Source organism: Sciurus carolinensis, chromosome 5 (assembly GCF_902686445.1).
Source record: "Sciurus carolinensis chromosome 5, mSciCar1.2, whole genome shotgun sequence".
NCBI classification, from domain to species: domain Eukaryota; kingdom Metazoa; phylum Chordata; class Mammalia; order Rodentia; family Sciuridae; genus Sciurus; species Sciurus carolinensis.
The window spans coordinates 169,334,869-169,406,225 of NC_062217.1; the positions used below are offsets into that span (position 1 = coordinate 169,334,869).

General features: G+C 54.0%; 1 long non-coding RNA gene across 1 annotated transcript; it reads right to left on the minus strand.

Moving 5' to 3' along the window:
- Positions 1-25,430: 25,430 nt before the first annotated feature.
- LOC124985046 (uncharacterized) lies at positions 25,431-55,532 on the minus strand. Its single transcript, XR_007108791.1, has 4 exons — positions 55,332-55,532; positions 35,244-36,007; positions 34,734-34,981; positions 25,431-29,930 (listed from the first exon to the last, which is right to left on the minus strand). It is a non-coding gene; the product is annotated as an uncharacterized LOC124985046 (long non-coding RNA).
- Positions 55,533-71,357: the final 15,825 nt, after the last annotated feature.

The window sequence follows — 71,357 nt, forward strand, 5'->3', positions numbered from 1 at the left end:
CCTCACCTGTCTGTCTGCTGATGAGCCACAGAGCAGGCCCACCCCTCACCGGGGGACTGTGTTGAAGACCAGTGACGCCAAGGGACAGACAGGCTCTGAGAAACCAGGCGCCATGAGACTTGAGAGGGAGAGACAGGGCCTGGCACATGGGACACCAAAAGAGTGTCATTGTTGAAAGCAACGCCAGGCAGTGGAAGAGAAAGGCATTCTCAATTTTGACAGGAACAGCTTTGGTGCCAAGAATTTCTAAGGAATGATTCTGAGTGCAGCCAACAACCAAGACTAACTCCTAAGTTATTTCCTAAAATAACCCTGTCTGCACCCCAGGGAACGAGAGGGGGTCATGGTGAACGCCAAGCATGTTGGGAGTTGGAAGGACCTTAAAACTCATCTGTCCCCAAACCTAATATAGCATTATGGAGAGGTCAGCCTGCAAGTCATGGAGGCTGCTTACCAGCGCCAGCCTGGGTGGAAGGAGACCCTCCAGCCCACGCACCCTCTGCACCGGTGGCCGGCCCGGCCCAGGTCTGATTGCGTCAGCATGAGACCCACCCAGAGCGGCTCCCAAGCCTCCCGAATCCTGACGCACAGACCGAGGAGTTAGGCAGCGGATGTTCTCCTCTCAAGCCTCTCGGCTTCAGGACTGAGGAGACTAGTGCCACCCCGCACGGGATGATGAAGTCAGGAGCCTTAGGTTGCTCCAGGGTCAATCTTGGTGGCACCAAAAGTTCCAGAGAGTCAGTGAGCAGTTTGTCTGGCAGCCACCAGAGGGGGGTCTGGGGAAGGGTAGCTGAGGCGTGGGACTCAAGGGCTGGTCCAGGAAGCACGCGAAGGCAGCCAGCGAGACCTCCTGAGAGCCGCCCCAAGGGCGCACCCCGCCCAGCTCCTCTCCCAGGTGCGCAGCAGAGCGTGTTTAAAGCAAAGGATTGTCCAGACTCTCACTGTGACTGTGACGCCCAGGCAGCTCCAGGGCAAGGTTCCAACCCAGGAAGGAAAAGCCCTGCAGGATACTACAATTCCGCCCCAAAGGAACCGCTCAGGAAATGACAGTTCGGCCCCCTTGGGACTGCACTCCTGGGCCCCACAGAGGGGGCGTGGCCTCAGGACAGAAGCCCCGCCCTCACGTGGGCTGCCGTTCCTGGGCTCTGGTTTCTTCATCCACAGGAGCGCCTTCAACCTGGTTTCAACATCAGATCAGGTGACCCAGGGGAGAGGCTTTGCGAACTGTAAAGTGCCTGCAGATGAACAGAAGTCGTTTTTCCTAAGAAACACCGCTGTCCATTCCTCAGGCACCAACTCTCAGAGACCACACTGAAGACTAAAACGGAGTACAGCACACCAAAACCAGAGCGGTCTCACTCTCCCAGACACCCAAACACAATGCCCAGAGTCAGAGTTTATGACCAGCTGTGTGGCCTTGGGCAAGCCATTTTTCCCACTTTTTGAACAGGAAGTAAAACTGGAAAAGCTCCATAGTTCTTTCTAGAATCTGCATTTTGTGGCACCTGGACACACTCCTAAGGAAATGAAGTGGGGTTTTCCGTGAAATCACCATGCACCAGCTGAAACCTCTCCACAGGGTGCCTCAAAAATAGGCCCTGTCCTCCCTCCCTATGTGACGGATTGACAGATTTGGCTGCATGGAAATGTTACAGGCCAGGCTCTATGGGCAATGACTAAACAGACTCCATTTTGCTGAGACTCCATGTTATGAAGGAAATGAGTTTCTCCCATGGGAACGCCCTGCCTCTGTACCCATCATCAGTTACTTAGTGTGACATGTTTAGCAATACAAAATGACAATTCCTATGTGATGAAAAATTGTTCTCTTTTGATTACTATTGCTCCTAAACAACGACGTACCATGTGAATGGTGATTGTGTGGATGTTAGTAACCATTCTTTAGTGTGTACGTAGGTAAGGGTCATTTTGACCCACTTCCCCCTCTGCTAATGATTTCATGATGTTAGTCTGTAATTTTGAATCATAGAATAGACACTTATGATTAATGTACTGACTTATGGTATAAAAACCCCTGCAACCCTATGGTTGGGGCTGTTCTCCCAATAGCCATTTTTGGGGCATTGTATGAGACAGCCGGCCGACTTAATAAAGACTCTCAAATTTGGACTTCTCAGTGGTGATTACTCTGTTCTTAAGTTGCGCCCCACAACACCCATCCTTGCCTGTTGGATGACCCTCTATTATAGACCCAGAGGAGCAAAACAATATAATAAAGTTCAATCCACAGACACATGCTGAATGTTTGGCCCAATAAGGAGAGAATATACCTTTTTTCTCAAGTTATTTAAAAAATTTTATCACATACTTACTGTCCAAAAATATGAGTTCTTTAAATTGCAAAGAACAGAAACTGTACGAGCCATTCTCCAAGACATAAAATCCAACCACAGCTAAACTAGGCACATGGGTAGTCCCAACAACCAAAACTACAGGTAGACAGACAGACAGACAGAAGACAAGTAGGTAGGTAGATATGTAAGAAGGTAAGTAGATGATAGATAGACATATAGGTGATAGATAACTCATTTGAGTATCAAAATATTCCTCCCGTTGGGATCAGAAAATAAATAATAAGTATAAAGGAAAATTTGAATATGACTGTCAAAACTTACTGGATCCTACCAGGGCTAAATCAGAGGACAGACTCACTACATAGATGCTTTCATTGTTCAAATATAAAATACAGTTTCTACTTCTAGGATGACATCACACGGAGCTCCAAGGACCACCCTCCAGTGACATAAACAAAATCTGGCAAAAACAATTTTTTAAAAAACATCCATTTAAAGCCTCTGGAAGCTGTCCTGAGGGCATATGACTAATGAAGAAATGCTCACTCAAGAAAATCTACAAAAACGGTAAAAACAGTGTGTCTGAGTTGTTTGGGTCACAGCCCTCTCCAGCTCAGCTGGGCAGAAGCTTGACTCCAGACAGACAAGGCCGGGAGCTGTGCTCCCTCCCCGCCTGGCTGTCTCCTGGCCATGGCTTTCCACGTCTCTCCAGGAGGCACGGCCACCTGCACTTCTCATGCCCTCGGTTCCTCGTTGAAAGGGGTAAATTCCTGGTAGGTGTGGCCAAAAGGTCAGAACTCCCTTTCTCCCAACCACGGCCTACCGGACAGGGACTCTGGTCGAGGCACTGCAGGCCAAGAATACAGGAGCCCCACCCCCTTGTCCCAGCTCACTCATAGAGTACAGGTTCCAGGGGAAGGACCAGCAGACAAGACTCAAGCCCACCACACAGCACTGGAATTAAGGCTCAGAGATTGACCCTGGGGGAAAGGCGGTCCACAGGGAGAGTGCCAAAGCTGTCCCCAGAAAAACCAACTTTATCTGAAACAGGGTGTAGGGAAGTCCTAGCCCAAGGGCGCTCTCAAAAGCACTACTCCTCCTAACTAAGGTAGCAGGCTGCCCAGAGCCAACTAGTGCACCAGAGAAAACCAGGCAAGAGAGCCGAGAAGAGCCCCCGGGTTTCAAACAAGCCCAAAGATTGTCCTCCACGTGTACCCCCGCCTGGATTCCACTGGACCATGGGTAATTTCTGCGTTGAGGTATTTTCAGAAACAATGAGCATTTGTCCAATGTGTGGTTATTGGAGCCTGTTGGGCTGGGTATGATACCAGATGAAGCTGGCAGCTGAGCAGACCAGAACACCCTGCTAACACCAGCGATGTCCAGCAGCTGCCGTGTGCCCAAGACTGTGCCCTCGAGGGTCACCAAAACGATCTAAATGATTGTGAGAGTGCCTGTGCAGCTCTGCAAAGATGCCATGAATCAGTGGTTGTCCATTTTGAGCAAATTCTGTATGTGAATAGTATCTCAACAAAAGTGAAAAAATAACAAGACCGAAAATAAGCGGCCTATATATTCATTGTAATATTATTTCAATCTGAAGAGGATTCAGTCTTAAGTAAGGAAGTAATGAGAATAAAACTAAATGACCTAGACAACAGAAAATTTGATGGAGCCATGACTAAGTTGATGTCTGAAGACCTCACTACTTCTTTTCCTCTTTGCCACAGTTCAGATTACTGTAAATTGCTCCCTGGCTCCCCATGAAGCCATCATTTCAAAACATTTCCTCTTATTTGAATCCCAAGTCTTTGAATGGAAAAAGAAATTCCACTGGATGCTCCCCGGAGAGTGTCCCTTCCCTCGGATCCTCGATGTGCCCCCTTCCCCTTAGCCACTCCCTACACAGTGCCCCCAAGGGCCGTTCTGGGTTTTGCAGCCCCTAACCACCTGTGCTGCACACAGTCCCCAAGGCAGCCCTGGAGGAGACAGCACTCGGCTCCAGAGGCTCCCAGTCACCTCCCGGGCCCCCAAAGATTATTTAGACTGAGCCACCACTGACCACAACGGGAGGCATGTAAAAGCAGGCTGCTTAAGGGATAAGGCTTCTCCTTCAGGGCCCTTGGGGCTGCTAAGCCTGGACACTGACTAGCTGGCTGCCCTGGGCAGTTCACCTGGCTCCTTTCAGCCTCATGTCCTCATCTTTGCAATGGGTCCACAGGTAATAAGTGAAATATTGTGCCCAAGAGTGCTCCACACTCCTTACTGTGAGCCAGAGGCCCATCCATTGTCCTCTTTCAACCTTTTGTTCCAGACTGACCGACTTCCACACTTAGAGGTGGCCTGGGCTTGGGGCACACCAGGGTCTCCAGTTACCCTGCTTAGTCTGACTTAAGATAAACTTAAATTGAACCAAAGGCGAATGGCCCAGAAAATAACAACCACAGCCAATAAGATGGACAGGGACCATCAGGACCCTGCCTCTTGGGTCCACTGTCTGGGCACTGGAACCCAGTGTGCTGGACTAGAGGACAGAGATACAGGAGGAGGGCTGGCCTTGACAAAACGCAGACATCCGCTGGTGTTTACAAGCCCAGCAGCCAGGAATCTTCCCTCAAAGCCTAACTCTTGGCCGCTGCTCTCCCTCAGAATTAATTTAGAACACAAATATTTGAGATAAAATCATTAATCCTTTATGCCAAGTTGGGGAGTAGGGTTGGTGGAATGATCCCAGGCCCAACCTAAGACACAGTTAATGTTCCCATCCTTCATTCCCCCAGGAAACTGCTTGATTCTCCAGGGCACCAGAAAAGTGGCCATTTGCTGCCGCCAGCCATTTCTCCCCAGATTGGCCAGTTGAGCTCAGAGGACTTCAGGAGCCTGCCCAGAAACAGTGCCCCAGCAAAGCTCCCAGGGCCTGGGAAGGAGGACGGAAGAGGAGGAAGAGCTGAGAGTCAAGGGGGAGTTACAGAAAAAATGGAAGAGTCAGCAAGAGGCCACCTCTGCACCAACGGCAGGCAGACAGCTCTGCCCTCAAAGGCCTGGGGCAGCTGCTTGCCCAGAGCAGGTCCCCGTCCCATGGGAGGTGAGTGTGACCCACGGTGGGTCTGCTTTTCTCACATTCCTTTCCTCAGCATGGGGCATGAAAGGATAGGTCCGCAGCACACACCAGAACCTGGCACCCGCCCTGCTTCAAGGCCAGAGGCAACAGATGTGGGGGCAGGGTGCACAGGGAGGTCGGGCCTCAGCAGGATGTGCAGGCTTGGGCCTCTGACGCTCTGCTCTGGGGCCTCATGACTGAGGGCTCCCTCCCTCCTCTGACCCTGCGACAGGTTGAACTGTGACCCCCGCCCAAAACGTGTTAAAATCCTACCCCTCCGGATCTTATTTGGAAATAAGGCTGTATTGTAGGGTGGGTCCTGAAGCAGCAAGACTGACGTCCTTACAAGAGGGGCTTGGAAAGAGGTAGAACCTCAGGTGACCATGGAGGCAGAGAGCAGCTGCAGGCCAGGAACCCTCAGACACCACAGGGAACTGAAGAGAGGACAGGAAGGATTCTAGTGTGCACCTGCTGAGAGTCCAGTCTCAGACTTCTGGCCTCTGGAACTGGGGATTCCTGGTGCTTTGTTGTGGTTGTCATTGAAACTACTACAGACCCCAAGCCTGAAGCCACATGCTCCCCATGTAACCTCTCTCTGTGACCCAGCAGCAGAGACGCTGGCCTGAGACCCCACTCTGGAGGAGGGTGATGTTGCTGGAGGGATGGGCTTCAGAAATTATCAAAAGCAGCAAAACCCAGGGGCGTGCAAGACATGAGAAGAGACAAAGACAAGGGGCACTGTTCCCGACTGCCCCAACCCCCAGGCTCACACTGGGCTGGATGTTCCTTTCGCCCTAGGCTGCAGCCACGGAGCCCCGTCCAGAGACTTCCAGTTATTTCTACTTCTCCAGCAGGGGAGGAAAAAACCAACTTGGATCTGAACTGCAGAAGGAAGATTAGGAAAGTGCCTCCGCCCCAGGCATCTTTTTTTTTTAACCACTAACTGGGCAATGAATAATTTATAGCCGAGAATGTTTGTGGGGGGGATAAAATGTTGACAAGCCTGGAAAAGCTCTTAGCAGCCTAACGGGGCAATCCATCTTGAAGAAACAGGTTCCGAATGCAGACTTCGTGAAGATCTGCTTGAGGTTTTTTCTTTCTCTCGCTCTCTTATTTTTTTTTTCTTTTTTATCTATATGGAAATTGGTGGGTGCTGAAATATATGTTTCCCTTCAGCACAAACTCGAGCTGAATGATATCCCAAGCAAGAATTAAATCATCGCTTCATACAGCAAGAAGCAAACACCATGCAGGGAACCCAGCGTCACAGCGGAGCGGCAGCGAGCTCGAGGGGGCTTGGGGCCATCTGCCTCGTCCTTGAAGAGCGGGCGTCCTCGCCCATACACCTGGACGCAGGCGGCAGGAGGCACAGCAAAGTCCCCAGGAGAACAGTGACTGGATGCAGTCAAGCACACCAAATGTCCTGACAACAAGGCCAAGCTCCCTGCAGAGGGACCTGGCTGTCCTGGCGGCAAGTGTTAGGGTTAGGGTTACCTCCTCAGTTCTCTTCCCCTCAGTGCCCCTCCACCTATTCAGAGCTTCTGGTTGACTAAGCTTAGAGTAGGATTCAGGGACCCAAGAGAACAGCAAAGCCAAGCTCATCCAGAAACAGGGTGGGTGAGATTGGTGGCATTTGTCAGAGCCCTGTTAGTTATGTACTGCTATGTAACACATGACCCCAAAATTAGCAGCTGTAAAACAAGAAACTGTTACCGCCACAAAGTATCTGTGGGTCAAGAATCCAAGCACAGTTTAGCACAGTGGTCCAGCTCAAAGGCCCCTGGGATCAAGGCCCTTGCTGGGACCATGGTCCTTGCAAGATGCAAGTGAGATAGGATGCACACCATACTGTCCCCAGGTCCTCTGAATGTGACAGCCACCTGGAGGGCTCTTCTCCTACAGGAAGTTCCCACTCAACCACCAAATCCTCCCCAGTTGTCACCTCCTCTGTTCCTCGCCCTCCCCCTCATGCCACTCACTCAGCATGGGGTCCCCCAAGACCCGCTGCAGGCTCCTGCTTCCTCTATTCTCAGCCTCTCTCTCCGTCTCTTTGTCCCACATGTTGAGACTCCCATGTAGCCAAGGAGCATGTGCTCAGCCATGGGACTTGAGCGCCTGGCCAGCTGGTCTGCCCACATAGGTGCTAAGTCACTGAAGACCGAATCAAGCAGGTGAACTGTCCAAGTCACAGCTGGTCAGTTTCAGGGCTTGGCTGAGACCACAGCACCATTTAAGGTGCGGCCATTTAAGGTGTTTTGATGGAGCACCTCCCTTGGGCCCTGTCCCAGGGGCCCTGACACATGGGTCCTGGCACCGAGCTGCCAGATCTAGCCAGAAGACATCTCCAGCCCCATCTCTGCAGTTCCACACATGAGGCCAGATTCCCCCTGGCTCCCTTCTGCCGCTGGGTCCACTGTGAACGGTGCCTGACGGCCTCCACCAAGCTCAGCTCTGGCTCTGACCCAGGGGAAGGTCCTCTGGCATGAGGCCAGAGTGCCCTGTGGGGCCTCATGTGGTCGATGGGCATATTCCAAACTAAGGGAATGTCCATTGTCATACGGGAAACTCGCCTCTCCCCTGCAGGGAGAATGCAGCCTCCTAAATGTCCTAAATGCTCGTGTTCTGAAGGGTGGCGATCCGCCTGGGTGCGCTGCAGTCACCTGGGCCCTGTGTGACCGGGCCAGACAAGATGCCTGCTCTTGTTCAGCCCTGCCTCCCTTCCTGGCTTCACACTGGTGGAGAAGAGGCCTTTTTACCCAAGAACGCAGTGGATTTGGGCTGCAGGGGCACCTGCATGTTAGCCCCTGCATGCTCAAGGGGCACTTGCTTGATGGCCTGTCTGGAAGGTGCTCCCCTGCAAAGAACGAAAGGTACAGGAGCAGGAGTGGGGGACAAAGAGCAGCCCAAGAGCAGGGGCAGGGCAGAGCCACAGCAGAGAACAAGGGCGAGTGGGGGGGCGCAGCAGGGCAGAAGAGGGCCGGGGCTGAGGGACCTCCCGGGCAGCCCTGGTCCCGGGGCTGCTCCTTCAGCTGCACTGCTTGGCGTTGGTGTCTTCTGCTGTACCCCTTCCAGGTCGTCGAGGTGCAACAAGTCAGGGTCACATGGCTTGGTCCAGGAGGCGCCCAGAGATCTGGGGAGTCATCAGACCTGGGGACACTGGCATTTTTGTCTGAATCTCCCTCCAGCCATTTTGAGGCAACTCGAATTTAAAAGCCACCACGTGGAAGATAGAAAAACTGCACGACCCCAGTTTTCTGACAAAATCCCTATCTCACAGAACTGAGCAGGGATGGTAATGATGCTAAAATGAGAAGCATTCCATCTTTCTGCTAAGTCGAGTGTGAGTTCACTTACCCGTATTTGTATGTTTGCTGTTGAACCTCGTGATCCAGCTTGGGGTTTTCAAAGTTCCATCTCTGCACACAAGGGTTTCTTGATTATCGAAAAGATCGTGGAGAGGCTCAGCTTCAGAAGGATTTCCAGAATAAACCACTGTAACAGCCTCTTCCCAAATGACTTTTTAATTTCCTCCTACTCATCCAATGCCTCTGATTTCTCTCCAGGCAAAATGACTTCAGAGTCTAAGGGGCGAGCCAGAGACCAGACCTGAGCATGGATCCAGGGACCTGAGTCCAGAAGCCTGACATGTCTGGCACCCTGGCTGATCCTGGTCATATCTGTGGTCTTATTACAGTCCTAGGCTGTCCTCTACATGAGAGCAAGAGCCACGTGCATGATGGTTCCTTACCATGATGCATCGCCTGCTTATACAGGGCCTGGCACTCAGCTCTCAGCCCCTGTGACCTCTACCTAGGGCTCCCTGGACCCCCATCGCCCACCTCATTCCCACCAGTGCATGAAGCCCTCAGAGACAACAGAACCTGGGAGCCCCTCGGAGCTGGACTGTGTCAGCAGCCCCTGCTCCTAGAGTACAAGTCCACCACACTCACTGAGTAGCTCGGCACACCATCATCACCTCCAGTTCTCCTCAGAGCACCCCAGATACCACCAGCAGGACAGTGACCAGCCAATATCAGGCATTCAAAGCTGTCTGGACCAGTTATGGCCTCTGAGCTTGTCCCTGGGAGGGACTTGCCATCCTTGCTAATAGCATCTTGACCTTATGGGTCAGGGAATCAGATTCCACGATGGCTCACTTTCATGGGTCATGCTTGGGACTGTCCCTGAAATGTCCAGAAATGGAAGCACAGGAAAAAGGGCAAGGAAGGGCAAACCCTCACTATATCCACATCCTTGATCTTCATCTGATCTCCATCCAAGCGACTGAGAGACAAGGTCTTCCATCATGGCCACCCAATCCACGGCACCCGCCAAGAGAGACAAGGACCTCCGCCGTCATTCCTCTTGGCCCTAAAGCCCCTGACCCCAGGTCATGCCAGCCACATTCATCGGCCTCATCCCAGGAAGCCTGCCTAAGGCCTTCCCCAGACTCTCCAGGCATTTCCAACCTGGCTTCCTTGCTTCTTAAGGTTCCTTGCTCCCTCTGCGAAGCCTCTGCTTTCCTGAAAAGCTTTTGCCAATGTCAAGATGCAGCTGCAAGAAGAGACCTGACACAAACCCGCTGAAGGAGCGCCACAGTCTGCAAGCTGCACCCCCACCAGCCCCCGGCCACGAGCTCCCGCCCACGAGCTCCCGCCCTCAACGCCACCAGCTTTAATGTGCTCCTTGGAGTTCATCAAATGAAACCCCAGTTCTGAGGTGGAAAAGCCTCTTAGGAGGTTAATAGCCAGTAGATAGAGCAATAAATGTAATGATTTAATTCTTCAAGGATGGCTAAACAGGCTGCTGTTTACCAAAGTCTTAGTAGATAATTACTAACAGATAATTACGAAAAGCTGCCGGATCACAGCTGCCCCAGCGATGGCCACAGCCCAGTCCGCTTAGCCAAGCTGTAAATGAGCTGATTCCACAGAGAAATTCCACACAAGCAGCCTTGGAAAAGACGCCGGGCACAAATTGCACTGTGCTCTCTTCTTTTTTTTTTTTTTCCAATTATTTACTTGTTTTTAAATTGTTTTATTTTATTTGTTCTGATTAGTTGTCCATGACAGTAGAATGCGTTTATACATTTTGATAGACTGTCCATCGATGGAGTGCGATCTATCATTTTTCTGATCGTACATGTTGCAGGACCACGTCGGTCACGCAGGCATACATGCACATGAGGTAATATGTCTGTTCCACTCCACTATCCTTCCTGCCCTTACCCTTCCTCCCTGTGCTCTCTTCTTGCTCCTTCCCTGGGGAGGCTCTCCATCCTCCTGAGCAGGCCTCTGGGTGGTGACCTGCCTCTCTAGAGATGTGCCTCACCCATTGCAAGCCAGTCTCTCAAACAGCCTAACCCGCTCCTTTGCCTAAACTTGCAGACACAGGCTCTGGGACACAGGGTGCAGAGCGTGGCTCTGGGTAGGTGTTGAGGGAGGGGAGCAGAGCGACTCCTGGTCTGCCGTCCTCTGTGGAGCGTGCTGGGGTGCCCTGGAATCCCGAGTTGGCAGAGAGGCAGCCCTGGGGGAACACTGGACACCTGGCCAGGAGGTTAGTGCCAGCACCTAAAAAGAGAAAGGAAGCAGGCTTGTGATTAGTACAGTCTGTGGACCTCCAGGGCTCCCACCCTGAGAGGTCACTGCATCTCCCAACCAATGGCCTGTTCTGCTCCAAATGCACCCCGTCCCAGGGAGAATCAGGTTTCAAAAGCACTGTGGAGACTTGCAGATATTACTGCAATTTCCTCAGGAGGCAGGGAAGAAGCAGGTCACTCTGCATGTTTCACTGCAGAACTTTAAAGCCCTTTTCTAATCCCTCGGGGCTTCCCTGAGTCTCCCCACTGCGGCTGTCCCTCCCCCTCCTCCTCGACCTCTGAGCCCCCTTGGCTCATCTGGATCAGGGCCTCACCTGCCTGTCCCCTGTCTGGCCTACCAGACTCTGCAGCTGGCTTGTATTCATTGCCACTGGGCTGTCCCTGCCCAGGACTGGGTCCCTCAGCATGGGAAGAGGCTCTCTATGACTGTCCAGGACACATCGACTCCATATTTGTGTGCCTATAATGGTCCTCTGCTGCAGAAAGGGTGCTTCCTACGCCCAAGGCCACCCATGTTGTGACAGGCACCTCCAGGAGATTTCCCCTACACTGAGCCAAAAGTGTACCCTTGACCCTCGGAGACAACACCACGGAGAGCACAGCATTCTCTCCTGTTTGCCTTTAAAAGTTAACTATGCTTCTCGTGTGCGTCACTGGCTGCTTCTCTCCAGACGTAATACAGGCCCTCCAGTCCTTTCTCACCTCGGAGGTACCCTCAATGCCAGGCACCAGCCTGGTCTGCCCTGCTCCACGAGGGGCTCAGGGTGGGTCAGTGGGACCCAATGTGGTCCAGGAGACCCTTCTCCTCCCACGTTCTTCCTGCCCACCCCTCCCCCCAGGCTTCTGACCCACCACAATAGTGAGGACACCGCTCTCCAGGGTTGTCCAGATGCCAGTAACAGACACCCATCTGCCTCAGTTCACAAAAGCAGACTTTAGCCGGAGGCATGGGAATATATCAAGGAGCCACAGGGAAACAGGGACCAGGACAGGCCAGCCGGCAGCCCAGCTGCCTTTTCCAGCCCCACCCTCACCCCCAGGGCTGTGCCTTTCTCAGCTCTGCTTCTCTCTGGTCTTTGGTCTCTTCAGTCTCCCTCTCCTGCCAAGTCCTTCTCTCTGCACCTCATGGAGCTGCCTCCAGGGAGGCCTGGGGCCCTCCATCTAACTGACCAATGTCTCTGCTCCCAATTCCAAATTCCCTGGGCAGGGTTCTGATTGGCTACCCCTGGATCAAGCATTCTCTCTCATCCAATCAGCTGTGGCCAGGAGTGGTGGGGCCCAGAGTTCACTGGCTTCGGGGCCCTGCCCTGAGGCAGGGGTGGGTGAGCACCCAATTCTGGCTTCTGGTACCCCTGATGCTTAAAGCTTGGATGTGTGTCTCTGCTGGGTCCCCACCAGGCCCCTAACCAGGGGCTTAACCCAGACAACACGAGGCGTGGGCCACCTCAGGTACCTGCCCGGGGTCTGGTGCCTGGGATTTGACCAGCGGGATGGCAGATCTCAGCCCTCCCTCTGCTGCCCCCACTCCTGCCAGCCCTTCCTGCCGCAGCCCTGCCCTCTGATAGCCACATACCCCCAGGCACCTGCCTGCTTCCTAGGACAGGCCCAGCCCCTAGCAGGTGGCCCTGGTTCACCCTCTCACACACCCAGAGACGCCCCACTGCCCTGGATCTCCCTCAGGAACCTTCCTGAACGACAGGAAAGGACACAATTCCACGTGAACCGTTCTGGCACAAAACACTGCTGAGCGGAAGCCCTTCCGCCAGGAAGCAGTCCTGCGTGACCGACTGAAATTAGTGTCCCCTCCAGGGACTACAGCTAATGACACTCTGCCAGCCCCCGAGGGACCCGAGGAATTTGCTGGCCTGAGAAGACCAGTGTCCTCCGCACCTGGCTTCCCAGATCTGGAGCCTCCACAGGTGCATCCTCCACAGGTGCGTCCCAGCACAGCGGGCAGCGGCCACTCCTGCGCCCGGCTGGCAGCCCCCGGGTCCAGGCCCTGGCGAGGAGCGTTTCCAAGGTGTGGACAAATGCTTTCAGGACTACATTTTTTTTTTTTTTATTGTATTAGTAATTCAGCTCCTAAGGGGAAAATTCCAGCTTGATTTTCTAGCTTTGGTTTTTTCAAGCAGGCAGATAAGACTTCCTGCCTCTGAGGCGAAGGGTCAGTCATCACTCGGCCCTTCTCAGGGCGTTCCAGGGCGACGACAGCAGGCCTCCTGCCCAGGAAGCGGTGGTGGGAGCCAGGCCCCCACTACGCTTTCCAGAAGTGGCCGCTTTTCAGCACCTGTGCCAGGGGACTGTGACGTCATGACAGTTGTTGGAGGATAACCAGCAGCTTTCGGCGGAAGCCCTGGGGGCCACCCCCTGGGACAGAGGCCGGGCTCGCCGTGTGTTCCCTTCTCCCCACAGGCTCTCCACCTCACCACGTCCTGGAGCCCAATGTATGACAGACACCTCTGTATGACAATGCAGAAGTGCTGAGTGACCTCACGCTCACCTAGCCTGATAGCACCCACCTCGTGCCTGCACCATGCGGTCCCCAGACACGGGAGCCTGCCCTAGCCCAGCAGCACAGCAGAAGTGCAGGTCCAGCCCGGGAGCAAGCCCCAGCAGAGGGGTCGGAGCCAGCGGCCTCAAGCATGGTGGCCACCTCGGCCACCTCTCTTCCTTTGTGTCCACTTCTCCCCTTTTCCCTGCGTCTCTGCTCCTCCCACTTGCTCTCCCCACTTTCTAGGTCAGCCCCCACCCTGCCTGCCTGCGCCCAGGTCTCAGCCGTTACTTGTGGGATACATACTCCGACCCCTCCTCCTGCCCATGCCAGGGCCTCACTCTGCCAGCCCAGAGCTGCATCTCAGCCAAGCACAGTGGCCCTGAGCCAGCAACCCCAGCCTTTCGCTGCCAGAGCCTGTGGCCTCAGCTGCCCGCTGTGAGGGTCTACATGTAATGAAGGCTCCGGAAGGCCAGAGCTGGGCCTCATCTCTGGGCCCACAAAGTTCCTGTCACTGGGTCACCACTAGGTAGCATGTTCCCTGTCTCATGGGCCCTGAATGCCCCAGCAGGGAAGGTCAGATCCATGACTGCCCTCCACCCAGGGTCTCACTGGGTCCTAGGGACAGCTCCACCCAAGGCCGAGGGAGGGGGAGGATGTTCCCACAGGGCCACATCTGGACTCAGACAGGGCGAAGCCACACCCAAACATCTCCTTCAACCCCTTTTGGAAAAACCCGTGGGGAAAAAATAGTGGCCCCTCCAGGGAGCCAGGATTTTAGAGCTCACGCGTCCCTGAGCAGGAGGTGAGGGGAGCAAGGGGTGAGGGCTGCGGGAGCCCCTTAGGGCCCTAAGCCCTGGGACCTGTTCACTCTGCCAGGCAATTCCTTTCTCCCTCCAGACTTTGGTTTGCCCAGCAATGAAATTAGGCAAGATCTTCAGAGGCCACTCCAAACATTGTTTCCCTAATGTGACCCCAGAGCCTCAGGTCTGAATGACAGAGGCCATTCCATGGAGGTCTTCCTTGGTCCAGTGCCCTGTGCAGGCCTGCACACAGGAGACCCCCTTCTAGAGACTGACTTGGCTTTACCAAAGGCCCTGAGAAGGCCCGCAGCACAGGGCCCCATTGAGTAGGTGGAGCCCAGAGTGTCCCTAACTCATGTGACCACAAGAAAACCCTTTTTCCTGAGGACAACTATTACTTCTAAAACATGTGCTGAGAACGGTGATCCAGCCATTCCATCTGCTGTTGTCGAGGTTCCCCCGCGGAGCTGTCTCCCAGGGATGCAGTCAGAAGCATTAACTATGTAAACAGAAGCCCCGACAAACAGAAACAGGTGCGTGCAGATGTTGTGTCCAGCACAGTACTCCGAGGAACAAAGCGGGGAAACTCCGAGACCTGGAACAGCTACTTGTTTCTCTTGGTGACGTCCTGCAGGTGGCCAGAGGAGAGCAGGCACCCACACCTGGCTGGCCTCAGCTTAGCCGGTGATGAAGTCAGAGGTTTGGGAAGAACTGCAGAGGAAGCCAAGCTGAGAATCCATTCCCAAACCATGACTCCAGGGGCTAGAGATGGACATGGGCAGCCCAGCTTGTCAAGTGGGTCTTGTCTCCCTGGCCCACACCTGCTCCTCCTCAGGTGGCCCCATGTCATCTTCTTACCTCCCCAGCTGCCCCAGAAAGAAAGAAGAATGCCATCGTCCCCACAACCCACCCCACTGCCCTGGCCAACCTCCAAATCCACAAATTCCACCTGTTAAACGGCCTCACGCCCTGGGACACGGGACACCAGGTATTCACTGAGTGTCTACCGAGCGCAGGCTGCCACCTTGACTCCAGATTGTCACCTGCTCAGAGCACTACCGAAGTCTCCAGGGGTTCACTTGCCACCTCTCCCCTTCCTGCCCCCACCAGAACCCCTTCCCAATGCAGATCCTGTGCCCTGCTCCCCACGGCCATGTCCAAATCCCTTGGAAGCACACACGGTTCCATCAGATCTGTCCAGCGGCATGTCCCTGTCTCTCAGGCACCTATGTTTCCGGATGCTGGAAGCTGAGGATGACGTCTGTGTGGAGCCGTGGTGAGGATCAGCAGGGAGGAGACCCCTTCTGTGGTCTGGGTGAAACACCACCAGTGGAGCCTCTTGTCCCCTGACTGGTCATTCCTCACACAGCAGCCCCTCTTCATGGGCCCCACCCACCCCACCCACCCCACTCGCTGACAGAGAAATCCAGCCGTCACAGCTGCTCCCACTGTGAGCTCCCCTCAGACCCTCTCTCCAAAAAAGCCCAGGATGCCTTCCCCAGGTGAGACGCGAAGTCCCCCTCCTAGGGCTGGGGTCTTCCCACAGAGGACAATACCCTACCCCTGGGGCTGGGCTGCCGGCAGGGTAGCCACTAGGGGGTGTTCAGGCGTGTGCTTCCCATGGCCCAGAGAGGTTCCAGAGCTTAGTGCCTGTTAACATGCCAGGAATCACAGATGTCAGCGTGAGAGCCAGAGCTCCAAGGGACAAGCTCTGCAGAGCAGCCTCCCTCGGCAGCCATCTCCCTCTCAGGAGGGGCATGCAAGACTGTCCACTAGGCGTGGGAGTGGGACAGGCAGGGGCAGCAGCAAGCAGGTCTGGAGAACAGCTGACCTCCAAGGGCCTTCCCAAAGCTCACACTAGATTACTCTGAAAAGCACAGAAGAGTCTATGTTTCCAGGAAATGATGGTACAGACTCCTGTTCCCACCCCTTCTACCTCAGTGTGAGGAGTTACACATAAGAACACCAGAAAACCACCCCGTCTCCACCATGCAGAACACACCCGGGCATGCAGACCAAACCGCGAACACGCAGACCACACCCCTGCCATGCAGACCACATCCCCACATGCAGACCACACCCCACATGCAGACCACGCCCCACCATGAGACCACACCCCCACCACACAGACCACACCCATTCTACGCTGACCACACCCCTACCATGCAGACCACACCCCAACTATGCAGACCACGCCCCATCATGCAGACCACACCCCCACCACGCAGACCACACTTCGTCCACGCTGACCACACCCCTGCCATGCAAATCACATCCCTGCTATGCAGACCACACCCTCACTATGCAGACCACGCCCCACCATGAGACCACACCCCTTCCACACAGACCACACTCCTGCCTTGCAGACCACATCCCTGCTATGCAGACCACACCCCCACCACGAAGACCACGCTCCACCATGAGACCACACCCCCACCATACAGACCACACCCCTGCCATGCAAACCAAACCCTGCCCTGCAGACCACCCTCTTCCTCCAACCCACCAGCCTTCTCCTCTTCCTTCCCTGGTGGCTCCTTTGTGGCCCACATGGCCTGCCCATCTCTTTCTGGACCTGTAGACTATGACCATAGGAGACCTGGGGTAAGTCCAACTGTAGGCACATTCTGCATTGTCTTGAGCGAATGGCTAGTCACCCCTGGGTGATCAAATATGTCTACAATGGGATGGCTCAGGATCCTGGGTGAGCACAGGAATGGGAAGCCACAGCAACCACACAGATCCTCCAGAGCCTAGAACAAGTGTGTTTCATCCCGGGGAAGGGGCTTGTCAAGGAATTGTTAAGTAAGACCCTCATCTAAAATGTGTGCATTTAGCTGCAAGTAACCGAAAATCCAACTAATGGTGGCTGAAGAAGCTAGAGTTTTATTTTCTCATGTTAATGAAGAGTCTGAAGGGAAGATGCCCTGACATTTGTTCAGTGGCTCAACACTTGGGACTCCTGTTCGTGGCCACAGACAGCTACTTCCGGTCTGGGAACCAATAGAACAAACAAAGCACGAAAAGAAAGGAGAGGCAGTCAGCCCAGCTGTGGGGGAGCCCGCCCCCCAGCTGCATGGAATCAAGCAAGGACTGGTTTATGTTTCCTTTTTTATTTTTATGGATGACCAGTTATTCAACCGTTTGTTGAGAGACTATCTTTCCTACACTGAATTATCTTTCCAGCCTTGTTGAAAGTCGGTTGACAATATATCTCTGGGCCTGCATCTAGAGTCTCTCTTCTATTGGCCTTTATAGCTACTTTGCAGCAATACCATCCTTGGAATTGTTGTTGCTTTATAATAAAGCTTTAAATTGGGTAATGCAGTTCTCCAAATTTTTAAAAAATTATGTTGATTATTCTAGATATTTTTCATTTCCATATAATTCCCCTACTCCCAACCCCCCAAAAAAAGAGTCCATTTGTTAATTCCTGTGGGAATCTGGCTGGGATGTTGATTGAGATTGTGTTGAATCTATAGATCAATTTGGAGAAAACCGACATTTTGACAATATTGAATTTTTCAATCCACCAACTTGGTATATGCTCCATTTATTTAGGTCATTTAAAATGTCTCACAGTGGTGTCCTAAAATGTACAAGCAGTAAGCCCTGGGCGGCTTCCACGTGGTGTCAAGTCTGCAAGCGCCGAAGGCAAGTGCTGTGGGGCATGCCCTCCTCCACCTGCAGTCCCAGGAGTGGACCCAGCTCAGAGAACCCCTACTGGGCCATGGACACAGGGCCACCTCGAGACCACAGAACTGCAGAGGCACCAGCATGCAAACCCAGCCTGAGAGAGCTGCGGGCATGAGACTCACCCTGAGAGACCTGGACTGTGAGCTAAGTGGGAGGCGGGTGGCCTGAGGCCTTGGGGGGCCCCACCCTGTGTGCCCAGCTGCAGGACACAGAATCAAGGACCACTCTCCTGCCTCGAGAGGTGATGTTTCCCCTAACTTGGGATCACCCGCCCTTCTTTCTCACCTATTTCTCCCTTCTGGACGGAATATCAGTCTTCCCCATGCCCTGTCCTGCCCTGTATGTGGAAGTAGGTGACTTCTTGGTCTCCCAGTTTCCCAGCTGGATTTGGGATGAATCTCACCAGCATCGGATTCACATTAGATTCTGGACTTTGGGTTTATGGGCTGATGCTGCAAGACTTTTGGAAGCAAATCAGCGTGATTTGTGTGAGAAGGGCATGTGTTTTGCGGGGCCAGGTTTGAATATCTCCTCCCAAACTCACATTGAAATGTAATTGCCATTGGGACAGAATTAAGAGATGGGTGGGACCTTCAGGCAGTGACTGGGTCTGCAGGGTCCACCTCCTGGATGAATTGATGGGAGCAGGTTACTTAGTGTGGGAGTTTGGTTCCCTCTCTGTCTCATGCACTTGCTTCTGCCCTCTGCCACCTGATGAGACCCTCTCCAGGGGCCCCTGCTGTGCTCTTGGACTTCCAAGCATCCATATCATGAGCCGAGTAAATGTCTGTTCCTTTCTTACCCTGTCTGTGGTCACAGCAGCAGAAAGCAGACTAACACTGTTCCTCCCCGGCCAGCAGGGGGCGTGCCCACGTGCTGCGTTCTTCCCAGCTCCAGGACCCTCCCCTCCAGCTCCACAGCCCTGTCCTGTCCGGTGCTGCTAGCTGAGGTTGCACAGCGGTGAAGTGCCCTGACAGTGGCCACCTCCTGAGACCCGACTTGCGACAGGTACAGCATAGGAGGGAGAGAGGGGCTTAGGGCAGCCAGGGCTTTTCTTCATCTTGAAAAGCTTGCAGCTGGATGGATCGTCAGAGGAACGTGTTCTCTTTAATCCTCTGGTCAGTTGCAGAAGACAGGTGACCTTTCCTGCCAAGCCATGTCAGGGGGCTAGTCTCTCACTCCCAGGGGCTGGGGGGATTTGAAGACTTGGAATTTAGATCAAAATAAATATGTATTGCTTCATAATAGAAGATACTCATTCTGCAATGTCTTCATATCTCTTGGCCTTAGAATGGACTCTTGTCCCTGTCACCAGCTTCTCTCACATATCCAAACACACAACAGTTTGAAGGGAATAAAATGTTCACTAATGCCGGGCACGGTGGTACACACCTGTAATCCCAGCCACTCCAGAGGCCAGGGTAGGAGGATCACAAGTTCAAAGCCAGCATCAGCAATTTAGCAAGGCCCTAAGCAACTTAGTGAGACCCTGTCTCAAAATAAAATATTTTTTAAAAGGGCTAGGAGTGTGGCTCAGTGGTTAAGAGCTCCTGGATTCGATCCCCAGTACCAAAAACAAAAAAAGAAAAGAAAAGAAATTATCTTCCGCATCCTCCAGTTCCTGGCTTTACCTACAGAGGAAGGGAAGAGAAAATGAACATCTGAATGAGTTCAATTACCATTACTCTTTCCTCAAAAGATGCTTCTGATTCAAACTCATTGTAGGGCTGATTCAAAACTTGACAAAAGATTTGGGAAAAAAAAAAACAGCCAGTGAAAGACGGGAGATGCCCCTGGCACAAGCAGATGCTCAATAAATATTTATTAAGTAAATTAGGTAATAAATAAGTGAGTGAATGAATAGAAGGGTCACCTTACAGATGTCCTCCAGAACTTTCCAAGAGGGCCAAGAACAGGCTCAGGAAGGCTGCACTACCCACCCCCCGAACAGGGGGCAAGCTTGGTGGGGTTACATGGACATGTGCAATGGTCAAATTCTCAAGTTCACACTCCAGCAAAAGTAAAGAATTACTTCCTTGAGGCCTTCAAGCACGATGATGAATGAAGAACATAAATAATACTAATTTGCTTTCCATGGCCAAATTTTGGTTTATAAGGATGGGGCAGGGTCTGACTCTCAGGACAGCCTTGATGTCCATGCAGAAGGTCTCTGGACCTCAGAGCCGCACAACAGAGCTTCATATCCCGTGTAATCAAATGCACAATTAACCTCCCCAGACAGCAGACCCTAATGAAGCAAGCCGATTGTGGATCCATTAGAGACTTGCAGAGAGAGCCATTAATCCTTGAAGAGCCTGCCAGTGGGAGGATCCCAGAGGGAGGCCTGGGAGTGTCCTGAGGAAGGGACTGAGCCTGCAGATGGTCGTTAGTTCCCTTCAGACCACCCTGCCCCCGTGGCCTCATCCTCCTGGAGGAGTGGGGAGGTGGCGGGCGGCTGCACGCTGTCTCCTGCAGCAGGCAGACCCAAGCGGGGAGCAGAGCGGGTACATGGTGCTCAGCTAGGCCTCCATCTACTCTGCTCATCCCCAGGGGGGCTGCTTTCTTCGGGGGTCTACAGACTTTTCTTGGTTCCATTCAATTCCAAAATTTTTCGGGCTACAAGAAAGTACTCTGGGTTCTAAAAAAAAAAAAAAAAATTCAAAATGCATGTGCATCAATCCAATTAAATTAAATTAAAATAAAGCACATGGACCTTGGATATTCAAATGGCTTGTGGGATGTGCTCAGAAGCCCTAGATTTCCCATAAGGGAAATGTGCCCGGTCTGACTCCCTCCCTCTTCACAAGCCTGCCACTGAGACACAGAGCTCCCACTGGGACACAGGACAGTCACCCTGAGATGCTTCCCTGGACTGGGACAGTCAGGGAACCATCCACACTCCTTGGCTGGATCCTCCGAGACTAAGGCTGCTCTGGATGAGGGTGTGTTCCATGGCCCTGGCTGTCAGCAGTGTCCCCTGCTGAAACTGACCCATTGACACTGCTGAAAATGAATCTGCTGGGCAGGGGGAAGGGAATGGGGACCAGAAAGACTTTCTAGAAGAAACTCAGCCCTCAGGGCTCACACAGGCTGTGTCTCACCTGGAGGCCCGACCTGGGAGAGTCCTCTTCCAAACTCACCCACAAGATGGGTGGAGGGCCCCAGTTGGCTGCTGGCTGGGTGGCCTCCCCATAGGGCGGCCTACCACAGGGCAACCGGCTCTCCTCAGAGCAACAAGGAGACAGTGCAGCACCATGCGAGTCAGAGCTGCCTGCACCTGATCCTCAGAGGAACTCCCAGCACTTCCGCCTCATTCTGTTCGTCAGAGCGACTCACCTGGGCCCACGCCCAGGGAGAAAGGCACCAACAGGAGCACCAGGTGGGGATTGCCGGGAACCAAGTCGCAGGCCACCTGCGTCCCCTCAAAGTCAGCAACTCCACTCGCTCCAAGATTATTTCCAAAAGAAATAATCAGGTGAGAATAAAAACTTAGAGATAATATTGCTGCTCAAAATTATGTACAGTTGATCCAGCTGAACTGGCTGACTCAACTGCCACGCATCCAGCCCTAAAACGTGATGTAGACGAGGACTTAAGTATGTGAGAAAACACTCCTGATACAGCATCAGGACTAAAAAGCAGAACGCAGAATCATCACGATATGATTCTAATATCCAAACTGAGAACAAATGAAAAGGAACACCTTTTCAGTGTTTGGGAGTCCCTTGCATGATTTTCATTTCCTTCTGTCTACTTCCTGTGTCTTCATAATTTTCTACAATAAATACACATTACTGTTACTGTCAGGAAAGAATCCATTTTGAGGATTTCCATTCCTGAATGGTGATGGTTAGAGATTAGCCCTCCCTGCATCCTAAGAGGCAGAATAAGATGAAGGATGGGGCTTATGCCAGCCCCTTATGGGCCTGGGCAGCTCATCAGTGTGCCCTGAGGTGGACAGGGAAAAGAAGATCAGTCTTCAGGCCACAGACACCACACCTCTGTGCACAAATGGTCTTGTGAGCAGACAGCTTGGCAGGAGGACGTGTTTGAGGTAACTTAGAAAAAGGAGCTTGTCTTTCTGGACAGACACAGCCCCAATCCAGAATGCACAGCTTGGCCAGAGACACTGTGGCCCCAAGCCCCATGGTGGCCAACCCTTCCTTCCACACACCCTGCAGGACCAGCCCCTGTGCCCTCTGTGCTCTCCAGGTCTGAAAGGCATCGTGGAGTCTCTCGGAGGAGCCCCTGGACTGCCCTGCAGTGACCCTGCACTTCTGAGGGCCACAGAGCTGCTAAATGGAGCTGGACCTAGCTTGCTAAAGGAACGAGAAACTCTCCCACGTGGTGCACACCTGCAGGGCCACCCTTGGCAGGCAGTGAGGGTGCTGCCGTGGCCTGCAGGGCCCAGCACCCTGAAGCCACAGGGAGGCAGTTCTCTGCTCTCTGGGAGAAGTGGGACCCACCTCAGCGAGCGCCGGGCAGGTGTCCATGCGGTGTTGCAGCCAACAGGAGTTGGGTCCCTTCTGCAGGGAGGTCATGGTCCCCACTCGGCAGTCTCCCTACACCCCCAGCAGAGGAGGCTGAGACTGCACACAGCCCCAGGTGAGCTCGAGCCGTCGGGCCGGGGTCCGCGTGTAAGAGGCAGCCCTCAGGAAAGGACCGACCGGCCACACGCTGCACTTCCAGGAAGCAGACAGTGTTTGGGGCTGCCTGGATCCCCCACCCCATCTCTTCATTGCACAGATGAGAAGATAAGCCTGGAGCATCTGGTGTGACACAGCTAGTCAGGACGAGGCATCCAGGACGCAGGGGCACATGCGCCCATCAGCCTGCCCAATCCTGGCTCCGGTTCCTGCCCAACCTGCAGAGCCCAGGCAGCGGGACCCCTCACCCTCACCGACTCCCTCACTCTCTGCTTGGTTTCTTCATCTGTGAAACTGTTCAGGTTAAACTAGATGCTGCTCCACACCCACGATTCCCTTGGAGTCTAAAAGGTAGTTGGCTCTGGACCCAATTAGGATAAATCAATTTCAGACAATACCCATCCTCCCTGGGGCCCCATTCTCCCCCTCGGGCTCCCATTTGCCAGTCAGCGTCGAGGGTAACCACTTACTGAATTACCAAGGAGAAGGCCATCAGATCAAGACAGAGGAAATGGCAAAAACCAATCTGAACAAAATGAATTTGAGCTCCAAATAAAATTTCATCCCCTTCCCACCGGCAGATCTTATCGCTCTTTATATAAGCAAGCCCGGTGCAGCTGAGCATATGGACAGCAGCTGGCTCTGCTCTCAGTAGAGAAGAGCAGGGCCCCTGACGCAGGGTGACCCGGGACGATGGCGCGCCCTCCACAAGCCGTGTTGGGAGGCCTGCTCTCTGCTTCCTGCCGGGACGTCCTCTGCTGGACAGCATCTTTTCAAGATTCACATTTGGTGATTGTAAGGAACACTAGCAGCTCCCCAAACCTGAAGCCCCACTGTGTGCTCCTCATACAGCTCAGCCCATTTCACAGTCTGGGAGGCAGACACTGTGGTTACCCGGCTCCCACTGAGCAGGTGGACAAAGCGAGGCTCTGCAGGGCTAAGTAGCTGCTCAAGACCCCGAAGCCGGCTGGAAGAGATGGGACTGGACCCACAGAATGAGCCTCTGCAGCCTGCGCCCCGACCCTGCGGTGCGGCAGCATGCCTTTGGGGAGAAGGGCGTGGTTAACTCCCTGGATCAGACGTGGATCTTCTAGAAAGTCCTTATGAAAAATGAAGCTGTGTATTTTTGAAACAGGGAGGTTCAGTTGCCGGTTGGGTATGAGGTGGTACTGGGAAGGCTTTAGGATAACATGGCACTTTGGGTGGGGAGATGTCCTGGCCTTTAGAAGTGCCTGCTGGAAACCCGAGGCCTGGGATTCACTGTGAAGTTTTCAGAAGACAGAAAGCCGACAGGGCAAAGGTCTTGCTGACTGTTGTGTCCCGTGATGGTGTCCCAACTTGACAGGATCAGGGAATACCTGGGAAAACATCACTCGGGGTGTCTCTGAGAGTGTTTCCAGAGGAGGTCAGGGTGTGAGGGAGTGGACTAGGTAGGGATACCCACCCTGGACATGGTCAGTACCATTCAGACTACTGGGGTCCATAGAGAACCAGTAGGGAAGGCTGGCTGGTCTGTCTGAGATCTGGGACGTGCTGGCTTACACCAGCGGCCCCCCCACTGGGTTCTCAGGCTCCTGACCTTGAACTGACAGTTACACTATTGGCCTCCCTGGTTCCAAGGCCTTCAGACTTGGGGTGAGGCATGCTTCTGGCTTCCCAGGTCTCCAGCCTACAGGTGACCTGCCCCAGGACTTCCCAGCTGCTGAAATCACTTTTGCAAATTCCCCTGGTGAGTCCCCTGTCATATGCCTACGTAATCCCTGTCTGCTGTGCCTCTCCAGAGAGCACTGACTCACACAGCTGAGCGTGCTTGGCAGCATTCACACACGCACATCTTAAACACACACAAGCCAGGAGGAAATGAAATCAAAGCCACAATGAGACTCCACACCACACCAGTCAGGCTGGCTCCTATCGAAACAGAAAATGGCAGGAGGTGGTGAGGATGTGGGCATTTGGAGCCCTTGGGCACTGTTGGTGGAATGCAGTATGGTGCCACCACCGTGGAAAACGGTATGCAGCGCCTCAAAAACTTAAAATCGAGTGACATCTGATCCAACAATTCCAGGATCAGATGTCAAAGTGGGATTTGGATGGGCTGTGTACACAGCAGCAAAATTCGCAGGGGCCAGAGGTGGAAGCAACCCAAGTGTCCGTCAGCAGGTGCCCAGATAAACCAAATGTCGCCTGTCCAGACAACGGAATATTACTTGGCCTTTAAAAGGAAGCCAAGTGTGACCGTGCAGCTGTCAGATGGGTGTTGAGGACATTAAGCTTAGTGAGGCAGCCAGTCATCCAAAGGCCCATGCTGTGCCATCCCCCCAAACAAGTGTCTAGAGCAGTCAGCCGCCGTGAAAAATGAGTGGCCATAGGAAGCAGGCGGGAGGGCGGTGGCCAGGCTGGAGGATGGGGGCAGGAGTGGCATGATGGGAATGGAGTTTCAGTTTTGCAAGATGGAAAAGTTCTGGGAACTCTCTGAGTTGGTTACGCAACAACGTGAACACACTCGGTGTCCCGACCCGCGGGACATCAACGCGGACGGCAAACCTAAGAGAGAAGGAATGAAGGGACAAGAGACGCAGGGAGAGACAGCAAGACAGGAATTCTGATCAAGCTGCAAATTTTTATTGTTCTCACGGGTATTTATGCTGAGGGAATGAGGGGTATGACGAGGTGCAGCCTGGTTGGTTGTATTCTTCTGCTGGGTTCCTGATAGGGTGCAAATTCGCGCTGGCGGGAAGGTGAAGTTCGCGCCGGCGGGAAAGTGTAGTCCCGGAAGAGAAGCCGTGGGCGCCATAGGCGCCATACTGTCAGAATTATCAGCCAGGAGGGGGGGGGGGGGGGCGCTGCTGCTTATTGTAAAGGTCAGAATGTTCTCAGAATGAGAACTTCTTGGTCCCTGACAACTCGGCATGACGGAGCCGCAGGCGGAAGAGGCCAGGACGGAACAGTCCACACGTAGGTGTTGTGTCACAAGTTTTTAAAAGAGAAACATGTGCACACCAACAGAAGTGACCTGCGAGGCAGATGCGTGAGCCCGCCCGAAAGTTCTCCAAAAGCTGCTTTCAACTCAAAGAAAGCTCCCCAGAGCCAGGGTTGCGCAGAGGCAGAGAGAAAACACAGGATACTGGTTGGTAGGCGTCTAGGGGGAGAGGAGGAGCTGGGAGGGAGACGTGCACCTTCTATTTTTATCGCCTTTAATGCTGTTCAAACTTGTAAAACAAAAAAGCCACGTCTGTGCATAACTTTGGGAACAAAATGAGTTGGGTTTTTTTGTTTTGTTTTGTTTTGTTTTGTTTTGTTTTGTTTTGTTTTTTAATGCAGCTGCTTTCCGGGGACAGGAAGTCATCAACATAACCAGGTTAGCAATGGCTGTGGGATAGATGTGCCCCTGGCCTCTGGCCCTGGAGAAAGGGACAGCTTGAGAGGGGGCCGGGGTGGGGGACCATGATGGGGCTGGGTGTGTGCAGGAAGCCATCTGAGTCCTCACTGGAGCCTGGAACTGCTTGTGCAAGGTAAAGACTCTGGGTCTGGGGACAAAAGCATGGACAGAGGAAGGAGGATCCCCTAGAGAAGCCTTCTCAGCAAAACTGAGGCACAGAGAGATCGAATAAGTTGTCCAAAGTCACACAGTAGTAAATAGCAGAATTCTGGATTCTGCCTTAAACACCATACTAGGCTACTTCTTGGTAGAGACTATGGGACTAGGACTCATTGGACAAAAGTGGTTGAAACCCAAACTGGCAAGCCCACCCATAAAACGAAATACAGTAGGTCATGACACTGAAAAGCCCAAGAGTTCTGCTGCAAGCACAGCTGGATCCAGGTGCTCCAGTGACTGTGGAGTCCACTTTCCCTCTACTATCCCCTGTGCGGGCTTTATGTTCAAGCCGAGTTCCTCCAACAAGGAGAAAAGACGTGCCCCAGCATTCTAGGCTTAGGTTCTACCAGCCCAGCAACCTGCACAGAGCAGCAACGACTCCTACCAACAGGGTTCCAAGACTGGGCCTTGCGGGTTGGATGGGCCTCATCCCATTCCTGATCTCATGCTCTGATTTGGGGAGTGGAGGAGACAGCATCACCGCGCAACCCCTGGGGCTGAGAACCAAGGAGAAAAGGTTGCACCAAAGGAAATGAGGGGGCTACTCCCAAAGAAGGGTCCCAGCTACTGCTAGAGGTCCCTCCTCGGTGGGAGCGCCCAGCATCCCCCCAGGAGGGGCAGAGGGGTAGCACCCATCATAGAGACTGTCTCGGGCACGGCCTTTGTCACAAACCAAGCTGAGGGCGGGTGCACAGAGAAGTTGGCAGTTTGCCACCATTGGGTCTGAGGTCACCCATGTCCCGGGGCCCAAAAGGAACAGGAAGGAATGTGGTTTATGGGAGTCTGAATTCCTTCCCTGGCTCTGGTACTCTCTGGCCATGCGTCCTTAGAAAGTAAGCCACAGTGCTCAGCCTCAGTTTCCTCACCTGGGAAATGGGAGCAACAGAACCTCCCTGTGGAATTGCTACAGGGGACATCAGGGCAGAGGCACGTGGGGCCAGCACCACCTTGGCACCACCGGGGCTCCATCAGGTCACCTGTCAGCAGGTACTGCCCTCCTGGAAACTCCTGTGGGCACCTGAACCCAGGACCAGAGGAGGACCCATTGCTTCCAGAAAGCAATCCCTCTTTGCTTGAGTGGTTGAGACTCAAGCAAAAAGGAAAGAAATCGAGGCTGACGCCTGGGCTTTCTGAGCCTCCCCAGGACTCTGGACTCCACAGGGCTGAGAACAGGAGGGCCAACACTGCCCAGTCACTGGGTGGCTGAGAGCAGCAAGGGCCACACCAGGCCTCTCTGCAATGGCCGGGCTGCCGGAGGGAGCGCTGGAAGGAGGACGCGCAGCCCGGCTGGGGGCTGGCGCAGCTCCGGGCTGGGCTTCATCTCACTCTGCTGGAGCTCCCAGGGGCAGGTCGGACTCAGCACTTTGTCGCTGCAGAATGCCTGGCCGATGGTTCCCAAAGTGGGTGCCACAGGACCCACAGCACTTGGGACCCTGGCAGGTGTGCGGAACACTCGGAATGATTTCAATTCTGGAGAAAATGTGGCATAAACATGTTCAGAAAGCCTCCTCTCATGCAAATCTTAAGGTAACGCAAACTTCCCCCTGAAAATGTTCAAACTGTGTCGAGAACTGCTTCTAGGCCAGCTGCTGTCTGCGTGCGTTCGGGTGGCTGCTCTGCCACGTCAGCTCCGTCGCAGCCGGTGCCGGATCAGCCGGCCTGTCTGGCCGCAGGAAATCGGTCTTGAATTATTCAGATCGTGAATGAAACGGTGGCATAAAGAGCAGAACCTGGGCAGGAGCCGTCTCCCCTTAATCTGGGAGCAGGCAGCTCCATCACAGGCTCTAGCACGTACCTGGCGCTCCAGGAAACGTGGCACCATGTGGCGGATCAGCAGGGGCCGCCATCCCCGCTCCCCGGCCGCGTCCAGCCGACTACCGCTTTTGGAAATAAAGCCTTGGGGGAACACTGTCTCTGTCTTGTCCTGGCCACTTTGACACAACAGCAGCCCAGCTGAAGAGTTGCAGAGAGCCTTGGGCCTGGCCAGGTGGGCTTCACCAACAGCCGGCGCCCCTCGCTGAGTAAAGTCAACGCCCGTCTTGATGGCAAGACTTCCGGGGCCTGTAAAGGTTGCCGCAGGGCAGCGGGAATCGCTCCGAGAGGAATAGATAACCAGCCACCTCACAGAGCCTGGCCCACCGGGTCTCGTGTGACCCGAGCAGGACATCTCAGAACAGGGGTCAGGATTAAGGGGAGACCCCGCACGCTGGTGACGCCTCCCCCAGCCTCCCCCCAACGAGCTCGAGGACACCTCGGTCTGTGTCCCTCCAACTTTAGCCTCACCCACTGAGGCCAGTAGGGAACGCAGCCCATGGCCCTCTGCTTGGACAATGACACAAACAGTGCCTGGGGGGCCCAGCCCACAGGTCGTCCCTCCTGCCTGGGGCGTGTGCCGATGGCAACGTTCCAGCTGCACTGCGAGCCCAGCAGCCGCTGCTCCTGCACAGGAAGGAGACCAGGAGCAAAGCACGGGCCCCGCTCCCAGCCCCAGGTGCAGAGTGGGCCCAGGGCCCGTGGGCACTGCGAGCGGCTGCTCCCCTCCGGGTGGAGACCTCAAGCTTGTCCTGGTGCCTCACGGCCACTCCCGCCACACCCTGCCGTGACCGCTGCCAGTCTCCAGCTGTGCACACCCCAGCCTTGGCAGAGACAGCGGTGCAGGTGCCCCCTGCACCAGGCACAGGGTCAGGAAGGGCCAGTCTGCCCTGGGTGCTTCCAAGCCCGACTGAGGGGACCCACGGAGGGAAGCAGAAGCACTGAGATGGGGGACCCCCAGGAGCCCTGGAGACGGTGGCTGGGCCGGTGCCCACAGCAGGGCCCCGGGGAGGGCAGGCACGGCAGAGGCGGGAGCAGCCTCCCCGGCGGGGAGGGGAAAGCCCAGAGCACGCTGGAGGGTATTTTCCTCCATGTCTGCCTGTGGGGGACCCAGCCCTGCAGCCTCCTGGGACCAAGGGCAGCAAAGGCCCTGAGCGGCAGGAGTTGCAGGCAGCCCAGCAACACTGGAACCTCAGCACAGGGCCTCAGTGGAGCTCATAGGAGGGATCAAGGGTCGTGGCGGCAGCAGGCGTCTACACCCAGGTGTGCACAGTGTGCTGGCTGCAGGCAGAACACTGTGCCCACCGTCCTCCTCACAACCTCCCTATGAAGTGGATGTGACTCGCCACCCAGTTTCCCAAGAAGCTGAAGTTCAGAGAGGGTAAGTAAGTTGCCTAAGTCCACACAGTGAGGAAGTGGCAGGGCCAGGTTTGAAACCAGGCTCTTGACGGCTCTCTCTTAACCTCTTCCTGGTAGGAGAGAGAAGATTCCAACTCAGAGACCTGACCTGTGCGTAGGCAGCTGCTGAGTCATTTCCTCCCAGGCCCCCACGGCAGGCTGCTTGAGCCATCAGGACGTCCCTCGCCAGCCACCTCTCCCCCTCATGGGGCACGTAGTAGGCATCCAGCAACCAGCTGTGGGTGAGTAAGAGGCCGTGACGGGAGCTGGCTCCATGGCAACCAGTTTTCCCCTTGAGTCCACGCTGAAAGACAAAACAAGCTCTCCCAACATTTGCATGGTTACAATCGTCTTGAGATCGAAATGTGCTTCTCCAAATTACCCCCATCTGGTTCCAAAGAACACAGGCTCCGGGCGGATGGGAGAGCACCTGCCTAGCACGTAGCCAGCGCTGGGCTGCATCCGGGCCCTGCCAAAAAAGGGAAGAAAGAAAAACATGTAGATTTGAGCTTGAGAAGGTAATATGTCCGGCCCTGACAGTAAGCGTGAGAGGAGCCCTAGGATGCTGGGAACGGCCACCGCCAACCAGGCCACAGTCAGGGAAGCATGTCCCTCCTCTGGGTGGTGGCTGGCCCCGGGCACCGGTCACGTGGGCTTCCCTGTGAGCCATCATTCTCTCATGAGCCTGGGCACTGATGTGATGGATCCCGTGGCCTCTGATGGCTGAGCCACTGCAGGTGTGGGTTTATTGGCCAGGGGTAAACATCTTATCCCAGACGATCTAACTCGAGTGTTAGGAGACAGACAGAAGCCGAGGTACCTGCCACCAAGTCAGGGTCCTTGTCCCTAGAGGATGGGCTCATGGGTTTTGTTTTCAGAAAGCAGAAGGTCATGTGTGACCAGGGACCTGTGGCGGGCCCCTCTGAATGGGGCCACTTAGTCTAGATGTGGGGGGTGGCAGAAAGGACCCCCCCTCAGGGGGCCAGGAAGGTGACTGTGAAGTAGGGTAAGTAGCCCTGGCCTACAGGGTGTGGGAGGCCTGGGGACGGGGCTGGGGCCAGTGCCTGATGTCCCTTTGCTCATCCAGCAGGGTAGAGGCATCTGTGAACTGGCCGTCTCCTCCCCTTGGTGACCACCACCCGTGCCTCTGGTCACACCTGTTTCTCCCAGTCCCACAGAGGGCCAGAACTATGGTCACAATCTCTATCTCCGGAGCCCAGCTCAGCACCTGGCCTGGAGAAGGTGCTCAGAGAAGGAGGCCGGTGGAACCATCTTCGGTGTGTGATTAGCAGGCGCTGCCCTCAGAGGCCGCTGGTGCCGAGCCAGGAAGTAAACACTTCCGGGGGCTTAGAGGTGGGCGCTACAACGAGGTGTTCGGGCTTACCTACCGCAGGACAAGGTGGCCTGGGTTCAAGTTCTAATTCCACCACTTGCTGGCCGTGCCACCTCAAGAAAGCCCCTCAGCCTCTCTGAGTCTCAGCCCCCTCCTCCGTTAATGGGAACAGTACGGAGTTACGATGAGGGTTCAATGAGCAGACGCTCATGGAATGATCGGAAGCCGCCGTTCTCATGCCTGGCTCAGAGTGGGCTGTCATAAAGGCCATCACCAGCCCATGTCACCTCTGTCATCCCTGGGGAAGTTTCCTCTGCTTAAAGGAAAAAATACACTCTTCTAGCTCAGGGTCCAGTAATGCCTGCGAGGGGATGGACGTGTTGTGGAGAGTCTCCGGCCCTCAGAGAAGATGGGCCCACGTGGGACGGGGTGGGCCTCCGTGCAGGACTCCTTCCCACCCTCCAGGGGGCGCTCCGGCTGGAGTTTATGCCAGGCCCCAAGGCGTCCATTCCATCCTGTCGGCAGGCCCAGTTCCCTGGGTGGCCAGGCCTGGGGCAGGAAGTGGCTTTGACCTGGTCCTGCCCCAGGGAGCTTAGCGCCTGGGGAAGCCAAATGTCCCCACAACTGCCAGGGCCCAAGAAGGCCCCAGGGACAAGGCAGGGGCCCTGCAGGGGGCTGCTGAGCCTGCGCAGGGCTGGAGTGACATTCAGGATCTCAGAGGGCATTGATTTAAGGCCGTCGTTTTCCCAAACCAATGCTTCCTCTGCAGAGACCCCAGGCTTGACTGCCACCGTCTACGTCACAGATGCGCCCGAGGCACTGCTGCCTCAAAATACTTAGGAATGCCACTGCCTGGGGGACCGGTCCCCTTCCCCACAATCCACAGACCTCCCGCCCTCCCCATAGGACAGGGGCTCTGGACTCTACCTTTGGGCTTGCTTCCTCCCTGGCTCTCCGTCAGGGCATCCTGGCTGGTCCTGCTCCCCAAGACAACCTGGGAGAAGTGGGCACCGTGACCACCCTCTTTTCAGATGAGGAAACTGAGGCATAGATAAGTGACGTGACTCACCCAAGGCAAGGCAGATGCTACCCTGGCCTTCTCTCCAAAGGGGCTGTGCTACCGACTACTAAGGACAAAAAGGTCAGCCAGGCAGGGGCCTGAAGGTCAAGTCCATATCTATCCAGAGTCTGTCCAGTGTGACAAGGGCATCCCCAGAGACTCCCTCAAGGGCACCCAGAGGACCCTGGGCTGGACTGGAAAATGGTCCAGTGTCCTTGCAGTGAGGGGCTCAGGGTGAACAGGGAACAAGAACGAATGGAAGTCCACCAAAGTTGGCAAGTGGAAATGCCAGTTAAACCTGCACCCAGCACACAACAGATGTGCTCATAGGTGTGCTACCTAGGGTCCGTGGGATACACCTGTGCTGAAATAAGGCGTGCTTCATCTGCAGGGGGAATTTCACTGAGTGCCCGCTGTATTATCTGACAGCCCTCCCCCTCAGCCGTGCCACCCCCAACTATCCTGTTGGAAGTTTAGAGTGGGGACTGGGGCCCAGACTCCTCTTCCAATGCGAGGTCCTGGTGACTAAATACAAACCTAGAAAAAGACCAGCAGGGTTCAAAGTGGCAACTTTTTCAAAATCGATGGCATCCCCTGACTGGTCTGGATTTGGCCTGGAGCAATGGCCTGTGGAGGCGATGGCTCCCCTGTCCCCTCCCTTGTCTCTCCTGTCCTTGGCTGTGTGACCTTCTCTCCTTTCCTGTGACTTGGGGCTAATAATAAACATTCTCCCAGAACTACTGGGAGAATCGACAGCTAGAGAAGAGGTTTGAGCACCACCAAGTCCTGTCTCCCCATTATGATCTCTTCATATAATTTCAATAACAATAAATGGGAGGTTGAATTGACCGAGTGACCCTGAGGCCCTTCCGGTGTTCTCCCCCAGCCTAGCTTTCTAAGAGGGCACAGGGTTAATGCAAACGCTGTGCTCTAGAGGTGGTTTAAAAACCCAGAGAAGCCGGAGCAAATTTGATTTAGGTGCCTAATTCCATTTGGAACGACTTTGGCAATAAGTAAACTGCTCTCCTTGGTTCTTTTAAATCAGCACATTTCAGCAGCAAAGTGACATCTTGGAGTCAGCAGTCCCCTGTGTCTCACTGGGCTGGCACAGGTGTGCCTACAATGAAGGGGCACAGAGGCCTGGCCATGTGCCAGCCAGCCGTGCCCGCCAACCTAGCCCCACAAGCACAAGGCTCTGCTGCCAGCTGCCCACAGCTGCAGCAGCCTCACCTGGGTGGGGCCCAGCGGCCTCTCTGCCTCCTGCCGCTCTCTGTGGGTGGTGCAGGTGCCCGAGCCAGCTCTCAGAGCGGCTTTAGTGACTGCATGGAGCACACTGCTGGTGCTCATGAGGGACGGGAGACTTTGGAAAGGAGACCTCAGCCTCAGCAGGCTTCCAGCACTGGAATCAGAATGGAGGGCCCTGCCCCAGGCCTGGGGTCGGGAGCGCTGCTGCAGTTTGCGGCATGGCTAAGCACGCACCTCGGGGTGGGGGCCCCGATTGCCCACTTACTAACCAGATGAGTTGCTGAGTTACGAGTCCCACTTCCACACCCCAGACACACACACAAACACTGACACACATGCTGTCATACACCCACACACAAATACACGGATACCCACGGGCTCAGGTACACACGTGTACACACAGACCAGATGCACACAAACATGCACACACACTGACGTGTGCACACCAACACAGACACCTAACATCCATAGGCTCCCACACCCGACAGGCAAAGCAAGACAGACACAGTGGCTGAACGTGGCCCCTGAGCCACTGCCTCCAACCCCCAGGTGGACCCTTGCCCCAGGCCTGACCTCAGCTCCATCCGTCCCCATGCCAAGATGAGTCCCAGAATCAAGAGAGGGTTTTGCCTTGTCCACACTTAGTCATAAAACAGAGCTGAGCGTGCCAGGGTCTGGGTTTTTAGGCCTCCTCGAAGTGTCCCCGGCTTTGGGGAAACCACCCCATGCAGAGCAGTGACCCCTTCCCAGAACCTCAGTCCACTCTGTCCCAGGCTGTGCTTCTGGAAATGTCTCCAAAGCCCCATGGCTGGCCTTTAAAGCAACTGGCCTCCAGAGTCCTCAGCCCTGGGCTATCTCGTCCCAACAACTAGAGGCCTTTGCTGGACCAAAGGCCGCCCTGGCTCCCCCGGTGGGAGCACAGCCCTCCCTGGGCTCCACCCGCAAAGCCGCCCCGGCCCCAGCACGGCAGGCCACTCCTGCAGCTGCCGCCCAGCAGCTCCCGGAAGCCAGGCCCCAGCCTGGGCCTCTCCAGGGCCTCAGTCTGTGGGCTGGGATGGAGCCCTGGGAGTGCAGGTGAGCGAGCCCCGTGAGGCCGAGGAGCATGAGAAAGGAGTGAGGCCAGGCATCCCGCCCCCCTCAACACCAAGCACCGGGGCTCACAGCAGGGTGCGCAGCCCAGAGTCTGCGCCGCAGCCAGCCTCGGCGGCCCCACTTCCACACCTCGGTGGGAACTGCCGCGAGCTGCAAGGGGTGAGCACAGCTCCGTGACGAGGGCCAGGGTCACCGGTGACACCAGGGTCTGCAAGAGCTCCTCCCCTCCCCTTCCACCAGCATCCCACGGCCCCTCCCACAGGAACCGGAGCCCAGGGCACCCTCCCCTCCACTGTCCCTCAACCCCTGCATCTAACTGGCACCGAGTCCCAGGGCTCATCCGTCCCAGTGACTATTCCAGTATAGCACACCCTGACACGTGGCGGCCTAAGCCAGCATTCGGATAGTCAGGGGCTGGCTGCTGAAGGCCAGGAGTCCAGGCAGGGCTCAGCAGGGACAAGTCGTCCCTACTGTGTCTGGGGCCTCAGCTGCGGAGACTCGAGGACTGGGGTCTAGGCTCCTCAGGAGACATCTTCACTCACCCGTCTGAGTTGAGTGGGGACCCTGCCAGGCCATCGGATGGGACATAACACATGTCCCTGGCCTCCTCATGTGGCTCCTACCTCCTCCCAGCGTGGCAGCTCAGCAGGTGGACATCAAGGACTCCAAAGGTGAGCATCCCAGGAGAACCAGGCCCAGCTCCAGAGGGTACATACTGTCACTTCTGCTGCACTCTGTCACTAGAGAGTCGGCCCAAATCCAAGGAAGGGGACATCAATACCATTCCCTGCTGATAGAAATGTCAAATAATTGCAGATGTGTCTGAAAACCACCCCCATGGCAGCAGTGACCCCGGAAGCCACACACTCCTGCCCAGGGTCTCCTAGCACCCAGCTGGGCACGTAGGCCTGGTCTTAGCCCAGAGGCTGAGACGCGATCCCCTCAGAGCTATGAAACAGCCCGCGGCCCTGCCCCTCAGGTCTGTCTCCAGGTGGGTGTTCACAACACAGGCAGGTCCAGCTGCTCCCCACTGGACTCCTCTGGCAGCTCACCTCAGAGCAGGCTGTGGCCAAGTCCCCTGAGAGGCAGCGTCTGTGTCTCCTGGCTGCACAGCTCCCCTGCTCTGCTCCATCAGCAATGCACACAATCCTCCACTCTCCTTCCTGATGGGCCTTCACAGGAGACTCTCTACCGGAAAGGTCCCTTTTTCCTCTATAGGGGTCCTAGAAAGCTCTTACTGTAGATGTCATAGGAAACTCTTACTTGAGCTTCAAAACCCAGCCTGGATGTCACATCCCCTGTGATGCCATCCCAGCCCGCTTACGATTATAACAGATGCGGGCCTGTTCTCAATGGTGTCGGCACCCTGGAATCACTGGAGAGCTTCACGTAGCTCTCCAGTGATTGTAGGTGCCACCACAAGACATTCTGTTTAATGACAGAGTGCAGCCTGGGCAGGAGGACTTTTCTTAACTCCCCAGGAGATTCCAACGTACAGGTGAGGTTGAGAACCACTGGTGTAGACCAGAGTCCACAGTGTGTCTGCATGTGGAAACCGCCTGGGGAAGTTTCAAACCTTTCCCCCAGGGCCCACCTCAAGGCTATCAAATCAGAATCCGCAGGGCTGAGGCCCAGATGATGAAATCGATATCTCATAAAATCTCCACAGATGATTCCAGTGCACAGCCAGGGTGGAGAAACACCGCGTGAATCCTCGCTCTCACTCCAAAACGTGACAGATGGGCATGACTTGAAATCTTAATCCAAGTTTCGATTTGTAGATGATCTTTATCCCCAAGTGAGCAGGGTCACCAATCTGTGGGTTTTACAGAACATATCACGAGCTACTGTCTAATTGTAAAACCATTAAATGAATGCAAAAGATGAATAATTTAAAGATCAATTTCATGCACATAATAGATGCTCAGTAAATATTCATTGAATGAATTGATAGGTCAATTGATCAGTGCACCTGTAGTTCTACATTGCCAAATACTTCCTCATATCTCCAGAGACTCTGAGATCCCTAAGGACAGGCCTGGGGACTCAAGGACATTTGATGAATGAAGCAATAGATCCATGCACAATAGATCCATGCACAAACCACTCTGAATGTTCCTGGCTCTCTCTGTATTCTCTAGGTGTGCAATGAATTTCCAGGTGAACAGAAAAATGCTAATAAATCATTTTTGTTGAAAGGATGGCAATGTCACCATTTAATTATGTGACTTGTTAATCAGCTTGCCCAGGCTATCGTGCATTCTTAGAGGCCTGGGGAGAAGCTTCTCTGGAGGCTTTTCAGTTCAACAGCAACTCAGAGACTCAGGGCCAGCCCTGGGCCATGCCTGCACTAGGACAGCAGACAGCAGCAATGCTCTGGGCACCACCATCACTGTGACGTGGCTTAGCCCTTCCTAAGCAGCCCCCACTGGGGACATGGCCGAGAGTGAATCTGGAGCCATGACCTGTGTGTCATCCCTGTCTTGTGACCCCAGCTAATTTGGTCTCTTGAACGCAAGAATATTCCTTCCCTGAGCCCCACAGCCAAGGAGCTGCAGCCCAGTGGGAAGAGCTGGGTGCTGGAACAAGAGCCGGTTCTCGAGCCCAGTCCACTATTTATTAGCTGTGACCAGGGCAACTCACTGGGCATTCGTAGCCCCCTCAACAGCAGCAGTACCTGCCTCAGAGGTCATTATGAGAGGAAGATGAATGGTACCCATGGAGACTGAACCCCAGGACTGGCACAGAAAAGGGGTTCAGGATTTGACAGGTGATGGCCCAGAGTTGCAGTCCTGGGGCCCAGGCCTGCCTTTTGGTAATCCTGCCACTTGGAACAAGACACCTATCTTGGTGGGCCTGGGTACCAGGACCAGTAAGAGGACCTATCATGTGCCATTGCCAGGAAGACCCACAATGACAGGCTTGGGTCAAGCAGCACAGGCTCACAGCTCGTGATGACCACCACGAGTTCTAATAACCAGAGGCCAACCTCCTCCCAGCAGGGTGCAGCGGTGGCCGTGTGCTGACGAGACCCCAGAGACATGGAAGCACATCTCCTTCCCGCCCGGACTCTGTGTCGGTGAGAACACACACGGTTCAGAGGGGCTGGGGCAAGAGGAGCAGGGCCACCGCAGGCCACACCCACCCCACAGGCCCGAGCAGTCAGGGTCCTCCCTCCTGTGGGCTCTGTCACCACCAAGGCTTCAAGGAAGAGCAGGCCCCCACGCAGGGTCTTTCCCCACTCACAACCTGAACCAACTCAGCAACCAGACCCTGCACTCCCCCACCCCAGAAGGAAGAGTGCACCTCTCCAACACAAATGTATTTCTAGAACCATCCCAGACACTGTTTCCCCTTTTTCCCCCAGGCCCCAAAGTTCCCCAGGTGAAACGGGCCAATGGACAAGGTGCTCTACTAGGGGGGTTCAAGCCTGCTTCCCAAATGTGCACACAGGTCCTGGTACAGGTAAGAAAAATGAAGACGGAACATTTCTTTGGCAAAGAGAACCACTGTGCACCACCAACAATCCAGGTGCACTTGGGTGGCCATCTTCTAACAAAGGTCAGTCTGCCTCTGTGGACAAGATTAGCCTTCATCTAAGTCAGGACCCTGGGGCAGTGCAGCTGAGCTGGGAATTTTCTAAAGCAGCTAAATTGTGAGTCCTGGTCAAGCCCAAGGCCCTCCTGCCCCAGGCAGCCCTGTGCATCCAGGAGCACACAACCCAGAACAGAGCAACATGGAGAAAGGCTGGTAGCTCCTGTCTGAAGGCACAGGCCCCATATGGGTGAGCCACAGCTGGCTGTTGCTTTGGGCAATCGATTAACCTCTCTGTGCCTAAAATGCGAATAAAAGCAATGAGTGCTGCTTCCCGGCCCACAAAGAACTACTAATTGCTAACAGCCCTCCCTCTGGTCCAAGGGGAACCCTGCAGAGGAAGGTAAACTTGAACCTTCTGGACTCTCAGAAAGAGTAACTCAGAACAACTCTGAAAATGTCAAATTTCTGTGGGATCTCTTATCTTCAAAGTTCATTCAGTCTTTATGTTTAATTCATAACATATTAGTTTGTTTTAGTAAAATGATGTTTCAAATTAGCTAGTATCGTGGGAGTATCTGGATGACGCAGAAAGCGGTGATGCGACACTAGCTTCGCGCTCACCCAGCCTCCCACACCCCGGACACCAGCCCTCGCTGCACTCGGGGTGGGGGTCAGCTTGGAGTTTCTGCCAGCACCTCTGCTAAGGTTCTCCTGGACCGTGTGCATCGACATCAGAGGGGTCTGCTCGTCTCTGTGGAGCAGGGACGGCGTCGTGCAGGAAGCCTGGTCTAAATGGAGTTCCTTCGAAGCAAAGCCTGAGCCGGAGTCTTGGTGCAGGTGACCTACTGGTGGGGGCCGGGTGAGCCCAGGAGGCAGGCGGGAGAGGAAGGGCAAGGTAGACCGGAGCCGAGGTTGAAAGGCCTTGCCGAAGCTGCCCTGGCAGGAGCAGAGGCCTCCCAAGGTTGCTCGCTCCAACCCAAGTCACCACCCCTGTCGTCTGTGACTGAAACTGCCCCAGGGCATGAGCCGCTCCACCCATCCAGGCTGCACCAGCACTGGGGGAAGCAGGGCCCCTGTGGCACACAAAAGTCCCCTGTGTCTGTGAGGTGGGGTGCCCCGGCCTGCCGAGGGCTGAGCACACCTGGAAGCTTCCGTGGCAGTTCCATCTGCAGGAAGGCTGGGCCTGGGTCCCCACCGCCTGCTCCACCCTCAACCCTCGAGAGGCAGGAGCATGAGCTTCCAGGGGAACAGGGGCCCTGCAGCTGCCCCTCAACTTCAGGCTCACACGAGCGCGCATCAGCTGCGCGGGAGGGAGGCTCTCTTATCACACCCCCATCAGCCTCATGCTCCACCCCAAGGAGCACAGCTTTCCTGCATGTCTCAGGTCATCAGGATAGCGGCCATTGCCCTGGTGAGAGATGCACCCCCATGAGCCATGAGCCCCTATTGACACTAGGGAGCCCCCAAATGCCCTGTATCCAACGTTCTCTCACGTTGCTAGGGTCCTGCTGGTGGACAGACGATCTTTCGGGGAAACAACCTGGCCCACATCTCTAGAACTTTAAGAATGGCCAGAACACTTTCCGAGAGAAGATACAAAAAAACTGTGATCTGAAGGAGACACGAGAGCACAGGTGTCACCTCAGTGGTTACAACAGCAAAGAACTGCCATTTCCATGTGGCGCAGCAGGGTGCTGAGGAAACACCCCACAGGCAAGTCTGACAGAGGGCTTTTCCAGGCAGGGCACAGCCCTGAGGCATGCTCTGACTTTATAAATATTTCTAATATGTGCTTTGAAAGTGCTAAAATAAAACACACTAAAACCCTAACTGCAGGGATCTCTGAGTGGTGGAACCATGGTCGTTCAGGTTTTCTTCTTTATACTTGTCTGTAATTGCAATTTTTCTATGAGTATCTGAGTCTTTCAGAGCCAGGGGAGAGGCCTGGCCTACTGCCATGAAGGCCAGCCTCCCCTGACACTAAGGCCCCTGGGATGTGGACACCCTGTCTCCCAGCCATGAGAGGTTACAGCCTGGGTGCCCTCCTCCCACCAGGGCTCATTCAATGTGTTCCCACTCCATACACTCCCCTGGGGATAGGGGGAGCTACTGGCAGGATCCCCCTGCCTGGTCCCAAACCCAGTTGGCTAGCATGATAGTGAATCTTTCATAATTTCCAACCCAGATTCTCCTGCACACAGGCCTTTCTGCATGGCCTGGAGGAAACAGGTATTTGAGAGTCACCCAGGCACAGGGTCTGGGAGAGAATCAAGCCCAGCTCCCATTGCTCAGTAGAATGAGGCCACCAAGGACTGTGCCATTTCTGGGCACAGCCTGGTGACCTCAGTAGGCCTGGCCACAGCCTGGCTTAGCAGCCCAGCAAGGCCAGTCCTGGAGGGTACTGGAAAGAAGGGGTTGGCCTCACGTTCTAAGAGGGATCCTAGTCCTTTAGTCTCAGCCACCATGCCCAAGGCCAGACCTGCTGGAAGGACAGAGCTGGTCCTCCAAGGTGGGCCATGTTGGCCCATGTCTACCCTTAGGAACCTGCCAGCCTGCGACAGCCAAATCCCACATCTCCTGGCTGTCTGGCCTTGGGCACAAATCATGGGTGGGGGCTGTGGTCTCCTTGCCAGACATCTTCCTCTCCGGTCCCTGAACCCCAAGGTTGTTAGCAAACCTCCTACTGGAAATACAAGGCTTGGCTACCTGGTGAGTCTGAGCATGGATAACATGGGAATGAGAAGAAAGTGCCATCTTGATCATTCTCCTGGTACCTAAGTGCATGGAGAATGATCTGGAAGGGTAAATACTAAAGAAGGAAGGGCCAAAAGGCTGCTGGGGAACAAAGACTGTCTATATCACAAGTCAAAAAGTATCTCTGCATTGTTCAAACATTTTATTACTCATGAAGTACTAGACTCAATTTTTTTTTTTTTTTTTGCTAGTACCGACTGACTAACAGAAGAAGAAATTATTGGCCATCTCCTGGGCATCGCTTATGTACCAGGTTGAACAGAGCAAACGTAGAGACTCATCTTCATGTTGAGGCTATAAATTGACAGACAAATAGGAGGCAAAAGGTGAGTGGGAGGAAACAGACATGCCAGGCAGTCAGAAGAATGTCTGCTGTCCTGAGATGGCAAGAGCCTAGCAGGCTGGAGGTCAATGCCACAGGTACATGGAGGCTCAAGGAGCAGTCCCAGAGGACGGAGGGAAGCCTGGGGTGGGCAGCAGGGAGCTAGGGGAGGCTGTGTCCAAGGAGTTGGAGTTTCATTGTCAGTGTGTCAGGAGCCGTCAAAGGCTTTTAATCAGGGAATACTACATGAACCATTTCAGCAGATCCTTCTGGCCTCTTGTGGCATGGAGAACGTGGAAAGGCAAGAGAGGACATGTGACCAGTTAAAGCACGCCATCGCATTCATCCAGGAGCAGTAGCTCATGGTTCATTTTTAAAAGAAAAAATTAATAAGCAAAATGAATGACCCTACTTCTTACCAGGTGGAGCCTGAGATCCGAGGAGACAAAGATAGGAGAATCAGGTGTGTTACCCCCAGTGAGCAGGAGAGCAGAGAAGTTGGCAACTGGGGTCTGAAGGTCCAAGGTGTCTGGCTTCATTGCTTGCCTGTCCAGTGATTCAGAAGGATTGCTCAATCTTTCAAAGTCATGCTTTCTATCTCTAAAAAGTGGAAGGTAATTATTCCTGCCTCCCCAGATTGTCATGAAGATGAATGAGCTACTGCTCAATAATTTTAGTTTATCACCATCACCATCATCACCACCACCACCATCATTGTACTATCACCACCATCACCACCACTATATCATCATTACCATCATCACCATCACCACCACCATCACCAACATCACCATAACCACCATCACCACCATTATCACCGTCACCATTACCTCCATCACCACCACTATTATCATTGTCCTCACCACCACCATCATCATCACCACCACCACCGCCATCATCACCACCATCACCATCATCACTACCATCACCGCCACTACCACTATCATCATCATCATCATCGCCACCATCATTACCATCCATCCTGCTCCCAGACTCCTTCAGAGTCAACACCCCACCCTGGCTCAGCAGAAGAGCTCTGGGGTTGGGTGGGCTGCCTATCCTCTTGGTCTCTGGTAGCTTTGCCAAGCAATCATCACAATTGTGGTGTCCCTTATCTAAAATGAAATTGTGGGACTCGTGTTCAAAAGAGCAGGTGGAAATTATCATCGAAGTTACTCCTTGCTTTCACAGCCTATCTTTCTCATCTTGTTGTGGTGTTTTTTATTTGCTATTTGATGCCATTTTAAGTAAAGAAAATTAAAATTTTTAATTACTTGTATGAATTTTACCATTCATCATTATATTGTACCATGCAGTTTTAAATGCAAATATAGGAACATTTAACTCATAATTGGAATCATCAAAATTACACGGTTCACATTTTATAGTTTACATATGCAAATGTATTTTTGTCCTAACCGCTACAGTGAAAACGCTGCGCAAAAGCAACTCGACTCTCTTCCGTTTTTCTCACTCCTTGTTAGAATCGTCCTACCAACACTCGGCCTTCGTTTACTCATGAGTAAGGGAGCATTAAGAAGAAAAAAAGTACAGTGGACCTCTCTTTTCTTCTCTCTGGGTCATCGTTTTCAGTGTAAGCGATTGGCCAACCCAGTGAAGCAGAGGTAGAGCGCCTTGTGTTTCTTCAAAGGTTTCTTCCTGCATACAAAGCTGGTTCTGAGCACCCACTCACTCAGATGTGACTGTGACACACGCCCTTGAATTCTGCTTGAGTGTCATTGAGCTCCCACACATCAAGTCCTCCAGAATTCTGTGCTCATGGGGTAATGAGAAGATGATATGCAAATAAATTTACAAGATACAACCTTCATGTGTATTGTACAAATCTCCCGTGCTAATGCGCCTGCTCTGTGGTTCCATCAGACTTCACTGGTTTGAACATTAAATTATTAAAATTTCAAACTGGTGGCCAAAGAGCGTTAAACCAAGAAGAGACTTTGATTATGCAGGTGGCAGGCACATGAAGCCGTCCCTGCCTGCCTTTTCTGGCATGATGTGCTTCCAGCGTGCCCACCTCCCTGGGACGGGAGGACCCAATGCAAACCAGGTGGTGGGAACGCTTTGCAAACCGCTTCTCCTGCACAGTGTGAGGCTGTCATGGTCCCCGAGCCTGAGGGTAGCGAGCAGGCCGCCCCAGAGCCAAGCAAGCTCGGGGTGGAGGCTTCCCCTGCACGAGCTGATTGTGATTCCAGACAAGCTTGAATGACACAAGTCCATTTTACTTGCAAAGTCTGAACTGTGCTCGGTAACCCAGCAAACTCAGCACCAGCGCATGTTTCTCTGAGCAGCATCCGGGACGATTGCAGTTTGCAGTCAAAGACTGGCTGTGCTCAGCAAGTCAAAGTCCCCCTCCACACACATAATCAGAACTTTTGCTAACAGGAGGTGGGTGTCACTGCGGGTGCTGGGACAACCAGCCGTCCCTTTCTGCAGTTCTTAGAACTGGCAGTCGACAATGGGTGTCTTTGGCAATGGCTTTTCTGTCTAGCTGTTCTTTGCCTGTCCTCATTTTCTCTGAAGCAGGCTGTGTCCTCAGGCCAGCGCTCAGCAGAGGTGTGACTTTGCCTCATAAAGCCTTTCTGGTCTGGAGAAGGTGTTGGGAATTGTCACACATTCTTGTTTGGGAAAGCAATTTCCTGCTCTCTTCTGGGCCAGGAAGCAGACAACCCCACTGGCCTGGACAGTGGGCTCAGGCTGCACAACAGGGCGTCCAGAGAAAGCAGAATGGAAAAGTCACGCACTGAGACCCAGGAGGGCCCAGCTTGCCACCATGGCCAGGAAACCAGCTCCACCCCTGATGCCGAGGAAGCAGCCACAGCCTGGGAGCTCCACCAGCTGGGAAGCCGAGACGCCAGCAGAGCCGTGCACGAACCCTTCCCTTCAGTCTGTCTGACCCTCACGGGCACTCAGACACACGGGGGTCATGACCCTGCTGAACGGTGCTGTACCTGAGGTTTAGAAAGCTGAGTAACCAAAACGGTTATTGTCCAGCTGCACGGAGGACAAAATTGAGGCTTGGAGAGGTAAGCAAGTTGCTCAAGGTCGCCTGGCAGAACTGAGGGTCACACCCACATTTGAGCAACACCTAAATCCATGCTCAAATGCTGGATTACGACTATGGATAGACAAACTGGAGCCCAGACAGGGCAGTGAAATCTTGGGACAACAATGTGGACAACTGGCACTTACAGAGAGCATCTCATGGGCCACTTGGAGGAGTCAGAGAGGCAAGGGGCAATGTTGGTGAGGAGCTCCAGCCCATCCACTCCATCCAGGGCCCCTTGGTGCCTGGTCATTAGTTGAACATCAGAGGAGTTCAGTCAGTGTGATGGCAGGTGGATGGATGGATGGATGGACGGATGGATGGATGGATAATCCGCACCGCCGTGTCCAGGGGGAGCACAACTTGAACTCTGCCCTCTCCTACCCTTTCCATGGAAGCTAGTTGTCCCTGCTGTGTCATCAGCATCTTGGGCTATGACACTGGTGCACAGGCTTGAACATCTACTCTCTTGATATAAACACCTCTATCTCCAAGACTCTGAGGCGCCACACCTCCAGAAGGCATGTCCTCCCTGGCCCCGCCCAGCTGTCTCCCCTGCACCCCCCACACACACACCTCCATTTCTAGGATGGCCCTTCTACCAGTATCACTCCTTTCTCTCCCTTCAGCCCACAAGTCTTGTCCAGTCCCTCACCCCAGCCTGTATCAATCGGCCTTGAATGGCTGGAACAAAAATACAAGGCTGAACAACTTAGAGGAGGAGGAGTTCATCTGGCTCACAACTTCAGAGGTTCCGTCCATGGTCAACCACCTCCATCGCTTTGAGCCCAAGAGGCGCTTCTCTGCTCATGGTTGCTAGGAAGCAGGGGGCAGGGAGCCTCAGGGCAAAGGAGCCCTTTCGAGACACACCCCAGGTGACCCACCACTTCCAACCACTCCCCACCTGCCTTCAGCCGCCACACAGTTAGTCCAGTCAAACTAAGATGGACTGATTAGGTACAGCACTCACTATCCAATCACTTACCTCTGAATATTCCTGCATTCACACAGGAGTTTGGGGGGAACACCTTATGTCCAAACCATAACACAACCTCTCTAGAGACCCCAGACCCCTTTCCCTCACAGTGCTATTTCCGGACTTTAGAACCAGGAGGATCCAGCTCACCACGCCCCAGCTCTGAGCACAAGATCCCCATCTGAAGGTGATGTGCCCTCCCTACGCTGGAGGTGGTAAGCACCCCATGAAGCAGAACTGTACTTGGAATTAGTGATGGTGCTCTTACGGGAACCATACTGGTTATGATATTTTACCAATTTAAGTGAAAGCTATAGCTGCCGGCACTTCCACATTTTATACAGGCGAGTTCCAAAAAGTCTGTGACAAAACTGATTAAGAACAAAAACAAAACACACACACAAAAAAAAAACAGCAACAAGAAACCAAAGGCCTTAATGACAAACTCCCAGCTTCTGAAGCTCTGAAAGAATTGCCTCATAGGACAACGACGAAGTGTGCAGACAAGAGACCTTGGAAAAAATAAAAGAAAACCCCTAAAAACAACAGGAAAACTCAATTTCTCACAAAAATCAGACCTCAATATGAAAACAACTTTATAGAAAGGTGTTTCAGAATATATTGACCTGAGATAAGACTCCTTTGATGGAGCTTCTATTTTTAAGCAGAAAAAACTATGTGCTGTCCCAGAAGAACAAAACACTAAGGAAGCCTGTCATTTTGTACCATCTTAATTTAATGCAGAATTCCAAAAAATCACAAATAAAGATGTTCTGCTGGATGAGTCTCTCTTGTAAAAATATTTACTGTAGAAAGTGCCCTGTCCCCGGGGGCTGTCCTAACAAATATCAGAGACCAGCAGCCTCGACCAGCAGGCATTGGTGGGCTCACTTCTTAGGCTGGGGTCTGAGAGCAGGGCGCCTGAAGGGTGGCTCGTGGGTGGTTGGTTGGTTTGTGTCCACTCGTGGTTTTCCCTCTGTCCCTGCCTATGTGCTAATCCCTTCGTCTCATTTTGGATTAGGGCCACCTTAATGATCTCCTTTTATCTTCATCACCTCTATAAAAATCCTGTCCCCAACTCCAGCCACTTCTGAGGTACTGGGACGGAGCGGGGAGCGCCCGCGTGGATTAGCGGGAGCACAGTTCAGGGTCCAGCAAGGTCTCCCACTCAGTGTCCTCACAAGGTGGCAGCGTGCAACACGATCGAAGAAACGAAGGAACAGGATGGTATTGTGATGGAGCTTGGGGGCCGCAGCCCACTCCTTCTGCCACATCCCGTGACTGAAGAGGAGAGAACCTCAAGGGAGGGAGCATGAGCTTCCGTGCTGGCAGCTGCCGCCGGACCGAGAGCAGCGGCACTGGGTCTGCAAGACACTGACCCTCCCCTCAGCAGTGGGGTCGAGAGGCCTCCATGAGGAGCCCAGAGGCGCTCGGCCAGTCCTGAGGGCAGCTCAGGACAGTAGAGGAGGAAAGCGGTGGGGAAGAGGTCAAGATGGCCATGCAGGCCCTTGTCCCGGTGTCCTCTTCCTGGGGACAGGGCAGCAGCATTCACTCAGCCCTGCATCCTCTCAATCTCTCTGTCACACACACACACACACACGCACGCACGCACGTTGTTCCATCTGCCACCCAGTCATGCTAGGGCAGGAGGTGGGCTGCTGAGAGACCAAAGAGGACACCCAAGCTGGGTGGTGAGACCAGGGTTTATTGAGATTTGCTCTGGAGATGTGAGTGGCAAAGGGCTGGACAGGTGTACCTCTGGTGCACGCAGAGCCTCTGGTCCCTCACCACGCTTTGTTTGGGGTGGCCGCCGGAAAGAGCACCTCCCTCCCTATGGTGGTCTGTCTGCACCAGCTGCTGCAGGGAGGAGCTCACAGGTCAGGTTGCAGAGACAGCATTGGTCTAGCTTGCTCTGTCCCTCTACAACCAGCACTCCAAGGAACAGGTATCCCAGCGCACACGCAAGAAAGTAGCTTTCTCCAGGTGGCACTCACTGACTCGCCCTAACTCCCAGCAGGCATAAGGGAGGGTCCAGGTGCTCGTTGACCAGAGCACCCCTGGCGTGGGCCTGCTTGTTCCCTGAGTAGACCAGGTTCCTGGGAACTAAAGGAGCGTTCCAGGGACATGGTGTCTTTCTGCTCCCTTTTCTTTAAAGATGAGACCCGTGGACTCACATGGACACACCACAAGCCCCCAGCATCCTCCCGAGCCTGGTGGGCAGCTGGGCCTCCATCAGGGTGACCTCAATGATGAAGCACGAAGTCGGGGGAAACTGGGCTTGGGGATCCTTCCTCCTCGTTCATCTTTCCGGTTGTTCAACATCAGCTCCTGGACACTCACTGTGCATGAGCAAAGCCCACACTCATGCTCCTCAGACCAGGGAAATGCCATTCCCCACCCCACAACTGCATCTGAGTGACAGCTTAAAGGGGTTTTAATGAAGTAGAATTTTTTAAGTCAGAGAGTGTCTGAGTCTTACAGTTTCTTTCCAGCACCGAGAGAGGAAAGCAGAAAAGCTTCTCTCCATGCAATGCACCGCTCCATGTTTTGGGGTCCTTTAGAGAAAACGGTACTTTTGAAAAAGTGGCCCGTGGCCCACTGTCCACCTGGGCTATGGAGGTGCAGTCCACACTGCCCTGCACTAGATTTCTAAAGAATGTCCAACAACCTGCGTTCTCCCCTGTAAGCTATGCAGTGGATGCAGAGAGCAGCACAGAGTCCGAGGGAAGGAAGGGTCAGTGGGTGTCCTGACTGGCTTTGGTGTGGGGCTCACGCAGGAGGGGCCACACTGCTTTCCAGGAAGCTGGGGTCCTGATCATTCGATGCCCCTGCCAGCGTCCCTCAGCAGCACACTACGAAGGCCAGCGTGAGGTGGAAGGCTGGCATTCCGTATAGCTCCATGAGCCCTTTGACCAGGGAGGATTTCCACCATGCTGCAGGCTGGGACAGGAGGAATCCCAGTGCAAACACGGCAACATTGGAAACACGAGTCCTGCCCTCCACACCACCTGGCAGAGCACGTCCTCGGTGTACTTTCTTTTACAACAGGATCACCCAAGCCTGCCATTTCCCATTAGAGTTCTATTCTTTATTTCAATTCCAAATTATTCTTCATGTATCACCTTTTCCTTGAGCCATTTCCTCCCTCCAGTGAAATCCTGACACCCCAAGCAGCTCTCAGAACTAAATTAATTATAAAAGCATATTAATGTCATCCCTATAGCCATGAAATTAATTTATTCAATATATCCAAAAGGAAGTCATCAATTATGGCCAGAGACTGTAGCATTTTGTGTTACAGCATTTACACGTCTTACGAATTTTAATATTTCCCCAGTAAGAGTCACCATAAATATCCCTTGCCACGGAGACTTGATTTATGAATTAAGTGTAGCTTTTGGATGTCGGTAGCTTCAAATTCTGAACATTTTATTCTTATCAAGTGTGTGTTCTGGGTGTTTATCCCTGTATGAAAAATAAAGATGGCGCTGCCCTTAGGGCTGCCCTCTGACCCCCATGATGTTGGACTGTTTGTGCTGGGACATTGCCGAGGCTGGATATGTAAAGGTTCCATCCCCAGATGGCAGTGTGGGGGAGTCCTGTGGACTTTTAGGAGGTGGTGCCCAAAGGAGGTCCTTAAGTCACTGAAAGCGTGACCTCAAAAGGGGATTGTGGGACCCCAATCTCTCAGTCTCTCTCTGCTTCCTGGCTTACAACATGTCTGCTCACTCCAACACGGGTTCCCGACATTGCTAACTGCTGCCCTCATCAGAGGCCAAACCAATGGGGCCAAATGATCTTGAACTTGAAACTCCAAACTGTGAGCTAAATAACACTTTTCACATTATAAGTTCATTACCTCAAGTATTTTGTTGCAGTAACATGAAGCTAATACAATTATATCCAAATTTCTTGGTAGTTCTTCCCAGCTTAAATTTCTAAAGATGCATTATAAGCTTAACACAAGAGAAATCTGTTTCTGCACCCTGATGCCAAAATCTGACTATGTCTCTGGGCCCTGAGTGGTCCAGTGTCATAGTGAATAAAGGCTGGTCCCCACTTACACCGTCTCTCAAAGACCAGCAAAGGACCTCCTGTGCCTTATCTGTAGCATCCTTAGTAAATCCTCTTCCCACCCAACTCCTCCTCTAAGTTACCCGCAAGACCCACAACCAACCAGGAATCCTTTCTCAGGTGTTCTCCAACACCCCCGCCCCCAGGAGAATCTGTTCAATACCAACCTGACAAATACCTTATAGCCAGTAGACTATGAAGAAGTGTCTTCGGGGCCATTTATTTAAGAAGCAGACATTCCATAGAACAATAGGTGACACACTAGCATAGAAACTTCACAAAAGAAGAGGACCAGAGGGTCACCAAGCTTGAAATAAGGTGCTCAACTTCAGGGTCATCAGGGCTGTGCAAATTAAAACCACAATGAAGTTAGAAAACACCCACTAGCGGCTAAAAGAAACAGAAAATACCCAGTATTGGCATGAAGGTAGAGCCCTGGAATGTTCCAGTGGCTGCTGGCAGCGTATAAACTGGTACCATTTGGAACCCTGCTCATCACATGCTCGACTCTGAACACATGGATTTGCAGTGATTCAGAAACTCCATTGCTAGGTAAAGACCCCAAAGAAACATGGCCATATGTTCACCCAAAGACACCTACTAGAATGTTGTGGCAGCTTTATTCCAAAAAGCTGCAGACTGGAAACTAAAAAGTGTCCATTGACTGGAAAATGGAACAGGATTGCCAGACGAAACAAAGGATGCCGGTTAAATTAGAATGTCAGACAAACGACAATAATGTTTCTAGTGCAAGTTTATCCCATACAGTACATTATCCAAAATGAACTACTGCTGTAGATGGGTCTCGCAGGCATAAGGAGAGGAAAAGGAGCCAGATACACACACAAATGAAAATTGTGTGAGTCCATGTATCGTGTGTCATATTCAAAAGCACGAAACTCAACCCTGCTGTTAAAAGTCAGGATGGTGGAAGATCCTGGAAGAGGCATGAGGAGCATTTGGGGAGCCTGGAACATTCTGTTTCTTTCTCTCTTTTAATTTTTTTAGTTGTACATGGACATGATGTCTTTATTTTATTTATTTTTTATGTGGTGCTGAGACTCAAACCCAGTGCCTCACACAGTCTAGGCAAGCACTGTACCACCGAGCCACAACCCCAGCCCGTGTCATTTCTTGATCGGGTGCTGGTTGCACAGCTGTGCTATTTGTGACCATTCACCAGCTGAACACTTGGGATATGGCCCTTTGTAGGCGTGGCTGGCGTTCCCACTAGGAAGCGTCCGTTGCCCAGTGGACTCTCACTTTAAGGGTCAGCCTGGATCTGTCTGAAAACTCTACTCCATCCTCTGTTAATGGATTCTTCGCCATCAACACACATCGCAGGTGTATTTTGCATGTTTGCAAAAATTACAAGTGCTTCTCACAGAACACTGTTTCCTTGGGGAGCAGCTGATTGCCTGTAATGGGAGGGGAAAGTCAGGATTTCAGTGGGTGTGTGGAGGGTCCCAGGAGGATAGGGGCCCACAAGGACTCACCTGGCAAGGATTCCTGTGACAGAACAAAAATGGCTTTCAAAACCCAGAGACAGGACCTGCTCCTGCCCGCTTAGGATTAAATCCTGGTTGCCTATGAAGTGCCCTCAAACTTGACCTGTGCAGATTGTACTGCCCGAGAGTGGCCGTGCTGCATTTGCTGCCCAGCATGCTCATCTGGAAACGGGCTACACACCCATCAAGGTGGAGTCCATTTCCCTTCCCTTGAACCTGGGGAGAGAAGAGGGCTTTGCCCGGCCTTTGGGGGTAGAATGTAGCAGAGGGGATGTAATGTGACCACAGGGCTAGATCCCCAGAGGAGCTGCCCTCCACCTGGTTAGCTTGTGCGGCTGTGGGTGGAGCCTGTGCCTCCACTAAAGCCCAGCCACTGGGAAACCGCCACGTGGAGAAAACCAGCAGGCCCTGCAGGGAGGCTGGCTAAGAGATGGTACCAACTGGCAGACGTGAGGGAAGACCCTCCAGAGGAGTCCAGGCCCCAGACATCAACACCCCAAGGCATCAGCCCCCAAGACTTCCCAACAAAGCTCTGATCATCATGGAGCACAGAGCTCCTGCGTGCCCGTCCACATCCCTGACCCACAGCCATGAGCAAGATAGCATGGACATTTTCATTAATTGGTTTGGGGTGGCTTGCTTCACCCCAACAGTAACTGAAATAAAAAGATGTGGGCTATTGATTTGATCTAAATGTCCCCAAAAAACCTATGTGCTGAAGGCTTCCTTCCAGGGTGGTGCTCTTGGGAAGTACGGGAGCCTTTGGGAGGTGGGGCTTCATGGGAGGTCTTGGGTCATTAGGGCCATGCCCTTGAAGGGGACTGTAGACCCTGGTTCCTTTGTCTTCTTCACTTCCTGGCCACGAGGTGCAGTTCTGCTGGACACAAGCTCCCACCGTGGCATCTGCATCCCCTGGGTTTAAAAGCAGCAGTCAACCAATCATGATCAGCAACCTCAAAAGCCACAAGCTGACGCAAACTTTATCCTTGGAAGTTGACCATCTCAGGCATGTGTTCCAGTGATGGGAGACTCTAACACAGCTTGTACCAGTTAGGTGACTCCACAAAGTGACTCCTCAAAGCCAGCTGAGGGAACTCCCAGCCACAGCGGCAGGAGCTGGTCCCCCAGCCCTGTCATGCGGCAAAGCCCAGGACCGCTGCTTACAGAGAAACCTCCAGAGACGGTTCATCAGAGTGAGGGCCTGCGCGAATGGCAGTGGCTCAGATCCCTAGAGCTGTCGGGGCAGCAGGCCCTTGGGCTGGTGCTGGAGAATGGACTTCTTAAGACTCCTGCTGAGGGACACTGGCTCCTAGGGCAAGAAGTCAGCAGTGGGGCAGAGACATGGTGCCAAGGAGGATTGGCAGGCTTTCCGGGGCTGCCACCCCAAGCTGGGTGCAGAGCGTGCTTTCCTGTTGGAGGTCAGAACCAGGCTGTGGTGCACGGAGGCCCGTGACTCACACACTCACACGCCCCCCAACCCCCACCTGGTGGCATGAGCCACGTCACTCACACATAAAGATGCCCACCCCTCTGTGAGTGTCCCCCCCTCATGGGCAGGACTGTTCACTCACCCTCCCAGACAGAAAGATGGCAGAAAGTGGCGAGCTCCCAGCTGGGCACAAGGAGCGGCCCAGGGGACTTGGGGGCTACGGTGGGGCCAAGTTCCATGAATGAAAGGAGACCTGGAAGACCCAGGAAACCCCTACCACATAGAATGGGAAATTCACACGGACACTAAAGAAGGCTAAATTCACACGGGGCTAAAGAAGGTTTGTTTGGTTGGTTTGGGAGTTTTGTTGTTGTTTTGGGATTGAACCAGGGGTGCTCAACCACTAAGCCACATCCCAACCCTTTCTGTTTTTTTTTAAATTTGAAACAGGGACTCACTAAGTTACTGAGGCTGGCTTTGAACTTGCGATCCACCTCCTCAGCCTCCTGAGCTGCTGGGATTATAGGCTGCAGCACAGGACCCGGCTGTCTGCTTGTTTTGAAACATGGTCTCGCTAAGTTGCTCAGGCTGGTCTGGAACTCCTGGGCTCCAGCAAGCCTCGCGCCACTGCCTTCCGAGTAGCAGGGACTGCAGGTGCCCACCACCATACCCAGCTCAAGGGAGCTTTACAGGCATCCGCATGGTGGTGAGCGGTGCAGATGGGTTTTCAGGCCCGTGCCCCGGGACAGCATGGCGGAGGGGGAGATTTGGCATGATGACTAGTTCCCTGGGGAGAGAGCCGCTGGGCCTCAACAGAACATGGCTGTAGAACAGGAGAGGGTGGAGGCCTCGGAGGACAGGCCCCGGTGGCTGACTATTTGCAGCTTGGAGAGGCCTTGGGCATGCACGGCAGGGGCAGGGGCAGGGGCCGACAATGCAGCTGGGGGCACAGGAGGAGGGACAGGCTTGGGAACAAGCCGGGCTCCGGTTGTTCAGTCTGTCTGTGCTGCAGCCATGAGGTTGGAGCCAGGCCCGCCTCCCCGCCTCTGCAGCAGGGGCCAGCAGGAACAGTGTGACGCAGCTGCTGATGAACCAGGAGACCCTGGCGAGAGGGCAGGTGCCAGGTCTACCTGTGAGCCCTGAGGCCCTCATGGAATCCGGGTGCACATGCCATCGCCTCCGCCCCTCTCAGGCCTGAGCCCCTGGTGTGCTGGCCAGTCATTCACTGTCCCTCACAGCCTGCCAAAAAGCTCTCCAAGTCTTGTCCCATCCCTCCCACAGTGACCCAAGCCTGTCCTCTCCTTCTGGGCCCAGCTTGGACCCACAGGCCAGGCACGACATCTACCGCTGTCCCTGCAGATGGTGAGCCCAGCCCAGTTCCGTGAGAGGGATTATTTTTGAAACCTGTTTGCAAGGCAGATTTCTCACAAATGCAGAAAGGCAAAGCAAATTCGATAGATGTTTTAAAAGCAACGAAAAACACTGAGTTCAGCGCTTTCCTCGCCTCTTCGCCCTACACGTTCAGACTGCCGAGTACCTCCCTCCCCAAACCAGCACGGTGACAGAGAGTGCCCACCAGGCCCAGGGACAGGTGGAGTGGGGTGGGCTGCCATGGACATTCTGGGGACCCTGAATGGCAGAGCCCTGGGCTGAGTCTCAGGACCATCTGGCCCCACCTTGGGGTCAACAGACTTGGACGCTCTCTCCCCTGCGTCCTGCTGTCCCTTCCTGGGCTCCCTGTCTGCACAGCCGGGAAGAGGGAAGGCAGACCTTTCACACTGCCATCTTCCCTTCCTCACTGTCCCTCTGTCCCCAGGTCCCGAGGTTCTGCCCTCTTAGGGTTTCTCCCCTTCATCACACAGCACCTCCTCCATATCTAGTATTTCCTGCTCCACTGGAAGGGCTGCCTGGAGCACAGGGGTCCGCCATGCTCTCCCTCATCAATCCTCTGTGGCTCCCACTGCCTGCACATTCAAGTCCACCTCTTCCTGGCCACACTCTGAATTCCCCAGGCCCTGCTGAAACAGACTCCAGCAGGCACCCAGTCCTTCCCTGCTGCTCCGAAGGCGTCAGCCACATGAGCTCAGCTCTCACACCTCTGCCTGCTTCTCCTACCCTGTGACCCTGGGGGAAGGAGGGCCCACTGGTCTTCATCTCGAAGCCCCCAGGAGAGTCCAGGCCATGCCACCTGCTACCACAGGTCCACCAGAATTTCAGTGGCAGTTTGGGACTCACGTCATGCACCGCATTTGCCTTCCTGGCCGGGAGGCCTTCCCTGAGCTCACCCAGGCTCCCAGCTCTGGCCCTCCTGCTCCTCCCCACGTGGCCTCTGGCGTACTCTCTGTGGGACAGCACACCCATGTTTTAACCCCGTCACCTATGACGTATCTCTCCACTCACGTTCTATTAGCAAGAACTCACAACACAGTCTCTCCCTGGGCGGTGGGAAATGTGGCTGCTGGGCAGGGAGTCACCGCCCACAACAGGGCTGCTCTGCACAAGGGGACCTTCGCCTGTGCCCAGCAGCGCAAATGAGGCCCATCAGTGTGCTGACCTGAATGCACCCAGAGGGGAAGAGGAGGGCAGCGGGAAGGATCCCCTTAACATTTATTGAGCACCTAATACCTGCCAGGTGCACAGCAAGGTGCCACACTAAAGCCACATGGTGTGAGTGAGGGGACCCAGACTTGAAGCCAGAGAGGCCAGGTTCCATTTCAGCCTCCAGGTGTGGGTGAGTCCATGGCCTTGCCAAGGCCTTGTCTGACTCCTCCACGAAATGAGAGCGTGCCCACCCCCAGGATGCAGGGAAGGAGGCACAGGACACCGCACACAGTAGGTACTCAGGCCATGGAAGTACCGTTATGAAGCTTAAATAACCCTGAAACTGGAAAACCAAATCACAAGTGTCCTGGCCAGAACACGCTCCAAATCTGTGCTTTCACCAAGTTTGCACACAGCTCCCAGGGTGCCCTGAGTCGTCCTTTCTGGCTGGGGTCCTGGCTGACGCTCAAGGAGCTGGGGCCCCTCCTGCACTTGTGGCTCCCTCCTTCATCTGACCTCTCACCTGCAAGGTCCTACGCTATGGGCCCGATGCTGCCACCGCCACCCACGCCCTCTCACAGGAGAGCTGCTAGCAGTTCATAAAAATCCCCCGGAGCCCGGGCCAAGACCCGCTGTCCTCCCGTCACCCAGCCCTCCCGCGTACATCCTTCATGGCCTGTCCCAAATGCCCCACCTTCTGCTGTGACCTTATCCAAGCTTTGGGGGCCACTGGTCCCCTTTCACATGCGCCATTTCTCAGAGTCAAACCTGCAGACAAAAAATCTCCCAGCTACCCGACCCTTTCAAATCCTTCCTTCAGGCTGATGCAGCGGATGAGCCAAGACCCTCTAAGGCACAAGGAAGCAAATCAGAGCCCGAGTTGCCCACAGTCAGCCCACACCTGCCCTGGAGGTTTCCAGGGGCCCTTCACCTACTTCCATGGAGGGAGAGGCGTGGTGACTCCTCAGACCGCGGGTGCAGACCTGACCCAGCAGAAAGCCCGAGCAGCAGGTCCAGAGGCGGCAAGGAAGTCCCAGCCCTGCAGCTGGCAGCTGCCTAAACGCTGTCAGTCATCAAAAGAGACACGTAGCTGCCCTCCCTGCACCAGGCACACTGTGGGCCTTAAGCCTCAAGGATCTGCCGAGGAGGTGAAAATGCAGACAGCCCGCGTCCCTGCTTGGAAGAGGACCTGCCACCTCAGAACCTGCCTCCCTCCCTGGCAGCTCGTCTCGTTGATGTATCAGTCAGGGGACAGCTTCTGGCACACCCGGAGCCCGCAGGTTGCCAGGTGTGCAGAGAGAAGGCCCCACCCACTGCCTGGGCTATATCTTCCCTGTGCTTGATCCTCAGCCAGCAAGACTGAGCCTAGGCAGGACTGTGGGCAGGAGGCCAGGCCAGACCAGGCGCTACAGCCTGCCAGGCCCTGTGGCTCGTTCATGTTTGATACCTAGTCGTCTTTCATCCACACCGAGGTGCCCAGTGGGGCTGAGGCGAGTTAAATCAATGGAGCCCAGGTCGGGCACCAGGAGGGAAATGTACCTCGGTGTCTTCATCCACACCCGGGGCAGCAGCAGGTTCAACCCTGCCAAGGAGAAGGCGCCTCCCCAGCCCACCCCACAGACGAGCCCAGTGCAGATCTCCGGGCCCCGGCCTCAGTCCCTCCACCGTCCTGCAGTTAGGGGAGGACACGTGCCATCTTCAAGTTCCCAGATGTACGTCCCAGCAGCCTGGCTCCACGGGGCTCCCAGTTGCTCCCATCTTCTAGATGGGCTGTGTTTTTCCAGGGTTCCTGGGGCCGGGCCCTGTCCTGCAGCTGCAGACGCTCTGGCCACAGAGGTCCCCACGGCACCCTGGGGCTTCAGAGCCAGAGTCTGCCTGCTCAGGAGTCAGCCTGACACCCCAGGCTCACAGCAGAGCCACCCAGGCCTTCAACAGCAGGAGAGGGACTAGCAGTCCATGACCAGGCAGACGAGGGATCAGAATTTGCTCAGCTTCTGAGCCAGGGTCCAGGGCTCAGCTCCACCTTGGCCTCCTCGCTCCTGCCCCCGGGCTGGGCACAGCTGTTCCCTCTACTCCAGACAGCCCTCCCCACCCCTTCACGAGGCTCCTCCTGGCCTTTCAGGTCCTCACCTGTGTGTGGCCACCTCCAGGAAGCCTTCTCTGACCACCTCCAATCGGGGATAAAAGCCCCCTCAGCTCCTTCACTGAAAGTCCCCTGAAGCCCCCATCACTGTGTAAGGGAAGAGCTTGTCTGTCCCCTCTGTAGGCCGCGAGACCCACAGGACATACAGAGACCTGTCTGCTTGCCGCAGGCCCTGACGCAGCACTTCATAGGTAACTGCTGCTCAAATTAAAAAAGAATAAATTATACTGATGGATGGGTGAAGGGACACTGGGCTGGCCAGTCCTCCCCAAGGACCTGTGTAGCCAGAAAGCTCTGTCCTCTTCCACAGCTACCCTGGCTGGTGTGTGGGGCCCCATCTATGCCGACTCCTGAGCTCCCGGACCTTCCAGGCCAGCCCTCTCCCCAGAATCAGAACTTCCAGAGCTGGCGGGCCCTGGCTCAGGCAAGCCACTCCTACGAGGGGACTGGCTGTGGGCCTGGTGGCCCAGGCAGGCCAGGCCCTGCTCCCACGGTGCAGGGAAGAGCCATCAACATCCCATACTCACTCTGCTGCACACATGTGACTCCTATCTCCACATCCCCCTGCAACAGGTCCTGCAGACCCTGTTAAGGCCCTGACTCTACTTTTATGGGAGGTACTGATGGAGGCCGTGGTCCCACACCCCAATTCTCTGCTGCACGCTGGTCAGGGCCTGTGGTCTCAATGCCAAGAATCAGCTCACTCACACCTGGCCCTACAGCTCAGATCTCAGGGCCCCAAGGTTCCCTCCTGAGACCATTCTACACTCCACCCAGTGAAAAGGCATCCATAATGCTCCCCAGTTGCTCTGAAGACCTCTATGTTCCCCCACTTGGTGTGAAGACCTACCTGTGCCCCCACCTGGTGTGAAGACCTCCATGTTCTCCCACCTGGTGTGAAGACCTGTTTCCCCACCTGGTGTGAAGACCTCCATGTTTTTCCATCTGGTATGAAGACTTCCATGTTCCCCCAATCTGGTAAAGACCTCCATGTTTCCTGATCTGGTGTGAAGACCTCCATGTTCCCCCATCTGGTGTGGAGACTTCTATGGTCCCCCCATCTGGTGTGAAGACCTCCATGTTTCCCCATCTGGTGTGAATCATTCACTCTCTCCCCACCTGGCATGAAGACCTTCGTGCTCTCCCCATTAAGTGTCAAGACTTCCACACACTCTCCTTCTGGTGCACACCCACACTCCACCCTGTTCAAGCAGTTTCCCTGGCCAAGAGGCCTTCCAACACCTTTCTGACTGCGAGACGTCCACAGATCCTTCAAGGGCCTCCCCGACCTTCTCCTTCCTGAACTCTCTGATCATCCACCAGAGAAGCTCCTCATTTGTCCTGACTCCGTTCACTCCCCAGCACTTCCCATGAGGGCATCTTCACCGGTCCTTGCTTCCTATGGAGCAGGGAGTCCTCCAGGGAGCCCCTCCTGGTGCCCCAGCTGCAGCCTCAGCCTCACCCAACCAGTGCCATCCCAGTCAGCTGCACCTTGTTCTCTGACCTGGACCTTGTGCCCAGGCCTGTTCACCTGCCGCTGCTGATGCCAGGCAGGTGGACGATCTATGGGGTCGTCCTCTGTTTCTGGATTTCATTTTGGCCCTGGACCCACCTCCCTGACCAGTCTGTACTCCGCAGGTCCTCCATTTCCAGCCGAGTCTCTTTCTTCAGACCCTCTGCCCTATTCCAAGCCCTGGATTCCTGCTTATCAGGAAGGAGAGAGTGGGAGTCCCAGATGGGACACACACTTTCCGGTCAATATCATTTGTTCAGAATTCCTTAACCCTCCCCACCGAACACAGGATCCCTGTGGACAGAAGTATTTTAGTCCTTTCTGCTGCCAAGAATTATACTGTACGAATGTACAGTCACACGTTGCTGACCAGAGATAGTTCTGAGAAACGTGTCATTAGGCACACAGCATTGAGCATACTTGCACAAACTCAGATGACCACGATGTTGTCACCAAGTGACACAAAATTAAGGGACCACCTACCTAGGTGTGTTCTGTCGACTGAAACGTCCCTCCAGAGCAGGTGACTGAGCCACGTTTCCTCTCTCCATCGGTTGGTGGGTACTCGGGCTTTCTTCTTTGGGTCACTGCGGGCTACACCGTGCGAGCATTCCCGGGCGAGTCGGGCGCGCCGGGTGCTCAGCCCTCCTGGACGCACACCTGGTGTGCAAGGCTGGGTCGGGAACCAATGCGTCACTGTGGGAGGCCCTGCCACTCGGGGGCTTTCTCTCCTTCCTGCTGTCCTTGACCCAGGCATGGTTTTGAGCCCAGAGCTGCTGGTGGCCACCCCACCAACACAGAGCCTGAGAAATTGGCAAACCAAGGGGATAAAGAGGGGGAAGGGAGAACTAAGCCCTGAAGACTCCTGGATCAACTAATCCCTGCAGGTGCCAGAGGTGGAAGTCAGCACCTGCCTTCCTCGTGCGTTTCCTCATCTGCTCATTCACTCATCCCCTAAACTGGCCTGAGCTGGTTTTCTACTGCTCGACATCCAGAGTCTTAACTGAGCCTGGACCAGCCTTCAACTGAGTTGCCGCGGCTCAGAGCTCATCTCCTAACAGCTCTGGGCTTCCTCACCCTGGTTGGGATCCCAAACAGAAACCCCAGTGGGTATCCAGCCTCTGCTCACAGACGGGGCTTAGATGGCAGGGGCGACCAGGAGCCACGTGCAGGTGGGAGGCAGTCCACAACCTGCCTGGCCTCTGCTAGACCAGGTCACTTGCAGTCATGCTCATGTCTCGGAGTGATGGGTGGCCCTCTCCTTTCACATCACAGATTTGACTTTGACCTCTCCGTGCCCGTGAGGCCTTACCTCATTTCCCATACGTGGACGCAGGTCATTGCTTTTCTGGCCTTCCCAGGCCCAAAGAGCCCAGCCCAGGCCTGCCAGCAAGGCTCTCTGTTGACTCCAGTTCCCCTTGGCGCTCCATGACTTTACCCAGATGGAATTCACAGACGAGTTTCCAAACCTACTAACTCAGGTCTGCTAAGAGACTGCTGGAAATGGTTCAACTGAGATGGAGCAGTGGTCAAAATTCAGGGGTTGCCATGGGCACTGTTTCCATCTTTCCTCACGCAGAGCCGGCTGGGCGGCCAGGAGAAACACAGGCACAGGCTTGCCAAACTGCGGTCTGCCCCTCGCCGTGACTTGCTTGGTCACAGGAGTGCAAGACACTGCCCCTGCCTGAATTTAGGCTGGAAACTCCTGAACAGGTCTCTCCCCTCATAACCCTCCAGGCTCCTGCTGGCCTGCAGGGGGACAGGAGCAGCCACGCCGAGTGTTCCTGCAGAAGGCACAACAGGACAACCCCGGAAGGGAGCCGTGGGCAGCAAGGCCTCCACCTCCCCCAGCCCACGCGAGGAGGGCGGGCATGGCCCTGCACTCAGAAACGCAAGGTACAGGCTCCGCCGCCTGGGCCTCAGGAGCCGTGGAAGAGTCCCGCAAGGCTGGAATCTGCCGCCCACCTCAGGCTCCAGAACGGAACGGCTGGCAAAGGTGGCCCGGGGTTAATGAAACATATGGACAGGGTGCAAGCAGGCGTGCCCGTCCCTCCCACATCCTAGACGTTCCCTGGAGAGGTGAGACGGGAGGAAGCCACGCTCAGCAGCACTCCCCAGGAGAGCCACGCGAGGACTCGTGACACAGGGTCTGCAGAGAGCTAAGCTCGTCACAGCAGAACAAGTCCCACCCCTTTCACGCCCCCATGCCTTACTTAGCTCACAGTTGGCCACAAATGACTCCTTCCCTGATTCTCTGAGGAGTGTAGGATCCTTTGCTAAGCCTTGCAAGGAAGGGACTGTGCCCTCCAAAATCTTCCGATTAGACTGTTCAGCACCCAGCAGGCCAGGGGTAAGGCCAGTAATCCTGCCTCCCCCAGTTGCCTCTCAACCCAGCTGAGCCCCCCTAAGTGGGCAGAAGGGACCCCCCCAACCCCTTCTCACCTCTGTGCCACCCTGTCCACCCCTCTGCCTTGAACCTCCCTAGAATCCTCACCCCTGGCCTGGTTGGTCCTTCAGTCCCCTTGGGCTAACTCTGTACATGTGACTAGGATGGTGAAGGAGCCGGGAGAGGTGGGGTCCTGAGGGATGGAGGTGGGCTGCCTGGATCCAGACTCAGGGGTAAGTTCCCACCTGGCCCTGCCAGACAGGCTACCCTCAACTCCAGAATGTCCACAAGTCTCATCTCTTGGCTCTGCCCTTCCAAAAGCTCCCTCCTGTTACAGCGCCTAAACCTCAGCAGCTCAGGACACCAGGACCTGGAAGGTAATGAGGGGAGCAGAAGGGTTCAAAGACAGGCCTTCTGAATCCCAGAAGAACCCTCTGACGCGCACACGCACACACACACACACACACACACACACACACACCAGGGGACCAACATGAGCAGAAGGCTCTGGGTAAATGAGGAAAAACATCAGCAATTTATACTTTACCTCTTCTGTCTTCTAGAATCTTCTCTGTCCCAAATTTTCTCGGCTGCCTTATTGCGTTCCCTCTGCCCGCAGAGAGAGACACGACAAACGTCTGAAGCTTTGGAAGTTTATTATGCACAGTCCCTCTCCTACACTTCACTCCTCTACCGCTTAACTCTCGCCTGCTTCGGCCGCTCCGCTTCTCCCACTCGGCTCTCGCCCTCGCTCGCACTCTTCTTCCTCGCTTCTACTCCCCTTCCCAGGAAGTTACCAAGCTTATATACACTTCAACCAATCAAGGGAGAGTACACGAGGTAAACGGCGAACAGCTGTAGGTATAGAATAGGCACATGAGAGAGGCATGCACTAATCACATTGTTAACTAGCTAATACTGTATGGCCAACCGCTTTTGGCTCAGCGCCAGGCGCCATCTTGACCGTGCCCAAGGCTGGGAGTCCCGGGTACCCCGACACTGCCTGCCCGCAAAGCCTAGTCCTGTTCCTGGCTTGGAATTCTAATCCCCAGATCTTGGGTTCTTCCAGGTCCTGCTCATGACTGAGGCTCCATGCTGCTGAGAAAGGCGGACACCATCTCTTCTCACTGCACAGACCTGCCTCCGTCCTTCCCCAGAGCCCACCGTGCCTTCCCGCCAGGGATCTCACAACAGGCCCGGCCACCAATTAGTTCCAGGGCTTCCAAGAAGCCACAAAAGGTTACCCAGGGAGACTTGAGTTTCTGGAGCTATGGCAGACTGGGTATCCTAAAAGCTTTCTGTATGGTTTGAATAGTGTTCCCCAAAAACTCATGGCCACCTGGAGCCCATGAATGTGACTTCTTTGGAAATGGTCTTTTCAGGTGTAATGGAGTTAAGATGAGACTGTGAGGGATTAGGGTGGGCTCTAAACCCCACTACCTATATGTCCCTGTGAGGAGAGGGAAATCTGGGCACAGACACAAAGAAGAGCTGAGGTGGAGGGGTGCACCCATGAGCCAAGCAAGCTAAGGGTGGCCAGCAGACACTGGGAGCTGGAATCGCCAGGCACGGGCCTCTCTACCGCCTCTGAGAGAGCACGGTCCAGCCAGTGCCCTGGCTTCAGACTTCCAGGCTTCAGAAACGAAGAGAAGAAATTCCTCTGGCTTCAAGTCACCCAGTGTCTGGCTCCCTCCACCAAATCCCTTGGAATACTGGTTAAATAAAACAGCATCCCTACCCAGATGAGCCCACAGTAAATTACAAACCAGACATAAACCAGAACAATGATGAGGTTGTCACAACTACCTGGGGAACAGGGCTGAAGGTTTAAGAACCACACAGGGACAGAGGTGAGGGCCCAGGTCCCACGCTGCAGCCCACATACACCTCCCCCAAAAGCCGGGACCTTGAAAGCGTTCATCCTCAGTGAAAGACCAGATGGAGAAAAGAATCTGCCCCCGACAGAGAAACTCGCCTCTCCCCCTGTCATTTAGCCCGTCCTCAGACAGGCTTAGGGTGAAAACACGTATTACATGTACTTGCAGAAAACTCCAAGACAAGAAATTAAGCAAAAGTTATTCCCAGAGACACCTGGGAGACGCCCCCACTGAGCACATCACCTCCTCCCAGACCCACACGGACTCAGAACCTGGAATTATAAGATGTATGAGAAAGTGCATGACATGCAAGAATCAAGACAGAGGACGCCCAGAATTAGACACCAAAGACAGGAGAATTATCAGACACCAGGACAAATAGCTTGTTTAAAATGTTCAGATAAATAAAAGACAAAAGTAAGGACATGAAGAATAAGACACTCTTAAAAGAGACCAGGCAGAAAAATGAGAAATTATACTCCATTTTTGTATGATTTATCAAAACGCATAAATGCATTCTACTGTCAAGTCCAACTAATTAGAAAAAATAAAAAATTAAATGAAAAAAAAGAGAGAAAACAGGCAGACTTGAATTTGAAAAGGAATCAAATAAAGCTTGTAGAGAAGGTGGAGGGGATAGATAGAGCTAAAGAGATAATCAGTGATCTGAAAGAGAAACTTAAAGAAAGTACCCAGGATACAGCAAATAAAGAGAAGTTAAGAGTAGGAAGACATGTTGAACAAGCTTTCAATTATAGTTCCAGAAAACAAAGAATAGAGACAATGGAGAAGAAGCCATATTGGAAAAAAGAACTTTCCAGAATTGGTTTAAGATGTGAATGCTCATATTCAAGAAACTTAACAAATCCCTAGAAGAATAAATGCAAAGATAACCATGTCAAGACAGATATCAGAACTCCAAGCAAAGAAAAAAATCTTACAAGCATTTAGGAAAAAAAAAAAAAAGACAGGCTGCCTACAATTAGATAGGCAACGAACTTCTCAATGACAACAGCAGATACGAGAAGCCCGTGGAATGTTATTTCCAAAGTCCAGAGACCAAATGTGTTTTCACTAGGACAGTATGCCTAACTAAGAAATGGCTCAAAAACAAGCGCAAAATGAAGACATCTTCCACCAAAGAAGCACACATTTAGCCACGAGGGCGTAAGCGTGTTGGCAGTGACTCTCCCACCATGTAGGAACAGGACAGAACACGGGAAACTTTTCAGACATTGGAAAACAGATGTCACAGGATGATGGTGTCTGAGAAAAAGAACAAAAAAGCCAAACCACGGTTACCCAGGCCGTGTACCAGTAGGTAACCGCTGGTCTGCAGAATAAGAAGAACCCAGAGATCCTCAAGTACACAAGTCGAAGCGACGGAGGTTCAGGGAGACCTAGGATTTGTAAGGGAGGGAACTCAAGAGAAGGAAGCATTAGAGGGAAAGAAAAGTCAAAATCTGGAAAGGCGTCCACAGGAGTCCGGGCTGCATAGTCGCCAGCATGTGCATAGGTGATACCTGTGCAGGTAGAAAGAGGACTTGCTGGTGAACTGTGGGGTGAGCAATCCCAACAGCTCACCCAGGGCTGGGCTGATCAAGCTCCTGTCAAAGCAGAGACATGCTCAGTGCATGGGGCTGTCATGCACTGAGGAGATGCACATGGGGAGATTTTAGGAGGATGCAGAAGGCCAGGCCTTAAAGTAGGGCCTAAAGCAGCCTTCGAATAGAAGATATTTGGTACTTGCTTAAATATCCTAAAAACACACCCTAGACAATCAACAAGTTCACCATAGGTCTGAAAAAGTTCAACACTGGTTAAAGGAGCATAGCAAATCCAGAACGCCATATAAAGTCCACAGCCCATTATCTAATCAAAAAAAAGAGGACATACACAAAGAATCAGGCAAATGTGCTCCTAGACCAAAAGAAAAATCATTTGATGGACCCAGAAAGAAGGTAGAGCAGAAAAGGACGTTAAAACCACCATTAGAGAGTCTCAAATCAGTAAATTAAACTCCCATCTTACAAAAGTAGGAAAAGAATTACAGAATAAACTTAAAGCCAGCAGGGGAAATCTTAGAGATAGCAGAAATCAGCAAAAATGAAAGCATAAAAGCAAGAAAGAAAAATCGATGAGGCCCAAAGATGCCTCCTTGAGAAGATCAATAAACTTGCTAACCCTCCTGCAGGACCGCCAAATTAAAATAGAGAGAGGACCCTAGTCAGCACACCGGGAAGGCGGGAAGGGATATCATCACAAAGGCCACGGGCAGCAGAAGAACAGTAAAGGACAACCATGGACAACTTCACACGAAGACGTGACCATGACAACATGGAACAACCCCTAGGAAGAGAAGCCGCTGCCACTCCTCCAGGACAAAGAGTAACCGGAATAGACCTATCGCTGCTGGAGACTTTGACTGCATCATCTAAGAAAAATCCTTCCACAAGAGTTTTCCAAGCACAGATGGTAGCCCTGGCAAATTCTGCAAAACATTAAAAAAAACAAACAACCTCAATTCTGCAAAATCACTTCCAGGAAATAGAAGCGGAGAGAACATTTCCCAACTCACATTATGATGCCGGCTTTGTCCTGCTATCAAAACCAGACGACGGCAACACAAGAAAGAAAATGCAACATGAACACAGAGGCAAAGGATCTGACGAAACACCATCCGGTCAAGTCAAGCAATACACGAAACAGTTCACACTGTGCTGCTGCAGCTGCCATCTGGAATAGCCCCCCAAAGGCCACGGGTTCAAGGCTTAGTCCCAGCTTGGTGCTACAGGAGGCGGAGGAACCTTTAAGAGGTTGGAATTAGTGGGAGAGTTTAGGTTACTGGGGCATGCCCTTGGAGGGGCTTATGGGACCCCCTCCCCTTTTTTCATGTGTATCCATGAGGTTTTGCTCTACCACACCCTCCCGCCATGATGTGCCACCACACGCCCAAAGCAACAGAGCCAATTGGTCACGGACTGAAACCTCCAAAACTGTGAACCCAAATACACCTTTTCTCTTTTTAAGTTTATTACCTCACATATTTTCTTATAGTAATGGAAAACTGACTAACACAATGACAAAAGTGCAATTCATCTTGAGAATGCAAGCCTGCTTTAATGTTTAGAAGTAACTCAGTGTGATCCACCATATTAACAGTCTAGACGAGAAAAATTCAATGATCATGTCTCTTATGGGCTGATCTGTTTCCCCCTTGACTCAGATGTTAAAGGTAACCCCCCATAACTCAAAATGTGACTATTTGGAGACAGGGACTTAAAAGAGATAATTAAGTTAAATGAGGTCATTACGATGGGCCTTAATAAAAAATGACTAATGTCCTGCTTTAAAGGAAAAAGAGATATGGACATTCTCTGAGTTCAAACTGACAAATGACCATACCTGGGTGGCTTAACAACAATCATTTCTCAGTTTTGCAGGCTAGAAGCCCAAGACCAGGGTACCAGCATGTCGGGGCCCAGTGAGGGGCCTCTCAGAGGCTGCCGAGAGCCAGCGGCTCCCTGTGCCCTCACATGGTGAGAAGCAGGCCAGCTACCTCTCTGCCCTCTGCTCCCGAGGGCACCGATCACTCAGGAGGGCTTGTCCTCGCAGCCCCATCGCTTCCTAAAGCCCCCGGGGCCAATACCGCCAGGTCGGAGATGAGACTGTTAACGCAAATCTGAGGGACACAAACACTCAGGGCTTAAGAGACACAGGCACAGGGAGGACACAGCCATCTGCCAGCCGTGAGGAAGGCCTGGGAGGGAGCGACCCCTTAGCACCTTCATCTCTGACTTCCAGCCTCCAGAACCATGAGAAAGTGAGTTTCTGTCCTTTGAGCCACCTGGTCTGTGGCACTTTGTGGTGGCAGCTTTAACAAATCAATACAACATCTACTAAGGCAGAAAAAGCATGTGAAAAAATTCAACATCCATTTATTAAAACAAAAAAAAAAAAGCTTAGCTAACAAGAAATACAGGGAAACTCCTTAACTCCCCAAAGAACCCAGACAGGGAAAGTGCTGAGCACGGGTCCCAGGACGGTCCGCAGCTTTTCTTCTCTGGGACACTGAGGATGTGGTCAGATGCCGGGTGGCTTGTCTGGGCAGCCTGCCGGGACACAATCCCAGTGTCAGACAAATACACAATCCCACACCTGGCGCTTAATGGCAAAACCCCACACACTCCCCAGTCATCAGCCTGCAGAGAGGACCCGGCCCTGCCGCTCAGCACGTCGGGAGCCAGCTCGCTGGTGCACCTCCACACGCCGGCACTGACCTGCCATGAGGACCCCAGTGCCAGGACTCACCTAACCAACCCTACTGGCCTCCCAAAGGCCCACCTCCCAGCACCGTCACACGGGGTCAGGGCTCCCACACAAGAATTTGAGGGGGACGCCATCCAGTCGCCTGCCTTCTCACATCCAAGACGTCTGTCCACCTAGGCTGGTTCTCACAGACCTCCTGCCCACTGTACCCAGGGTGAGGGACGCACACCCTTCCCTGTCAGAGGGAACCCCAGCCCCCTGGCCAGCCTTGCAAGGGGAGCCGAAAGTAGGGAGCTGACTTGCCAGGAGCCAGCAGCCTCCCGCCTACTGAGCCCAGAGCGTGCCTGCAGCCGGCAGAGCTGGCGGGGGGCGGACGAGAAACAGGGAGCGGGTCACCAACAGCACCGGCAGCCCGTGGAAGGCCCACTGCCCTGCAGGCTGCTGAGCGCCCATCCCATCCTCTAGCCATTCGCTCCTGAGCCCTCGCTTGGCTTCTTGGCTTCCAGGCGGGCTGCTGCAGGGGGCGAGGGCCAGAGAGGCCCTTCCGGCCCCCAGGCCCTCCCAGGCTCCGTCAGACACCACGTGGTGTTACAGGCACCCTCACCAGCAGTTTCCAGCACCAGGTTGGCAGAGGCCTCTCCCTGGGCCCCGGGTCCCCCTGCCACCTACATCACCTCTGGGTGCCAGGCAGCAGCAATCCCGTGGCTGATGTAAACAGGGACAGTGACAGCTGTCATTCAAGTGCTGTCAGGGTCAGCATTGCTGACAGACTTTGCTCCCGGCTGTGGGCCGATTATACACTCTTAGATTTAACTTGCCACCCCATTCTTCAGATCAGGAAACTGAGGCTCAGAGATAGGAAGTAACTTGTCCAATCACTAAATCAAGACCCAACCTCAGGTCTGAGTCTGGACTCTAAGGAGCTTATTTTGCTGCTCCACCTTCGCTCTGAGGCTGTCCCTGCCCCGGCAGGGGTGCTACATGAAGCACACCCTCTGCCGATGTCATTTCCCATTTCCCCACCATGGATCTGTGCTCCGCAGTGACTGCGGGATGGTGGCTGGGTCTGTAGAGCCATTCAAATCTCGTCCCATCTCTGTGCAGCTTCTGTCCAGTTCTGTGCCGTGACCTGCCACTTTCCCACGCTTTGACCAAGTGCGCTTTCTGCATCAAATTGTTTACTCTGAAAACATTTGTGTTCCTCTAAGTCAAGCTCTTGCAAGTGCCCTCCTGGGGCTGCTCAGCTTCCAGAGAGAAGCTAGCTATGGACCTCAGCTGTTCTCCTGAGGGTCCATTCTCAGGCCACAAAGGAAGCCCCAAGCGATGACACTGCTGCTGCCCATGGCCATCAGGGTCACAGGCTGCTCAGAACCCTTGGGAACATGTGCATGCCAGCCCCTGTGACCAGGATCTTCCTTTTCACTGTTCCCATTGCTGAGGCCACCCCATGGCAACACCCTAACCCCACTTCCTTCCTTCCCGGGTACGGATGGTCCAGCTCCCTCCTGAGGTCGCTGTGGTCAGCTGGCTGGAGACAGAGCCACAGCCACCAGAGGAGAGCCCCCACCTGCATCCCAGGGGCTTCATGACTAAGGAAGTCTCCGTGCACAGCAAGTTCCAGAGAGGGACCGTCCCTGCCTCCCACCACTGTGCCCCAGGTAACAGGGGCGGCAGGGAGCCCAGGCTGGAGAGCTCTGCAGGGCCTCGGAAGTCTCGCACCTCGTGTCCTCGCCCTTCCAGGGACACCCGCTGCACGGCCGTGGGGACTGAACTCACACACCTGGCACAGCGCAGGGCCCATCGTCAGTGCCCCTTCGACGTAGCTATTGTCACCGTGGGGATTAGAAACCAGAGACCAAGCAGGGCTCTCCGCTCCCCGCCCACCGCTGGGTTACCGTGGTTACACACTACCTCTCGCTCATCTCAGGGTCGGGAGAATCAGCAAGCAAGACGGAGCTGTGTGGCCCACGCTCCCAGAAAAGCCCTCCAAACCTCGGGGCACCGCACCCCGAACCCAGGCCCTGTGGCCCCATGGCAGGTCCACAGCCCACATGCATTAGCCGGAGGGGCGAGGGCGCCCCCCTGCCCCGGGTCTGCATTTTGCCTGCTCTCGGTGCCCCCTGCCCGTGGTCTTGCTTCATTTCCCAAGGGCGGGGTGGGGAAACACTACTATGAAACCCATTGCACGGCTGGGGAAACTGGGGTCGCCTCCAGGGCAACCCCTTGGTGTAATCAGAACCCCAGGGTGTGGCTCAAGAAGGTGGGGAAGCTCCCTTGGGCGGGGGTCGGTGCCGAAGCCAAAGTGCTGGCTGGGAGCACAGCCGGGAACCAAGAGGCAGGACTGGGAGCAGAGGCTGCGGAGCGCCCAGCACGCCCGGCCTCGGCGCTGGGGTCACACCAGAGGGCCGCGCAGGGGCTCCACACGCTCATGCTTCCACTGTGCACCCCCGCCACGTGGGGGTCTCCCACGAGTCAGGGAGCAAAGTCCAGAGTGCCTGTGAGGTTGCCATGTCCCCACAGGCACCGGGGACACCGGATGGCAGCAGGGACAGGGGGCCTCCTGGAGAGTCTGCCAGAAAACAGCTCCTCCCGCCAGGGCCAGGGAGCAGCAGGGCCCTCCTGCTGGCATCCAGCACACGGCAGGCAGTCCCAGATAGGCAGGCGGCCAGGATGCCAGGGCAGAGGCCAGGGGGCAGGGCTCACCGGCCAGCCAGCGACCAGGGGGAGCAGGACAGGGTCAGCCTGGCCAGCCGGGGTTCAGGCCTCCTCAGACCTCGCAGGCTGACTCCAGGGAGTCGCATGTCACACCTCACACCGCCACCAGGCCACCACATCACCAAGTCACAGTGTGACCATGTGGTACCGCACAGCATCTGCACACCAGCACTACTGCATGGCAGCGCACTCTGTCACTCTGTCACCAGGTCACACCACCACACCAGAGCAAAGCCAGGCCACGTCACTGTCACAGTCGCCGCGTCACACTGTCACCACGTCACCGTTTGTGCCTCTTAAGGGTTTTCTAGGGCAGTTCTGCTGAGACCTTTTCTCAGTTTGCTGCTGAGAAGACATTTTCAGGAAAAGCCATCATGTCCAATGACCTGCTCCGCACCCTGCTGCCACCCCAGACCCTGGGCTGCTGTGTATTTTCCCTGGTCATGGGTGCCCTCGGCTGTCCCTGTGACAGGCTTGATTAAGCAGCTTCCTGGAGGGTTCAACTTTGAATAGTCTCAGGAATGTGGGCAGATCTCAGTCCCTGGTCCGGGCCGCTCTAGACAGAGCCGCAGCCCAGAGCACTGGGCCTGCAGGCACCTCTTGACCCTCTCCTCCTTGGATGGCGATCCCTTTGGGCAAGACAATGTGTCCAGAGTCACTTTGGTTCCCAGCAGTCATTGCCCGTTCCCTTGCCCAGGGCCAGGACCCAGCCGTGAGAGGGGCCACTGCTGGGTGCACGAGCCCTCCCTGAGGACCTGGCTGCCAGCTCCCTCCCTGCCCGCCCCTCTCCTCCCTCCCTGCCCACCCCTCTCCTGACCGCTCAGCCCAGGCACCAGAAGAAAAGGGCCTGGTCACGCATTCCAAGACCCAGACCATCAGAGCCGACAGACAGGCAGACGGAATCCAAACCGTGGCCCCAAACTGGGGGCCAGCTGGGAGAAGAAAGAGGCCTCTCTTTTCTAAAAATCACTGTTATTGGTGCATATTGATTATACAGAATGGCGGGCCTCGTCGTGGCTCATCCACACGTGCTCAGAAACAAAATGAGGTCAGTTTCACTCGGTGTCTTCCCCTGCCCCCCTCCACCTGACAGTCTCCCAAGCTCTCACACCATCTTTTTTTTCTTTCTGGGTTTTCCCTCATTTCCACAGGTGAGACAAAACATATATTATACTTTTCTAAATTCAACTTCCTTCACTCAGAATGTTGGCCTCCAGTGTCAGCCATGCTCCTCTGTTGTGGCTGAATAAAACTCCACTGTGTGGACTCACACCTTTCCTCTCCCTTCGTCTGTGGATGGACACCTAGGCCGCTTCCATCACTTGGCTACTGTGGACTGCACTGCTGTACATGTGGCCACGCATGTGTCTCCACGGTACGCAGACTTCGATCCTGCGGGACGAGTGCCAAGGAGCAGTAGAGCTGAGCATATGGTGGTTCTATTTGCAGGAAGCGCCACACTGATTTCCATAGTGGCCGTGCCAATTTACCACCCCACCAACAGTGCGGAGGGTCCTCCCCACCCCCACTCTCACCAGCATTCACTGATTTATATTCTTGATGATCGCCTTCCTAACTGAAGCACAGTGGAATCTCGGCTAGTTTTGATTTGCATTTCCCTAATGGCTAAAGATGTTGAACATTTTTCATATAATTATTTGGCATTTGGGAGATTTGTTTGGTTTGAATGGTGTTGCAATACTGGGGTTTGAACCCGGGAGCACTCTACCAGTGAGCTACATCCCCAGCCCCCTCCCACTTTCTTTTCTTTCTTTCTTTCTTCTTTCCTTTCTTTCTTTCTTTCTTTCCTTTCTAATTTTTTTTTTTTTACAGTTTCTCTCCAGGTTGCCAGTCTGGCCTCAGACTTGCCCCCTTCCTGCCTCAGCCTCCCAAGTCATTGGGATCACAGCGATCACTGGGTGCCACCACACCCAGAAATCACAGTAGTGCACACCCAGCCAAAAAAAAAAAAATTTAGTGTTGCATTTTTTGAGTTCTTTGTATATTCTGGTATTAGCCTTTTGTTGGAAGAGGAGCTGGCAAAGATTTTCTCCTATT